Source organism: Oryzias melastigma, linkage group LG10 (assembly GCF_002922805.2).
Source record: "Oryzias melastigma strain HK-1 linkage group LG10, ASM292280v2, whole genome shotgun sequence".
Taxonomy (NCBI): Eukaryota; Metazoa; Chordata; class Actinopteri; order Beloniformes; family Adrianichthyidae; genus Oryzias; species Oryzias melastigma.
Window position 1 is genome coordinate 19,627,918 of NC_050521.1, and position 63,779 is coordinate 19,691,696.

General features: G+C 37.3%; 3 protein-coding genes across 15 annotated transcripts in view; 2 read left to right on the forward strand and 1 right to left on the reverse strand.

Moving 5' to 3' along the window:
• The first annotated feature begins 23,023 nt into the window (after window positions 1–23,023).
• adrb2a (adrenoceptor beta 2, surface a) lies at window positions 23,024–27,872 on the forward strand. The gene is made up of 2 exons (XM_024284093.2): window positions 23,024–23,457; window positions 23,702–27,872. The coding sequence occupies exon 2, from the start codon at window positions 23,702–23,704 to the stop codon at window positions 24,896–24,898; it is 1,197 nt and encodes a 398-aa protein (XP_024139861.1). The 5' UTR covers window positions 23,024–23,457; the 3' UTR covers window positions 24,899–27,872.
• An 11,570-nt stretch (window positions 27,873–39,442) lies between these two features.
• On the reverse strand, window positions 39,443–59,698 carry sh3tc2 (SH3 domain and tetratricopeptide repeats 2). 8 transcript variants are annotated; one of them, XM_024283862.2, is made up of 24 exons: window positions 59,412–59,698; window positions 58,859–58,928; window positions 53,877–53,988; window positions 52,291–52,389; window positions 51,404–51,529; window positions 49,120–49,247; window positions 48,083–48,188; window positions 47,770–47,913; window positions 46,676–46,877; window positions 46,411–46,484; window positions 46,110–46,305; window positions 45,238–45,374; window positions 45,111–45,161; window positions 44,741–45,030; window positions 44,458–44,652; window positions 43,512–44,372; window positions 43,216–43,436; window positions 42,761–42,927; window positions 42,278–42,455; window positions 42,052–42,202; window positions 41,197–41,319; window positions 40,963–41,113; window positions 40,661–40,857; window positions 39,443–40,567 (listed from the first exon to the last, which is right to left on the reverse strand). In XM_024283862.2, the coding sequence occupies exons 3-24, from the start codon at window positions 53,965–53,967 to the stop codon at window positions 39,689–39,691; spliced, it is 4,767 nt and encodes a 1,588-aa protein (XP_024139630.1). In that variant the 5' UTR covers window positions 53,968–53,988; window positions 58,859–58,928; window positions 59,412–59,698; the 3' UTR covers window positions 39,443–39,688. The 8 variants fall into 8 exon arrangements, with proteins under 8 accessions (XP_024139630.1, XP_036069692.1, XP_036069693.1 ...); XM_036213799.1 differs by having other exon boundaries at window positions 58,859–59,698; XM_036213800.1 differs by lacking the exon at window positions 53,877–53,988 and having other exon boundaries at window positions 59,412–59,695.
• Window positions 59,699–61,646: 1,948 nt separating this feature from the next.
• Window positions 61,647–63,779, forward strand: part of ablim3 (actin binding LIM protein family, member 3) — a 51,679-nt gene continuing 49,546 nt past the window's right edge. For all 6 annotated transcript variants that reach the window (XM_036213802.1, XM_024283798.2, XM_024283799.2 and 3 more), the window contains exon 1: window positions 61,647–63,401. In XM_036213802.1, coding sequence (XP_036069695.1) covers window positions 63,389–63,401 — 13 coding nt within the window. In that variant the 5' untranslated portion in view covers window positions 61,647–63,388. The remainder of the gene's footprint in view (window positions 63,402–63,779) is intronic.

Genomic DNA, 63,779 nt, shown 5'->3' on the forward strand with positions numbered 1-63,779 from the left:
ATGATGCCCTTAATTGGTTTAAAGCTAATTATTGTAGTGATAATTGTTCATTGCTATGCATTTAGTGGAGTGCGGTGCCTGCCACCCAGATGGTTGCAGATCTAGCTGATGGACTCGATGATTATTACCACAGCTGCTGCGGAGTGTTTTTAAAATTCCTCACTTGGAGTGCCTCCTTAGGTTTCCGTCAGTCCTTGTCAAACACGGTGTTTTTTTGAATTTCCATTTACCCCTGGACTTTTATTGTGTTATGTTTTTTAGTTATGATTTTCTGAAAGCTAAACTAGGCTTTCAAGCCAAATCCTTACAACAGAAACCTTCCTTTTGTATTGTATTGTCATGGAGGTGCACATTTAGTGAAAAATGGCACAAAACGTGACATTTTCTGTCAATTTGCAACTAATTTCAGTAAGATAATTATCTCTTCAAAATAGCTATGAACATTAAGAAATCCCATTAGTTTTATTTTGCACTTCAAAGTTCTTTTTTGATGAATTGACCTTTGAGTTTTGACTGCAGAGTTTACGCTGGTCTGAGTGCCAATAACTAACCTGAACGTGTCTCAAATTCTTTCAGACACAAAAGCCACGTAATGCCGCCGGTATCACGATGGCGGGATGCACATGCCGTGAAATTTGTCTGTGCAGCAATGAAAAATTAGGAGATATACAGCACTATACAAGATAAGACGAGTCTCTTCCTGATTGTTTTGGTTTTGTTTTGATTTTATATTTCTTTAAATAGTTTTTCCGAACATTCTTTTTCTTGTTTTGCATTTTACTTTTTTTTTTTTGCTGGAAAGGGAAGACATCTTGGATTCCAGATTATATAATGCTAAATTAAAATTATAGGTGCCCCTCTTGTGGCTTGATACTCAGGACCATCAGCAAAACAGATAAAAATCAGATAAAATTGATAGATTTCTTTTAAATCACCAATATTTAGATTTTTTTTGCTGAAGGTGAATATTGTAATGCTGGAAATCTTCAAAAATGAAATGAAATTAACATTTCTAATGCACTGTTACAACTAGTCATTTGTATTGAAGGATTTTGCATGCACTTTCATTAAATCTCTGTGTAAAATATAGATTAATAATTTCGATTTTTTTTTCTGTTTGTGTTTGTTACTTAAAGATGGGGATATCTCTTGTCTTAAACAGTAGCAAATGTGTTCCTGTACTAAACTGATTGTTCGGAGCTAACACAAAGAATCACTTCAGTGAACACAATGCACCTTTGTGTGTACACTTAAACCCTGAGGAGAACAAGAACAGACTGAATCTCCGTTCGTTAACCTCAGTGTTTATAGACTGATGCATCAGGAGGCAGAAAAGCCTTTTTTTATTTTTATTTTTGCTGACTGTCTAAAAACCACATGCTTCCCTTAAATCTTTGCTCTCTGTTCTCCTTTCAAAAAAAAAGAAAAAAAAATCCTATTTGGTTAGTGGACGTTTTTGTCTGCAAACTATTTACTTATCAAGGTGTGCTGCTGGACAGAAATGCAGATAAATAACAAATGAACGCTTTCCACTCCCATATTCTTGCCAAGCCCACCTGCTGCAGATTCACTGCTACAGCTCTTTAATCAGAGACTAAATTCCATAAATGTGTCCACTCATGACCACTGCGCCCACCATCCTGCAGGGTTGTGCTTTAACTTTCTCCTTTGACCAGAGGGCTCCTTTTATTGCGGCAGCAAAGCCAGATGCTGATTTATCCTTAGCTTTAATAAATCACTGAACCTGCTTCTTTATTGCTGCTCCAGTCATGTAACGAAACACAATTTCCATCTGCACTTTGCAGTCTGCTGCTTAATTGGCCTGAACAGCAACAAAAAAGGCTCCTTTGGCTGTAGCTGGGGTCTCTTTAGGTTAAAGCCGGCATTCACGATGTCTTCCGAGTGTTGAATTTGCCTGATAGAAGACCTCGAACACGCTCTTGGAAATGCCAAAGTTCACAAAAGCTGCAGACAATGATGAAAAAATGCAACTGTGCATAAAAGGGTTGTAAAAAATGTCCATCTCTGGTTTATTAAGTGCACGTGTCAAAGTCAAGGCCCGGGGGCCGGATCCGGCCCTCTGGGTAAATATATTCGGCCCTCCAGATCATTTGATTTTATTGTTGTTGATGGCTGATGTTAACTTGCGCTTATTTCTAACTTTACACAATAGATTTTTTCATTTTTGCCTGTGATGGTCGATCCACACATTGTCTTGTTGAGGGTCACAAAATCTTTAACATTCTGTAACGTTTCAAACGTTAACACGATTTAACATAATTCCAGTAGATTCTGGAGGACAGAACACAAACACTGTAAGCTCCAGTGTTAATGGGTTGTGCTTCTGAACCATTAGGTGGTTTAACCCCCTCGATCCAACCCACTAGTGCCGAGTGTCAAGAAGGGAGACACTGGGTTTCATTTTTGGAGTCTTTGGTATGACTCAGCCTGGATTTGAACTCATAACTTTCCAGTCTCAGGTTGAACACTCTCCCACAAGGCCACTGAGATGGTAAATTACGTATTAGTACATTTTTTCTTAGTAAATTCTTGGTTTTAATGAATGAATGAGCATTTTTTTAATTATTATTTTGTTGTACCATGACATTGAACATGTGTTCTATCCACTATATATCCAAACATTTCAAGACTTTAATATGCTTTGACAGCAGTATCCACAGATCAGACGAAGCAAGGAGGGTAGAGATTTTCAGGAAATCTTCTATCATTTTAAAATGATCAAGGTTAATTTATGCCAGCATTCCCTGCCCAATTGTCGAGGATCCCGAGATTATCAGAAAAGTCGGTTAGTGTCTTATTACTTGCTGGAAATCTTGGTGTGGATCAGAGACGGGGGCACTGGTGAGTGGTTTGTTTATGTGAGGGGGTATGAGAGGGACTTAAGTCTCTGGGGCAAACATGTCAAAACAGGATTGTATGTGAGACAGGAAGTGTCTACTAAGAAATCTCTCCATTTTTCTCTTTTTTTTGGAAAAAGATGCTTTTCTTCGTCAAACTGTCATTTCTGTTCCGACTATGACTCAGTCTTCACAGGAGTGTCCACTGTCCTCTCCTAGACTCCATTCCACATAAGTCAACTACTCTGATAAACAATCGATCATTGACATTTGCAGCTGCTCTCATAAAATCTAGTTACTCCACTTTTTGCCACACCTCTAAAAGAGTCGGCACATAAATAACCAGAATTCCCCATCAGCGGTTAGAGCTGAGAAAGCCAGTCAGATAAATAACCAATTGTCTTCCAGGTTGTCCTTTATAGCCCAGATGCTCTAAAGGACAGAATACCAACAAGCTATTGGTCATGTGGGTTCAAGCATTCAAGTCTGTACATACGTTTCTATGACACTTTTCTGGCTTTACATATAAACATGCAGCCACTGAAGGTGCATTAAAGTTAAACCAGGTTGAACTTTAACCAATCAGAGACTTAGATTTCATAGCAACGTATGGCTGACTCCCTTTATAAGACACTGAGGTGCCGATCGATTTAAAATTTTAATGGAAAAGAAATTAATAATTTGTATCTGGTTGGAATTGTATGACACCAAGTCATTCATGTCATTAATTGTGGCTGACATGCACTAGTAAACGGTAGCAAAAGAAGAAGAATATCCTGCCTGCTCGTCCAGTGTGAACTCCATATGCTAAATGCATTATCAAGAACCCACTTTTAGCGCATTCTTGAACGTGTGTCACATGCCTGGTTTTTGGATGGTTCAGAAGACCAACCTATAAAACATTTTATATCACATTAAACTTTGTTCAAATGTCCTGAAACAAATTCCAATGGGCTGGATTTATTTTTGGTTGTGAATGTAAGGAAATAATCTCTTGAAATGCCGGAGAGCCTCATGTTGTCGGAAAACTTGTAGCTTCCATTTGCTTCACTTGTCTGAGGTCACAGAATTTGAATGTCACATGAATTGTTTTGACTATGGTGTTGGCTATATATAAATATAAAAAAAAAGTTGATGTAACAGAGAACTGACCCCCGCCCTCAAGGAAATAGGTTCATGAAAAAAAATATGAGAGAATGGCCAGGTTAACATTGAGGTGAACATAACTTGAGTCTATAAAAACATTGGTGACCTTTTGATGGCTGATAGCTGTTGGCCATATAGATTGGCAATTCATACTTGTGTGACATACAGGTGAACTACGCAGCCCCAAATGTCAGAGTTCAGCAGCAACAATATTTTTTAGATTTGTCTTAAAAATGTGATAGAAACTTTATTTTTCCATGATTTAGTTGAGTTTTTACAGATGTATATAATAAAAAAGAGTTTATTTGTTTTAATCTTTTCAGGAGAAGCATTGTATTATTTTACTGGTGCACATACTTTTTTAAGACTACCGTTTCTGATTTGTTAGCAAATACACACGAATTATATGTGAATTCATAAGGATGGTGTCCTTTTCTCATTTTAAGGTCGGTTGACCTGAAAAAAATGTTCAGAATGGCATCGTTCCAGTTCATAAGTACTGCTGTCATCCGGTTGTACACAACATAATAGAAAATGACTCATGTTTGAAGCTTTTCTTCTGAAAAATATTCAGTCTGTGAATCATTAATCCTCTATAACCTTGGGCTTTTTTTAAGGTTTGCAAACTATTCTGTAAAACGACAGCAGAACTTTTGCGGATTCCTGTTTTAGCAACAACACCAATCTCGATAATTTAAAGTTTAACCATATTTCTGGTGAATTTAAGAAATAAAAATGTTATTGGTAAGTATTTTTGTCACATTTTAAGCACCACTGTATATTGCCTTGTTCTGAGAAAAGCTCCACATCTTAATAAGTTATCTAACATCCAGAGTAAGGACGTTCTGATGGCACATTTAATCACTTCTGCTCATCAACCAAAAGCATCTCATTTGTAAGGTTGTCAATCTGGATTAAGATCAATGCTTCAGCCAGTCCCTGTCAGGTGGGACTCATGAGGGAGAGTCCATAATGAGAAGAGATGAGTTGCGTAACCGATTAAAGGCCAAGGTATGTGATTCATGGTTTGGACTGTATGGAAGTTGTGCCTCCCACAGCTGTATTGACCGCCTAACAAAACCAAAAAGCTTCACTGCTTTTTGTGAGTCTCAACGTGTGCAAGAACAAGGTCAGACATACTGAAAAACAGTGTATATAAGGTTGTGGTGAATCGGTTGGAGCTCGGTTTGTTTGGCCTTGTCCACTGTGCTTGCAGAACGATCTCTCTCTGCACAAATTAGATTTTTGTAATCACAAGGGAGACACGCATCATATCGCAGCCCAGGTCAGCACCTGCAATTTAAAGGGTCGAATGACAACAAGTCGAATGCAGCATTGGAAACGGTTAGACCTGATGGCATGATGTTCAAACCAGATAATTGCTGCATAAATCCAAAAAGAAATGCCACTGGGACATCTTCAGGGCCATGCATATGTGAATGACTTTCATCAAAGGGAAACATAATTATTCCTAAAGGTATTTAAACATGTTTCTGTACACTATCATGTAATCACACTTTTTAAATCCTCTTTTTTTATGTGAGATGCCCTATTTGTTCATTGCTGGGCTATAAGAGTACCAGGTAAGATGGAGAGAGGAATAAATCTAGTGCCCAGCAAGTAACTGATTAAATCAAAGGTGACAATGTGGCTAAGAAAACCAATAGTAGTGTTAAATAACGGCTGCCAGTGCAAATTACCAATCATCGCTTAAGCAACAGCTGTTCATGCTCTACCTCCAGAAAAGAAATGAGCAAATATTGCAGCAGTTTTGGTGTCATGACTAATGCAGCCTTTCTTTTCCTTTGCTCTTTCTGCCTCAATATTTTTTTTCCAAATGCAGTCTGTATGAATATAATAAGAAAATATTATTTTCAACTATCACAATCTATGTGCCTTTCAGGATGTTTCAAATCCTCAAGTTAGGCTCAATGACTATCAGTTCTGATACAGACAACTTCCCAATTCTCAAAAACACAGAACTCTGACCAGTCATGCTTACATCCTTCCTGGTGCTCCAACAAATATCTTTCTTCTTTTGCCTTTACGACATTAATTTACATGGTTCCACCAAACACGGGCTGATTAACATCAGGAAACCTCCAGCAGGACATACTGTAATTCATTTGCTGCTACATGGCAGAGGACATTGCGTGCATTATAAAAAGAGGAACTAAAAGTAGACACAACCTAATGGTTTTGCAACTTTTGCAGGCTAATGTTATATTTACCACTAATAATCAAGTGTAAAACAACCAAACAAGTTGAATGTTTTGATGAAATGCATTTCTAAATCCACAGATGCTTCCAATGACTCATCTGTGTAGCCTTTTGTACAAATAACTGGTAGCATTCTTTCCATAGTAGTATATAATTAGTTAATCTCATCGTCTTGTATTATTTTTCAAAAGGAGTATCTGTTTTGGTTCAGGTTGCCTGTTTCCATGTAAGTCATTAAGCTTAAACCCAGGAAACTATAATACTTCTCTTTCCGTGTATGTGACATACATTTCTTGCTAAATCATTCTTGTATTTACATTATTTTTTCTCTTTGCTATTTAAACTTTCAACGGCCTTCTTGTCAATTCAAAAAAAGGTAAAAAAAATCATGGTTTTGGTCCATTGGTATGAAAGTAAATCTTGAAATAAACTGGTGTTTGAAAAAAACTGAAAAACAAAAAGGAATTTTGAGATGGAATTTCTCTGTAATACACATTCATTTAGTAAATTACAGAAGAACCAGTTAAGTGTAAATGAAATGTATTTAACCATGAGCATGCTTTGCAATAGTCATTAATTGAACATTTCCATGCCAAAAAATAATCCCTAAGCTTTTTTTAAAGAAAAGTGCAGCTGTAAGGGAGACAGAATCTGATTAGTTTTGGCATATTGTCTTTATTTGAAGTTGTGTAGCATCTTAAATTATGTCTGTGAACTCATTTGTTCATTTTGATTTGGAGATGTTTAAAGTGTAATTAAATGCTGTAATAGTGGCTTTTTTTTGTTTTAACTGTGAAAATCTGTTAGTCTCAGCATTAAAAATGATACAAAATGTGCTTGAATACTTCCTACTGTTCCCTCTAACAGCCTTTTGCAGGCACAACATTATTTACATGGTTTAGCTACACACAGCTCCGTGCAGAATATCCCCAAACTCATTTGTGGTCTAAAATAGTACAATGTGTGCCCTGAGAGAAAAGAGGAAGTGAATGCAAAGCATATGAGTACGCCTAGCTAGTGTGGTTCAGCAGCTCAAAGTTAGTGTCACTTTATTTATTTATTTTTTGCCACTTAGATCAGTTGTTCAGGTTATTTTGCTAGAGATTGATCATTATATTTTAGTCTTCCAGTACTCAGGACTTGTTCTGGCAAACACTAAAGAATAAGTTTCAAAAATATCCCACACTGGTCTGTCTGGTTTTCTTTGATATAATCTAACTTATAATTAGCAATCATACAAGTCCTCACACGAACTTAGATCTAATAGAACAGACGATAAATTGTGAACCTTTTCAGTTCACAGTCTGAAGGTTGGGTGTGTTTTTTTCTTTTTTTTCTGTTTTTGGTTTGGCTTTATTAAAGTTTGTGGTTCAGTAGTGTCAGCCCTTCCCTCGCTGCGCTCATACCCCATTTTCACGTGTAGTCCCTGCAGCTATTTCTTGTTTCACACAAGCCCCAACCTTCATTCCTGGAGTCGAAGCATACCAGGAAGTACCAAATGTTAAAGTTTTTTTTTAAATGACCGTTGAAGGTAAATTACAAAAACGTGTAAATATGTTTAAAAATGTTAATTTTTTTTTTTTTTTTAAACGGTGTCAAAAATCTGTTTGACATGTAGTGGTGGAGTAATTTAATTTTCTCCCATTTTTATTTTAAAAAAGGCTGTTTTACCCTTAGAATTTTAATTTTTTGCATAATTTTGGGGTGTATTTTATTGTATTTTTAGGCTTTGGAGGGCTAAAAAGAATGTCAGTTTTTATCATTAAACGGGTATTGAATATTGTTTAGATGGGTGGATAAAAATCTAGGTTAATTCGCCATCATGCTGCATTTTTGCCATTTAGAATCCCATGAAAAACAATGTAGATTTAGTGCAGTATATACCATAATGTTTTAGGCTTTTTATTTTTTTTCTCTCTCTTGCCAAACCTTATGTATTAGTTATTTTGTGACTTCCAAGTTCCAATTTTTGGGACCTCCGTCTCATCTCCTTTTGTTTGTTTAATTAATCAATATCATCACCATGCACTTATACGTAACACATGCAGAAAGTGTAAATAAAGTGGTGCATGTGTCAAATCTGGTTGAGCACATTCTTGTGATCTTTAATCTGTGTTGATTTCTGTAAGAAGCATAAAAAAGATCAGAAAAAATACTACATATTTAAGTTTCAATGCACGATAACATTGTCCATTTTGCAATTTGAATGCAGAAAATGAATACCATCATGCATTTTTCTGATTATGTATTTTTTTACAAGATTTTTTTCTTCTTATTTATTTTAAGTTAGATCATTTTTTCGTTTCTGCGCTATCACAAATCAGTATTCTATTTTTTTATTTTTATTTTTTTTATAAATAAACAATTGATAAAAAGAATCTTAACAGCCAAAGAAATGATCAGTTTACATGATGGTTAACTGTGCTACTAAAATATCATACTTTTCCACAGCTCCATGTAAATGACATAATTACAACATTGATTATTTACCGTTCCAACTTTATTGACCAGAGTCAGATTTACTGCCCCTATTGATCGACATCTTAACAGAAAAATCAAGATTTCATCGTTAACATGAGATAAAAACTAACAGTGTTGACCATCAGCACAACTTGCACAAAATAAATCCAGAAACAAAACAACAGTGTCAAACTTTTTGAAGACACATTACTTGTTTAATTTAGTATTAATAAGAATAAACAGGATTAAAAAATATGTAACATGTTCTTTCATCAAATACAATGATTTTTCTCTGCGGCAGAGAGGTTTAAAAAAATGTTTTAATAGTAATCCAGCACAATAAATGTTAACCATGTTTACATTCAACATGAAAAAAGCTGAAACTTGTATGTTAATGACAAAATGCTGTATGAAAGTGCAAAAAATATGTCTGAAACATGCCATCAAACACTAAAATCAGGCCTGCCCAACTCGCCTCCTTCAGATCTACCACCCTCCCTGTTTTTTCAGCTCTGCTTGCTGCAGATTACCTGCATCAGGTGTGTTCAGATCATCAGAATGTGGAATTACCTGAGTCAGCTAATTAGCAGCAAGAGTAGTGGGACCAAATATGGGGAACTCTACTATTAACTATGTAAAAATAAATGTTTGTCTTAACCCATCTACGAAATTCAGTATTTATTAAACATCGTATAAAATTATATTCTCAAGAACAGCTGTGCTTATGACATAACAGTACATGTGTGGTCCAGTTTAATCTGGGGTTTTTGCACGGCTGTGTCACTGTGCATTAAAGTCATTAGTGTCATAATGACCTTTAATGACCCTCATCCTGCAAGCTAGACCCATCTTTCTCAGGGTCAAGATAACACCGGGTCATCACTGGTGGAGCAGATGAGGTCCATTTTTCCCCATTACAGAGCAAATATAGCCTTTTATTGGCGACTAAATAATATCCACAAAGGTAGTGAGATGCTTTTGACCTGCAGAGTCGGGGTCATGGCTCCTGTCTGTTTCTGTCTGTGGCCTCATAAACTTTAAGGATAAAAGTATGACTGGCAGTTTAGCAGAAAGATGGACAAACACAAAGTAGAAAAAATGTCAAAAACGACCTTTAAGATGAAAACTTGCATCTGACAAGAATAATTATATGTTTTACCTCTCATCTGTCGGTGTTAAACATTATCACATTATCATCTTGTTTTTGTTTTTCTGAAGGTATTTCAGGCTTGGAGCCATTATCTTTCTGCTGGATGTACCCCCTGACTAATGAGGCACAAACCAATGGGTATCGTGTCGCATCATAAAAAAATGTAGTGGTACATTCTTTGTTTTAGGTGTTTTTCACTGACGAACTCCTTCATGTACTCCTATTCTCTGAAAACTTCTCTTTTGCATTCTTTCGCCCGTATTTATGTATGGGTTTTATCACTAGCTGACCATTTTTTTTTAGCACCAAAACAATATTTTTTTTAAGATAAAGTTCAAGAAAAACTGATGCTTTAAAACTTTTGGCAGGTTGAAAATAAGCATCCTAAGACAAATTACATTTTCAGTTATAAAGCAATTAGTTTCAAGAAATCTAAGAATTCAAAAAGTAAATTGTGGACATGGATGTCATGGTGCCATCAAAGAGCTGCGATGACTGTGAGGACCCACTCCAAGGAAAATTGTCTTTTTAACGTGTTGTGACAATTGTCTTAAGGTAGAGGATAAAGAAAATTGTGCCAAAAATTAAATTTCTGAGTATTTCTTTATTCAGATTTTTGTGAATCAGAAGCAGATGCAAAAATGCAATTTAGAAATACACAAAGATCCAATCCGAGTTCTTACCTTCTCCCTTCCCCTCCATTTGAAGGAAGAGTTTAAGTTTAAGTGTGTCCAAGAAATCTTTTCTTTAAATCCGACCCTCCAAACGTAGGGGAATTCTTCCCCCGCTGAGAAGCGCTTTTCTTCACGTGGGTTGGCTCTGAACTACAGACGTTTACATTTAAATGTAAGTAATGACTTTTTGTTGTAGCATGACCTTTTTAAAGTTATAAAATCGCTGTTATGTACATACAAGCGCTGGAACCTCTGCGCTAAAGCTAGCGGACTGGCGATTATTGGTGACATAATTGACGAAAGTGACATCCGAAATATGAGACACAATATTTCATAACTCTCCGTTTGGAGGGATAAATGAAGGGGAAGGGAGAAGGGAAGAATTTTTATTGGGCCAAAGAATACTAAAATACAGGACACAAGCTCCCTGCTCCGCGCCATTCCAACGCATCCACCTGTATACGACTTCAGGGATTCCCATAAGTATTCATACATAGGCAAAATAAAAATTTCTTGACATAAAGCATTTTTATTTATGTAAAATGGTCCAAATATGATCCAAAACACTTTTTGTTCTTTTGAACTGGACAATATGTTTTGTCACAGTGTCGTATGTGACACACGTCCCATGTTTTCTGATAAAACTAAACAATTGTTTGGTAAACCGGCTATCAGGATGATCTTGATTTGTTGTTCTTTATTCAAATGCAATCTTGTGGTATCTGAAATATAAATAAATACGTGTTAGAACCCTATATGTATGGAATGCATTATGTCTACTATGTATGGAGACTAATGGGACACCCTGTAGATCTATAAATGTCTTAATTTTTGTCGGTCGAGCTGGCTCTAAGCTGTACGGCTGGATAGCTCCAATATGCCTCGCCATTTTTGTTGCATTGGTAACGTTACGTTGTTGGTGTGAGGGGTTTTACGCTAATCTAATCTGAGATAAGCCAATACTACATTACTATAAAACCTCAACTCCATAAAACTGAAACTTTTAAAGTGTTCCAACTAAAAACATAAACCAGACAAAACTCATTTAGAATGCAGCACACACGGTATAAAGTGGCTCAAGATTCACTCCTCAAAGGGACAAATCATTTGCAAAATACCTTAACCAAATGAATGTAAATGTGAGCAACCTGAGACACTATTAGAGGCTGCAACTGACTAAGCTAAAAGTAAAAGAGGGCTTGTCGAGGTCTATTTTGTCTTGGAAAAACATCTTATCATTTTAGATAGTTACAGTAAATGTGGCCTTAAGGTAAAATTAAGTTAAAGTTTGTCTAACAGCCACTAAACAAGACAAACATTAATTTTTCTTGATGAATCTTTGTTTTTTTAGGCTACATTGCAAGCTTCGTAAATCAAAGTTTCAGTTAAAATGAATAAATTCAGCTATTTTATAATCGATAAACATCATATGGTCTATCAGTCCTGGGATAACAATGTATTTTTCAGTGTCTAATGATTTTTTATGCATCATTTCATAAATGTAATAACCAAAACTGGAATTTATGTCAGTCTGGACTAGTTTAATGAAGTGTGATTGTTCATAATTGAATGCTTCTGGTTTGTTTATATGCTTGGGATCACTTTCCTGCATGGTGATGTAATTTTAGCCACACTCGTGCTGTTTGACAGATGGTCTCATTTTTTGGCAAGTGTCTTCAAGTGTAAATAACAATCACATGTGAACAATCTGCTTCACTCCACACTTGAAGACTGATAGTTGCTCAAAAATGGCCACTAAATCTTCTTAAGACTGTTAAGGGTGGGATTTTGTCCTCCCTCGCATTAAATTGGCAACACTTAGTTCTCACAAGTACTTCGTTATTTATTTAATGGGATCAACATTTGCTTTTTCTAATCAATAGATTTCAGTGAAACTGGCGGCACAGTGCTTAAGTTCTTACAGGAGGCTGCAAGTTCAATAGTTTTCTCTGGCTGTTCCAGATTCCTCACAGGGTTCAAAGGCACGCGGCTTAGGTTTATTACCTTGCCTGTGGGTCTGAACGTGAACTTTTATGCTTCGGTGTCTCAGGAATCCAGAACCCAGTCGCTCTAAAGGTTCATTGTTTACTAAAGATTGGGGATTCTTCTTTCAGAGTTTCAACATTTTCTTTTTAAAAGTGAAAATCTATTAATAACATTTGAAAATTGAATTAATGAAAAGAAAACATTAATGTTATGTCATAATATAGGAAATAGCTGTCCAATTTCATGCTTTTATCAATAAACATATTAATATTGATGTAAAAAAATGGGAATAAAACGAAGTTTACTTAAAATCTACAAAATTCAAACAACAAATATAGATTTTTTGATAAATATTGAAAGGAAATTGATCTTTTTTGGCATTTGATTGCATTCAGTGAAATGAACAAATGCAATCATGATATAAATGAGAATGTGACATTTTGCTTGTGGTTTCTGGTCGTCTCTGTTTAAGGAAGACTTCGGTATTTTGAGCACCGCAGGTTTTAGCCTGTTTGTAAGGTCATCTCAAATGTTGCGGCGAGATAAGCTTCACACAGCTGCCCTGCTGATATGCTGGCCTCAACTTCCATATATTGTGCTGAAAAAGAAGAAAGGCACATGTGTCTGTGGTCAAGCTACAACTGAAGCTTGTCAACACAAGTAAATATGTTAGTGAAATAATCACATTATTAAATTAACAACATATTTCATTGTGTATATATATATATATATATATATATATATATATATATATATATATATATATATATATACTTTTAAAAAGGATTTACAAAAAAAATATGACATTGCTGGATTATTAAATGTTTTTTTAATGACTGATTTTTAAGAAAACATATATAAACATATAAAAATGTGATAGAAATAACATTGTGGAGGAAATTGGACATCAAAATAAATCTGCATTCTCAAAGATTGACCAATTTTGACTACAAAAACAATAGCATCTTTGAGACGGTTAGCAACAATTCTCATGTTTTTTGGGGCTTTTGTAAAAGACGTTGAGCTTCAGAGTTCTGCAAATTTTTGACATTTTAGAAATGACTACATTCACTTTGTTAGCTGCTTAACTCCTTTCAGCAAAAGTGATTTAAAAAGTTTTGTCCAAAAGTATTTATCTTGTAAAATACTGAAAACCTGTATTAAGAGAAGCAGAGAATAGCACTTAATTGGCAAGCAATCAAACTCTACTCAACTCTAATTAATATTCAATATATTTAATAAATCAACTGTGATCTGAGTGTATCATTTTTAATCATTGCATTTCACTATTTCTGTTATGAGTTTGATAAACCTGTATGATTTTTTTTCCCCTTTTTATTGTCCTGTATTCTCTGCAATTTATGCTGTAATAAACCAGATCAATCAATCAAAAAAGAAAAAAAAAATGATCAATCAATTTTGGACAACAGTCTGGTATTGAACAGTTTCTGGTAAAATGAAAATTGGTTAGGAGAAAAAATACACATAAGATTTTTATCTTTAAAGGCTGCAAAAAATGTTTGCTGATGATGCCATGCAGTTTCGGTTAAATTCAGCAAAATAATAACATTTTTATTTTAAAATAGAATTTGATTTAAATGAGATTTGTTGAAATCCAATTTGTCCGCATTTCCAACTTCATTTAATGTTTTTTTTACATATGGAAAAAATAAAAGACACAAATTTTCTAATATTCAGTAATTAACTTATTTTCTGTATTTTTCTTTTTTTTGCATGCATTAAACATTATTTATCCTACTTCTTATTACTGCTCTTGTCACAAACACTACTTGGTCAGTCTCTGATATTTCAAAATATTGTTGCAGGAGCTCTGATCCTTTCATTCAACGTTTAGTGAAAGTTGAACTTTAATGAAAAGATACATATATTAATACCAATTTTAAAAAGTTACTATTGTATGCAAAGATATTTTGATACGGATGCTCCTCTAGAATAAATGGAAGAAAAGGTAATTTATCAAATGAATTATTTATTGTAGCTGAAGTGAACCAGTTATTAATCATAAATCTATTAAAGTTAAAACAAAATAATGCAGAGTGTTCTTAAAATACTCTTACGAAAGTTCAATTTTTTAAAAAGTAATTCAGATGTTGTTGAGTAAATATAAGTTAGTCCCAACTTTTCATTGTGCCTATAAAGTGGACTGGTTTATTGTGATTTTTATCTCATAATTATTTAAAAATGTGTGTGAGATGATCCAAAAATAATTAATTTAGAATTTAGCAAGCAGAAAATGGGTAATGAAAGAGAATACATAACTTTATATTCATCATATTTCCAACATAAAGTTAAATTAATAGCAATAAAAAATACAGATACAAGAAAGTATATTTAAAAGTTTATACGTAAGCTTCTGTTAAAAAAATGTTTGTTAGTTTGGGATTATTTTCTTATTTTGACATGATAATAAATGAATGTGTTCATGCAGGCATGACTTTGAAGGACAGAAACATATGTTTCTTCCAATGTTTATTCACATATTTCCTGCACAATGTGACTTCAAGAAACAAACCAGTTGTCCCGATCACTCAATGCTGACAGGAAAAGGTCAGAAGGTACTCTTCTTTTTTTTTTTTTTTTGAGAAGTGCATCACTCCTACACTGCTTTGAAGGTGGCTCAGAACACCCAGAGAGCTGCTTAGAGGATGAGGCTGCTTTCTTAAGTGGGAAAAAAGAGAATTCTGCCTGCAGTCTGTTTATTTGAACAATAATCAGAGCAGATATGAAAGGACTGAGGGGCTGGAATTTTCTGGATCCACCCAATTTCGAGTTATTTAGCTATGCACATTTGTGAATTCCTGCAGAAAGGAGTGCTGTGGTCCATATTTGTTAAACAAACGAGCATCTGTTTAAACTGGGAGTTGCAAATTGACACTCTTTAATTGGAAGTAGCTCGGAATCAAATATAAAAAAAAAAAATCTGGAAGAAATAAATGAATTAATTAAGGTAAGGGATATTAAAGTATTTGTTTATATGAAAAATACCAAATTGCAATAAAAACTGCAGTAGTCTTAGCAGCTCAAGAGCTCATCCCCAATCATCCCGTTTATGGGAGGAAATGCTGCCTGTTCAGTTATTCATATCTTTATTTAAAAGCAATTTCAGGACAAGCTAAGAACAGAGGATTGAGGTTTTCAATTTCCTTTTCTTTTCTAAAATGACTGGTTCAGAATTTGTTTCTCTCATGTTTTCTGACTGCAACACACTAATTAAATCCATACAAACACAGCGCAGTAGCTTTTTGCCTCCCCTTTTAAGACGGCCATTCATAAATTGCCGACTCCCCACTGCAATCTATTAACTCTGCTGTTCGCTGGGCAAAAAGAACTGACTTCAAATGGCAAAAGTGGCTTAAATAAATTGGTTACAAGGTCTGCAGCTTCTAACTCTGACAAACAAGCTTCCTATTTTTTTACTGTTACCCCTTTGTACGTTCAAATCAAATCAGAAGATGACTCCCATAAGTGTCTGTTTTTTGCAATTAAATACAAAAAAATCTGTTATTTTTATGTTTTTTTGAACAAGACTTCTTTCACTTTTTTCTCAAATATGTGTAGCATAAACAGAATTGCAGTTGTAGTTAAGAGTATTTCGATAGGCTGACAATTTTTCAGCTTCTTCCTCGACAGCAGCATGATGTTCCTTTCACCTGGCTCAGTGGGTAGGAATAATCACAGCAATTTCACCAGAAAAAGTCTCTGACACTGTTCCTGGCTGCACGTCTCACACTGCCTGAGTTGCCCTGATTTTATCAGTCAATTCCACATCCATGACCGAGTGAGGATTTTCCTGACCTGACATGCGTACATCTCTGAAATGGTCCATGGTATAACAAAGAGAACCTGCCTGCACACGCAGGTTTAGACATAAAGAGTTATCTTCCCTGCGTAGTCTCCTGAGACAAAGCCTTTTGGGAGGGACGATAGTTCTGAATTTCTTCACTCAAAATATGTAAAAGGGAAGCTTTAAGTAACTTTGCACTCACGAAAACCTGCTGCACCTACACTACGAACGACTATCCACTATAGCTTCTGCTTTCAGCAAGGAAAGAGATCCCAATGGAATATTGAGCAATTTCCAGTTAACTGGCTTGTCATCTTTGCTTAGATTCTTTGCTCTGCCAACCAAAACAAAACAAAAACAGGATGAGCAGTGTTTTCTACCCACCCGTTGGGCAAGAACTTTAATGATAATCACAGAAACTCTACTGTCGTTTGGAAAAAAGAGAAACACAGCCCACTCACATTTACAAGCTTTAACACAGAGGCATCTGTTTTAAGTGCAGAACCTTCCAGTATCCTATCATGTGTGTCGCACAGGTCTGACCCCTTTGGGAACGTTGTTATTTATCTTTGGAGCTCTATCTGCTCGCCACAGGCCAGAAGTTGTTGAATGGAGCAGTAAAGTGTTTTTACAACCCTTTCCTCTGTCTGAACTCCTTAGACAAAACTGAGCGCCTCACACTAATTCAGGAGCGTCTTAACCTATATATGGTCTGTTCCATTTAAAATAGGCAAAACAGACTTTGTCCTGCTGCTGCTGTTTTTTGTGAGCTGTGCGCAGCAGCAGCTTGGATACTTTCCACAAGCAACAAGGGTACACTTTCCCACTATTTCTGCACTCAATCGAAAACAGCTTTGATTTTTTTATTTTTTTTATGATGGCTAAAGACTTGTTTGTTGTTGCTGGGAATTCACCCACAGTTCCCCAAGGGTGTCTACCATGGAACCAATTAAATGTCTGCGCTCAAGATCAATTCATTCTCATTGTTCTATTGAAATAGATAAGGGCATGATTTACAAGGTAAATAATTCCTGGCATGGGAGTATGACATTAAAAGGATTGAACACTAATCAATCACACATTAAAAAAAAAAACGTTTTTGTTTCTTAAATTGAAATTTGCCAGTTTTTCCTTATGAAAATACAATTAAAGTGTTTAAAGTTTCACCAAATTTATCTTCTTTAGGTTTGTTTTGGCTGAGAATCTCAATTGCAACAACTTATATATCTAATTTTATCGTAAAATGGAATAAAAAGCCAAAAATAACAACTACTTTAGCCATATTTCTGAGTGTTTATTGGCAAAGATGCAACGAAGGAAATTACATTTTTTTGGCCTGATTTTAGTCCTTAAAGTTCCACTCCGATCATCTTTTGATCTATTTTCAAAGCGTCCCCAGTGGTTTTTAAATGTAATTTTACTATTTTTATCCAAAACTAAAAAAAAAAAAAAAAAGTTTTTCTTGGAAATTGCTCAAGAGCAGCAGGAGTTCATCAGAAATTTGCCTTTTAGTTGTGGGCAGGACTGTTGGCAGAGAGTACGCCTGCACTCATTTCCCATCATCCTTTTGTTTACACTCTCTCCCTTTAGCTTACAGCCCCTCCCCAAGCTAATATTACCGGTACAACAGAAATGGTGAGCAATACTGCAGCTATCCAGCCGTACAGTTTTGAGCCAGATGCTAGCTCAGACGAGGAAAACAAAGATGTTCACGGATCTAGTTGACCACAAGTGGATGCATCAGACGGTAGAACAGGGAGCTCATGGCCCGCCCAGCGAATTTTCAACGTCACAAATAAAGTGTTTTCTAAACTGTCTTTTTGTCTATTCCTGATTCACAAGTATTTGAAAAAGTAAATACTCAGAAGTGCAATTTTGGGCTTAATTTTCTTCATACATGTCCTCTACCAGCAGGAAAATGCCACAAGAACATGTTAAGAACAGCAAAACACCTTTTCATGTGAGTGGGTCTTTAAAACAATATGGTTTGACCTTTTGGGTTTATATTATTTCTTCTTCGTGACTTTCCTTCTCTCAGTCTTATCCCGAAATGTTTCTATGTCCCACAGGAGGCCCCTTCACCCAGTTTTTTTTTTTTTTTTTTTTTTTTCTCCACTTACCCTGAAGACAGAAATGATTGGAGTGCGGAAGGGAGTTACGTCACTCGCAGCATTTCAGGCAGAAGAGGACCCGGGGAAAAGTGGGATGGAGTTATTTCAGCGATACAGAGGTGTGCAGCCTGCATCTGGGGCAGTTAAAAGGTTAACCATATGTGAACTGCCCCTGCTTGGGAGTGACAGGATACAGGAAAACAGATGTCACATTCTGAGGAAGTCAGTTGAGATTTGTAAAACACGCGGATTCACTCTTTCCAAAGCAAAACAATGAACAGATGTTACTTTTCGGTGACAATTTCATCTGCATATTACACTTTTAAACCTAAGGTAATCTTCAGAAATTTTATACTCCTGTACAAATATTATAAATACAGTTTCCTATGTTTAAAAAAGTGCAGTTTTCTACTCTCGTCACAATGCTCCAGCATGGAATACCAAGCTCTGACAGCACAGATAACCCACTAACTTATCTGTAGTGCAGCTCCACATGATGGGTTTGACATGTATGTTGTGGTGTAGATAACAGCTATGTGGGTCACTAAAAATCAAGTGAGCGGAGTCGGTCTGGAAAACCAAAACGCTCAGCATTCTGTCAGGACAGTATCTGAATTTTCATCTCATGTGGGGTTTAAATGGAAAAGATTCATCTAATGCTGCGCCTGCGCTGGTAATGAGGTGTGCAGCAGAACAACATGCACACAAGTGCTGAATTTTCTTGGTCGGGAGTGGATGCCTGCAAAGCTGCAGAATTAGAAAGGACAACACGAAGCAGTGTATGGCAATTTGAGCTATTTTATTTCAAATTAAATCATTAAATAACATTTGTAGCTTTCTTGTAAATGGTCAGCATTGAGATTTGAGTCCTCAAATATAGTGACAGCAATTTCTCATGCGTCATCAGTCATAAGGAGCTCTGTGAGGGCTCATTGTTGAGCACATGGATGAGGCCCACGGCTTCTGGTGTCTCTGCATGCACCCAAAGCACTCTTCAAAAACAATCTATTTACCATTTGAGATCAGCAACGATCTCCCTTCAACAAGATGAGCTGCCAACAAGCCAAAAATATAGCTTGTGTTCTATTATGATGGCATTTCAGAGAACTAAAGCTCTCTCCTTACTGTGGAAATGCCCAGACTAGTCATTACAGTACTTAAAAAAAATGCTGCTCGACTCGTTGCTCAACAGGAGACTCCCAAAAAACGGTATGTTTGTCTGCTAACGTTTAAGTCTTGAATGAAGGTAGATGGTGTCTGGTGATGGTGTCTGAACTTTTAAACTTGTTATTCCTTTTTCATCATGCAACATGTATGATCTTTTCGCTTACCTCCTTCATAATCCTCCTGGTCATGCCACTTGAACTCGTACTTTTACTCTGCAATTTTAGGATATGAAAAATAGATGTCTCTGTCAATAAAAGCTCAAAGGTTGCAGTAATTGATTAACTAAAAATGTTTTAATATGCAGCTGCATAGATAGATTAGTCCATGAAAAATAAAGATGCTAAATATTGCAAAGTTGTCCAATTGGAAGAGAATCGAACCCTGGACTGTGATTAAATTATATCATGAGAGCCACAGTCATAGACATAAGTTACATAAATATTCATATTCAAAGAACGCCGTTGCTCTATACAGAAAAGACGAGCCCAAAGGCTACAGAAACTCTGGAGAGAATGCACATCCAAGAAACATTTTACAATGTACTTAGTTATGTAGTTCATGTCATTACTTAAACATCTGGTTGACATGGACAACAACAGGTCAGCTCTCATCCCTCTGATGTATATTGCCCTTGAATATCTCCACTCAAACTATTGACTGTACGTGAGAACTGGGCAAAGTGACTCCTCCTTCCTTTTTATATACTGACCAATCAGATTCCTCGGTAAAAGTATGTGGTGCCTTCTGGTTCCTACATGAAAAAATTGAAATAATTAACATTTCTCCGTGGTCCACTTTCAAGTGGAAGGGGTTTGGACTTCTCCCAAGCTCAGTCCTGATTGGTGGGAGTGGTTCCCATAGAAACGATAAGAGACCAACTCAGACCAATATCTACTTACTGACATCGTCTGGCTCCAACCTAGTAGCATTCTTTACATGAAGAAAATGGCTATTTAATATTCTTGTAACCAGAGGAATGCTATTTTTTTCTGTCTTTGAGGGAAAAGTATTTTTATTTTTTTGATGGATAAATGAAATTTTGATCTGTTTTGGATCTTGATCATGGCCTGAATGTTTTAGTAGGCATCAATTAGGCTTTATCAGAGTCATTAGACATTTTGACAGCAAAAACCTTGAACTGGACACAAGAATCAAAAGTGCTCCTTCAACAGGCAAGATGAGCGCGTCACAAGAATGGTCACTTTGCCTGTGGTAATTTAGTTCACATGTTTACGTCACCTCATTGTTCACCGTGTGACCATGAAAAGATGAAACACCTTGATAGAGGTGAAAAAGTTTATTCCCGTGAAAGATTTCTTCTAAATGGGGGCTCAGAAATATTGCATCTGTTATCTCTGATCTTTTCTTGTCTCGAATATCCGCTATGACACACAAGGTTTTTGTTACTGAGGTTGGTGTTAATGCAGGTATTTAATCCACTAATCCCCAAAAAAGACAAGCATCTCCTATTTAATCTCAGGTGTGGAACTGTCTTTGGATCTTTTCCAAAACACCTACGCTCTACTCTACTGTACTTAAAATGCATAGAAGGAAATTATGCAATTCAAGATTTTAACTGGTAAGCCCAACTTCAATGCAACTGAGTAAAAATATTTGTTATATATTAATTTCTTTCTTTAGTTTGTAAATCTTTAAATGGGCCCTACCATGAAAATTCTACATTTTGAGGTTTTAAATGCATTTTATTGATCATTCCTCACTATAAAAAAACCCCCAAAGCGGCATTTTGATCCGTACATGCATTTAAGTGTAATCCTCTAAAAACCTGCACTGTCTTCAGCAGCCCCTCCCACACCTACGAAAATGAGCGGTTGGAAACGTGCTGACGTAAGATCGATGTCAACTGCTCCCTCCTGGAAAAATCTGTGCTACAAGCTTCGCCTCCAGTCTACAACGAAAACACACCCACCTTCAGCTCGTTTCCAATTCTGAACTTTGGTTCGTCCTGAGATCCCTCAATCTGAATATGTAATGAACCGAGAGCCGAAAAACTGAACCAAAACGGCCACCGTACCTGACAGTCGCGTTAGAAACGAGTTGGATATGAGGTGATCGGTGACAAATGTAGAGCATTAGAGTGTCATGTTAGTCTAAAGGAAATAATTGACTTGTTAGAACATTTATTTTAACACCACCAAAAAGCATATAACTCGCTCTTCGTCTCTCCACACAACGATGACACACGGAAACTCATTGAAATGTGGTCGGATAAATTCATACTCAATAAAACAACTTTTAATGTGACCCACATTGATTCTACCGACGTGTTTTTAGCATGCGTACATGTAGCCATAGCGTCTCCAGTAACCTTCATGCAGGATTCCTCCTCGGTATTAAAGCTGCAGTGAAAAGTGTTGCTCAAAATCCATCAGCTCGGGGAGGCAGGATCATGGATGGCGTCGTGAAATGGGCGAGAAGGAGAGAAAGGCGGAGCCTCAGAGATCGAGTCGTTTTACCTCAGTGTATTAAAACGGTCCACAAAAATGACTCATATTTCATAAATAATTTGTTTTTTAGTGTTCAGAAGGTAATATATGATCATATATGGATATATTTTACTCTGAAAGGCTGAAGAAAATCATGGTATGGCCCCTTTAAAGAACCTCAAACTTAAAAGGACAAACTACAACATTTAAACAATTGTAAACCATATTATACATGTCAGTCTTCATACATATTGTACACCACTGTGAAGAAATTGTTTAAAATAAGGCTGAATATATATATATATATATATATATATATATATATATATATATATATATATATAAGATATTAGGAGGAATCAGTCAAAATGTGACAGGTGGGATTGGGTTAATGGGATAAATTAAATATGACACCATTTATAGAAAAAAATACATTATCCAAAAACACTGAATTAAAAATGAAAGGGTTTGTGATCCTAGATCATTTAGTTTCGCCAATGCTTAAAAACACCTCACACAGACATGAAATTCAAATAACTGAGAATTTGTTTGCATATATAATTTGTGTACTGGAATAAGTGGTCATAAAAGTGCAAATTTGTTCATGATCCTGAAAGACTTTTTTTTAGCTCTTGCTGTGAAGATCACTGCGCCTTTTACGTTCCAAAACATTGAGGTCATTTTTATAGTTTAACCTTTGGATGTTTTTATTACACAAGCATATGTGCTTGTATTGGCGAAGGGTTCGTGCTGTCTGATTTTTATATAAAAGAACAGCCCACACTCAACAACAAGACTCCAAGGTTTTGTCAGGACAAGAAGTGTGTTAAAGCTCCAACCACCCAATAAATCATGACAAAATTCACTGACGTGAGCTTCACTTGCCAGATGGATAACTTGTGAATCCAGCCTGATGTTACAAATGCTCGAAAAATGCTTTAACTAGTTTTAATTAGATGCAGACTCACAAGCACTGAGCTGTAAGCTCATAAACAGGAAGTAGACTTTATAACTCGACAGGTTCTATGGAGCTGACCTATAATACAGTTCATAGATTCCAGTACAAATTTGCAGGATTTTTAAATATGTAAATCTTTGCCTGCGTTGGCTGCCTTATGTCTCATGCAGCCCTGCAGCAGCAGCTGTTGGGACAGTGTGTTCAAACTCCTGTGAGCGTTCAGCACCCTCCACAGGCTGGTGCGCTGATTGGCTGAGCCCTGACTGTGATGTCATCATTGCATGCTATAAGGGCTCTGAGACACATCGGAGGAAACACTGCTCAACTGAACGACTTAGTAGAGAGACATGGAGCTCAACGCGAACAGAAAGTAGAGTGGGCATGTGAACCTTGCCAGTCTTACAGGAAGTTATTTCAACACTGACAATTTTGACATTTTTATGGGAGGCTGGGAGCAAAACAACGACCTGTCGAGGTTGGTATTCTTGCTTTTTCTTGACTCAACTTGTTTTTAAAGCATGGAGCCAAAAAGGTCATTATGGCTTCTGCTGTCTTTTTTTTTCTTTTCTTGCTTGTTTTTTTTTTTGTTTTAGATGCAGATATTAATGCTTTTACTCGTTAATTGTTGCTGCTTTTATTTAATTCCTACTATTTAAATACATATTCACTTCCTCTCTTTTTGTGTGTTTCTGATTGGTTTCTGCATGTGATCTCTTCAGATGGGAAGTACCGTCACTCCATTTCCCCAGAATACGACCACTTCGTTCAACAAGACCCAAGACAAGAGTCTTAGTGAGACGGCTATGATCGTGATGGGCATCTGGAGTTCTTTCCTGGTGATGGTCATCGTCTTCGGCAACATCCTGGTTATAACATCAATTGCTCGCTTTCAGCGTCTCCAAACGGTCACCAACTGCTTCATCACATCCCTGGCGAGTGCAGACCTGGTCATGGGTCTCATGGTGATTCCCTTCGGTGCTATGAACATCATCTTTGAGAAATGGCACTTTGGTGGATTCTGGTGCGACTTCTGGACTGCCACCGATGTCCTCTGTGTGACTGCAAGCATCGAGACCCTTTGCGTCATCGCTATTGACCGCTACTTGGCCATCACGTCACCATTCCGCTACCAGTCACTACTGACGAAGAGCAGAGCTCGAATGGTGGTCGTCTTGATATGGGTGATTGCTGCTTTGATTTCCTACCTGCCCATTCATATGCAGTGGTGGAAATCCAGAAAAAAAAGCGCAGAAGTTTGTTTAAATAATCCGGAGTGCTGCGAGTTTTATACAAACCCGGAATATAGCGTCACCTCCTCTATCGTCTCTTTCTACATCCCTCTAATCATCATGATTTTTGTCTACAGCCGTGTTTTCCAGGCAGCCAAACAGCAGCTAAAAAAGATTAACCAAAGTGTTGGGCGCTTTCAAGTTGACAATAATGATTCTTCGGAGGACAAGAATGGACGTCGACAAAAGAAGGCAAAGTTTTACTTGCGTGAACACAAAGCCCTGAAAACTCTGGGCATCATAATGGGGACCTTCACTCTTTGCTGGCTGCCATTCTTCATCCTCAATATAATCGATTCCATATCGGCCGTGAACGTTGCCGCATTTAAGATTCTGAACTGGATAGGCTATTCCAACTCTGCCTTCAACCCTGTCATTTACTGCCGGAGTCCTGAATTCAGGCACGCTTTTAAGAAACTCCTTTGCTTCAGGGGGAACCACCAGGGCGACCCAGGACCAACGAATGGATACATCAACAGCAGGAACAGCTGGCAGAGTGACCAGCAAGGGAGGAGCAAGGGCAATTCAGAGGACAGTGATCCCAACGAGACGTGTCTGCTAAAAACCATAGGGGACCCCAATGGAAACTGCAACGAAGGTTTAGCAGCTGTCACAACTCCGTTTTAAGCATGGAGCACTGACCCTTCAGTGAACAGAGAAAGCTAAAGACTGTACGCTTATAAACATTTAGGCTTTTCTCCTGGTGGCTGATTAAGGTAAGGCCAGGCAAAGTGGCTGGCAGTGTTTCAAAAGTGTTTCTGAGAAACTGCTACAATCACTTCAAGCTGAGGAACATTTTTTTTAAGTTAAAGATAGAGACTATATACTTTAGGTAGATTTTTTAAAAGTATTTGTTTGATTATATGATGACTACATCTACCTCCTCACAGCTTTACAGTGTTATTTTCTTTACTGGCTTATATTCTTACCTTTGGAGTTAAACGAGAGCTGCGTTAAGCCTAATGGCATGTGAATGGTACATTTGCAGATTATAAGGTTTCAACCAAAACTTCTGGGCATGCTTTATTTATTTATTTTTTGTTCTTTCTTCAGCATTAAAATGTTATTGGAGATTTTAGTACGATTTACTAAACCAAAGAATGCATTCGCATGCGGGAATTTTAAACCAGTCTTGTTCTTTGCATCTGAAATTACATTCCGAGGAATCCATGAATCTGTATTGGCTACACGTGAGGCAAAACACGTCTAAATCCTGCTCTGAAGTGCAGGCCGTTTTTAAAGGAGTTTATGTTGTCAGCAGAAAGCACATAAGATACGGCTGGCTAATCTAGATCTTAGGAACGCCTGTAGCTGTTCGACTAATGCCATCATAAACATCAAAGCTTGTTTTATCAGACAAATAACTGTAAAAATACCTATAATTTTTGGGTAGATAGCTACCTTCAATAGAGTTAATGTAAAAACTTGGCTTGAAACGTTTTCATAAAGTCTAACATGTTTTCCACTAGATTGGTTGCAAATTTAAAACCACTTTTTTTTGGTCACAAAGCAAATTATTTTTCCCCTGTGCAACAGCAGCAGTTGACCCTTGGCTGCACGAGCCTTGTTTGTTTATCAGATTTTGCAGTTGCCGTGTTTCAGTATGTGCACAGTTTACCGCAACCAGAGAAGCCGTTTCCTCATAGTGCAAGGGTACAGACGACGCATAATCATAAACAGGGTGTGAATGCAGCCGAGTGACGAAGTTCCAGGGCGAGACGCGACAGTGGAGCCAGCAACCAGACAGAAAAAAAACGTCCAAAGCTCGCGTATAGTACACTCCTTGTTTATTTTCTTACTATCTCTTTGTGTGTGTGTGTGTAATCATTGTGCCATTTGGACAAGGCACTCGGGAGTCTGCAGAAACGTGCCTCGGCTTCAGTTGTTTCAGTCAGTTTTGGTCAGTCTTATTTAAATGCCCCTTAATGTGCAGCCTCTAGATGAGGCTTCAGTCCAGCTGAGGCCAATTCTAACAAACATGTTTAGCTAGAGAATCATCACCTCCTAAAAAAACAAAAGAGGGATCCAATATTTTTTTTCTTTTTTTTTTTACCGTCATCCACCTTAAAATTGCATATATTTTCGAGGAAAGCTACCATGGACAATGAGCACTTATAGAAAACAGGGAAAAATGTCAAGGTGTTGATGTAGCTGCAGCACCTTTCCTTGGCAGAAGTATGATCTGGTCAAAGAGACAGCACACTAAATGTAGCTTCTAAGACAGGAGGGGGGGGACCAGGGACTCTGCCAGGCTAAATCTGTGTTAGTGACCTGTATTTTAGTGCATGTAGCATCGCCTCCGACCGGGCTTAGATTTGCTGACACATCCAAAACTGTGAACTTTGTTCCTCCAGAGGGAAACTCTTATGTACTGTATCGCAGGGTTTGGTGAGTGCTGTTATCACAGACCTTAGGAGTCGACGTAAACACGGTGTCATCATACGTCAATGTTTGCCATGTGAAAAACAAGCTTTCCAGTGTGCTGATCTTTCTCTGTTTTCCTTTTTTGTGGATTTACAGCAAAGTAAATGTACGAGGTTGAATGTCATAGGAAATGTTTCTTTTGGACTGTTCTTTTTACATTTCCACTGTACAGCATGCCAAAAGCACAAATCTGATATTAGACCAAGTTTGTACATATCCACTTAAAAAAAGGCACTAATTTACCAACATCCCAGTCTTTTTGTTTGAAATCCAAAAAAAAAGAAATGTAATTCTTGGAAGCACTCTACAAGTGTTTGCACGTCTGTTTAATGGTGTTGTGTTTGTGGACCTGCGTGCTCCTCTCTTTCAAAGTGGTCTGGCTGTGAACTGCACATCCACACTGCTCCCTCCTGGCAGTGGACTCTCTTTGCACCTCAGGCGTATAAAAAAAAAAAAGGTTTCATCAAAAGCCCTGTACATTGCAGAATTCAAGCCTTCACATTCTCGTAGAAAACCTACGTGCAATGAGCCTTGAACGACGAGCTGACGCCATTCCAAGCACAGCTGATGTTTTATGTCAGTGCACATTCAGTTCTCCCTCCAATGTCTTGTTCCAGAGCACATACTGCTCTGTGCACTCTGAAACAATAGGTACTCTCCAAGGAGGATTATAGGTCACAGTAAAAGCGAGTCTTAGGGGTTATTTTACAGTTTTGTGTCTGTATCATATTGGGTGCCGTATGCTATGTTAATATGACAATTGAACCTAAACTGGCACTGTATAGCACTTTCAGGAGATTTAGAAAATCTGAACAAAATATTTTACAAACTTAAAAAAGTAAAAGGTTTGTGTTTATTGTGTTTTTTGTCAAAGAAAAAAATAGACTTGCTGCATTTCGGGGCAGGTGTTGCTCAAAGCTTCAATATATATATTTTTTTCTATAAAGTTCAAGATTTCTTCATTAGAAGAGCAAACTTGTCACCTTTTCATTTTGAGTGGAACACTCGCCTGAATGTTTACTAAGTGTTTGCAAGCTATTTTCGCACAAGTTCCTGTCACTGTTAAAGTCTTGAAGCCTGTTGTGAAAAGTGGTTCCCTGTGGTATTTATTATTAAAACAAGCGTGTGTGATATGTTACATTTTTATTGAAATAAATGATGTACATGTTCTGTGTAATGGTTCCTTTGATGTGTCTTTTATAACTGCCCTTACAGCGTGTGGTACAGTACAGTCGTCTCCCCAGAGCGCTCTTCTTAAAAGGAAGACGGAGAGAAGTCCAAATCCTTTCAATAAGAGAAAACCATCTGTATGTGATCTAAATGATACAAGGGGACGATAAAACTACCACAAATATGTTTCCATTCCACTCTTTTTTTTCTTTTTTTAGCTACACATCTGTACTTATCAATAGAGCAGAAACTTGACCTGTGTCAGATAGTTCTCTATTTCTGCCAAAAAGAGAACTTTGACTGATTAACAAAAAATCAAATACAATAAGGACAAAAGTTCACCTTTACTCTGCTGTGGAATACAATAGAACAGAAAAAAAGTAAAAAATGTTTACTCCGTGGGAAGATTTTCTTTTAAATATGTAAAATATTTTGAAAACGAGGTGAGAAAAAATGTCTTACCAAGAATTTATATTTTAAGAAAAACGTTCAAATCTTCTCTAAGACATGTTTTTTAACATTAAGATCTTTTTGCGGTTGAAAAAAAATATTTTTTGCAAGACAGTTTTTCTCAAAGCAAAGATTTTTGTACTTTAAGATTCGTTTTTTGTAACTCTGATTCACCTGAAAGAACAAAAACTTACAAATAGCTTCCAAATTACTTAATACAGTCAACTAAAAATTAACATCTTTTATTTTTCCACTCCTTGAGTCTTCTTATGTTTGGCACACAATCTTATATATATATATTATTTTTTTTAAAGGAATATTTTCTTCTCAAATTCTCAATTTTTAATTCAATTTCAAGCCTTTTTTTGGATCTTCCTATAGTTTTTTTTTCTATTTTGTTACATAAACCACAGTTGAAAACAATAAATAACTACTCTAATTTATCTTTTCATATTTTGATCTATTATTTCATGAGAAAATACTTCTTTATTGAGTATATTATATCAGGTTAAACTTACAAAAGTGTAGTGAAAGTGTTCTAGGGTTAAAGCTGTGTGCATCTGTGTTGTTAACTGAATTCAGGTCAAAGTGTTGTCCTAAAAGTGCAGAATGAATCCAAGAAAAGTGAGGCAAGTGCTTTTCTGGAAAACACCCCAAAAAGTCTTGAGACTAGAATATTTCAGGTGGTTCAGTTTGACAGACTGAGTCTAGGTGCGAATGTGTCCAAAGGTTTATCTACTACGTCAAAGCACAAGGCCAAATCAAACTTTGAGGTTAAATTTAGAGACTCCGCTGACATCGGAAAATCATATTTCAGCTAGCGTTCTTTTGAGTGGAGAAAAAGAACTAAGAAAACATTTGAGAGATTTCTCCTGTAAAAATGATTCCAACATGACCATCATCGCATAAACAATATAAGCCACGAGAGTCATTCACTTTCCAGATGTAATTAATCTTTTCCTCTGTGGAAGAAAAAATCAGATTAAATTCGTAAAAATCTTTTTTTTTAAGTATTTTGTCAAACTCAACATCTTAATATGTTAGAATCATCATTAAATTGAACATCAGTCAGCATAAGTGTAGTAACTGTAACATGGAACACCCACGTCTCTAATTCAAGCATATTTTTAAGGTTTTAAGAAAGGAGTAATCAGAAATATCTCATCTCTTCAGAATCAAATATAAATTAATGTCTTCTTTTTTACTCTCAATTGTTTTTATTGATATCAATTCTAACCCACTCATGCAGGAAACAGATGATTTGCGTCGATACGTTCAATCTTCAGTACAAATAAGTGTTTGTGAAATGACTGTGAAATAATCTTAAGATCAGTGAAGTCTCAGGAAATGATTTGAAAGCCCAACTTGCTTCACCAAATAGGTGTAAAATTGGTGTCGTGGTAACAGTGAACATGTTTTCAGAGCTCAACAGTGCACCCTCAGTCTTTGGGTGCGATGTGAACGGTGGTTCATTTAAGGCTCTGACGATGCGCGTTTAGATTTGAAACTTTGAAAGATGAATGGTGCCGGGAGGCAAGCTTAGAGGTCACGAGTTTGTGACTTTGCCGTGTTAGTAATAAGCTTAGCTGCGTGCATTTTGACCTCAGATGTTTGGCGGCTGTTGGTGGAAGATAAGGTTCTTTACTGGTTTAATACAACCATTTATTCTGCAGTGTTTTCCTTTCCTCCATAATATCCCAGAGTTGCTTTAGCAAAAAATAGAAAATCAGATACAGATGCCTCGTAACTATCTGCATATGATTTTTCACTATTTTGACATGTAATTGGCGAGAAAAATATACTTTTTCTGTTTGTTTTTGTCTTTCCAAGCTGGGACTGTAGTATAGGATAAAAAAAATGTTAAAAACAAAACCTACGTTGTGCATGTAAGGTTCTGGCATGGCTCTTTTTATCCCTCTCAATGGTCATATATGACCTTTTTACTTCAAAAACATTTATATCTATTATTTCAATTTAAATTATTTTCTTCTGTTTTTACACAAATGTTTATTTTCTTGTTTTTTATTTCCTAGTTGTAAACTAGAAAAATTTCCATTATCTGGACTAACTGATGCAACATCAGTTGGCAGGTTTTAAGACATTTTTAAAGCCAAAATGAAAATAATCAAAATATTTGACATTTCAACAGATCTGCCATTGTTTCACAGCAAAGAATGTTCCATTTTCTGAAAAAAACAAAATGGACAAATATTTGTACAAAAAACAAACCATAGAGATTTGTTGACGAAAGTCGGATCCAACAGATTAAATATGTACCAACTGTCCATAATCAGTTTTTTACGGCATTATTAAGTCTCCCCGCTGCTTTTCATGGATGCTTTACTGTAAAAACCTTTTGTTTGCTATTTTAATCTCAGAAATCTCAGTCCGTCCTCGCGGGGGTGACATATCAATTATGGTTTTGCATTTAATGTTCCATGTCTTGGAGGGACAAGACATCCAAAGAGGCTAATCCAATGATGTGCGTGAATGTAGGAATGTAAGATCAGGCATTGGTTTTTCTTTTTCTTTTTTTTTTTGAAGCTCCACAAAAAGCTTATTTTGACCTAATTTGCCCTCTGAAAAAAGTCTTTGGGATAACATTTATGAGATTTCAAACCATAAGTGTGATTCCTTGTTTGGTGGAAATCCTTTTTGGCCAATTTTGAGGCGGATCGAAAGCTTTAAAAGACCTTTTAATGATCAGTAACGAGAACATAACAGAAAAATGCTAAGAACTTTATGTATCAAACACATCTGTGTGAGGAAAACACAGTTTGCAACAACTCTTTGTTGGCATGGATTATGGGAAATCTGTCAAGTGGTTACACAGCCAAGCCTTCTGAAGAGTTTTGGGTACCAATTTTCTCCTGACTGCCCAAGCCTCGCTTCCTTTGTTGCATTTGTGTCCTGCAAAGCAAAAGGTTGTTACCTCTTTTTAACTTTTGTGCCACAGATTTAGATCATCTTTTGATTGGTTTGTTTGTTCCTTCTCTCAGATTCCTTCATTTTCATAGATCACTAGTTTATTGTGCCTATTTTAATCAGCCTTCAAAGTGTCACTCCGATCATCTTTTGATCGATTGTAAAAAGATTCTTTTAGATATGATCGTCTTTTTTAGGACAATCCAAAAAAAAAAAAACGGTTTCCTTTTTTAGGGACATATTTTCTGCAGAGCGGCACACTTCAGCAGAAACTTGCCTCTGAGTTTGGGCAGGTTTATTGACGGGGAGTGTACGCCTGCACTCATTTCCCATCATCTCTTTGTTCACTATCTCAATATTGGGGCTATTCTTTCGTACAGTCTTGAGCCAGGTGCCAGCTCAGACGAGGAAAACAAAGACGTACATGAATCTATTTGTCTATGGATGCATCAGAATGGTAAAGACGACTTTTTTTAAACTGCATTTTTTCATCTGCTCTTGATTCACAATGATTAAAAAAAGAAATACTCAGAAATCCAATTTTAATCTTAATTTTTTTCTTACATAAATCCTCCCTGGTAAGCAAAATGCTGCAATAACATGCTAAAAACGTTTAATTGGAGTGGATCCTTAATAGATATTTTATCCAAATATGACTACTAGTGTAAAATCCCTAATCAATCTTTAGTTAATATTATAGCAGAGGGGTCGCTCGGCTGCCCAGTGTGATTCCTGTGTTCCATACAAACAGGCCCACAGAACAGACTGAACACATTAGTTGGTAGTTTAAAAGAAAAACGCCTCTTTGCTGCTGTTAACAAAGGTCAAGGAAGTGTTTTTTAAACCCTTGTAGGAGGTCAAACAGAATGAGTTAACTGCCTGCGGTCAGCAGTGAGTGTTCTTGCAGTTTACTTCAATTGTCAGCCTTTTATTTCAACTTCTTTCACTTCTGCTAATGGCTGGCCTATTGACACAGGCCGGAGGGGATGGAGCGTAATGATACATCTTAAACTGAACCGACGATCTGCCTTTTCATTCTCTGTTTAATAGCTCAGTTTTCAGAACCATAAGCACCATAATTTGCCTCTGAGGAGTCAATGGGACTCTCAGCCAGCTCCTGTGTATTGTATTCTTAATGGTTAACAATTATATTTATTGATGGCCCTCTTGTGGTCGCTTTCATTGGCTTCGGGAGCTCAAGACGGAGTATTCTTCAAGGTTCAGGAAGTTCTGGAGAAACGGAGCGTCGCAGTGCTGAGGTCCAAACAGCTGGAATCGACTAAAGAATTCATCCGTCATCGAACAGCCTCGCTGTTGTGTCGGATAGGTCTCTGCAGAAGTGGTAAAATGGAAACCTCACATTAAGGGGCCATGTTTTTGTTATTGCTTCAGAAAAAAAAAAAAAAAAAATGACATTCAGTAGAGATTTGTGGTCTGTCAGAAGCCCCTTCTCCCCTTAAATTGTGTGTAAACAAGGGGGTTCCAGTAGAAAGTGTTTATGTTTTTAAATAAATGGAAATCTCACAGCTTTTAAATCAAGAAAATGTTACACAAACACGAGCTGGGTTTTTGCTCGGTCCTAACAAGAGTGGAATGTATCAGTCTTGTGGCTTCACAGCCAGACTCACGCAGGCGTCGTCAGCCCCGGCCTCTGTGTGATTGCTCCTAATCCTTGTGACACCACAGTTGTCTCCCACAAGAATTCCCTGACACATGGAACAAAGATGTTTGTCAGATGGATGCCTAATACAATGCAGACTGAAGAAGGGCCTGATGAGTGCAACTAAATGAGTGCGTGTGGTCTGAAGTTTTCAGCAAAAAAAGCCAAGATTTGATCAAATATGTGCATAGATATATCTCTGAAGACCTCTCAGGTCAGCAGTGAAGACTTGCTTCAGCGTGGGCATTCCATCAGACTCATGTCAGCAGCTGTAAAAGGGAGAAGGAGCTTATTACTTCATCTAAATTCTCACTTGCTTCTCGACTTTCCCGTGGCGAGCCGAGGCATGATGGTAAAACGACTCATTTACAATCTATTTTGTGGAATGTGTTCGGGGTGAAATGTAAATCACAACAGGAGCTTTGATTTCCATTGTTGTTGCACAGTATTGGTTTCAAGTCTTCTGTCCTTTGCGAACATGTTCTCCAGTATCATGGAGTTTGATATATTTTTACCCTGATGAGTAATTTGCAAGAATAAATACCTTGCACGAATCGTAATCCCCTTTTATGTCTGCTTGTAAAACACTAAAGGTGCTTGTTTGGTCCAAGTCGGAGTTTGTTTCTTTGAACCTTTTCCAAAATGCAAATTTAAAGAGGCATGATTCAAACAATTAAAAGTGTCTCGAAGACAGACGGAGCTGTGAGGAGGTGCAGAGATTTTAATGCTAATCAAACCACTGCTGCCATAAAGGAAAAAGACTTTCTTGTTTGTCTGTAAAGACTCTTGAACATCCAGGTCATGTTACAAGAGGATTCTGTTCCTCGTGGCAACTGCACACTAAAGATGTCAGGACAACATTTGCTGCACATCATGATGGGAAATGGGACATGTGTCAAGCTACAGACACACCGCACATTTGACGCATCTTCTTAAATTAAGTCCATGGTGCTCACACTGAACAAGCAGGGAAGGGCTTCTGCTTCTTCTTTTTCTATTGTTAACTATAGGGGTGTAATAAAATATACATACTTATATAAATACTTTATTTAGTGATAATTAAAATATTGCCAAGGCAATATTTGATTAATTAGTTATAAACACGCATGTAGTTCAGTCTTAATTTTGTTTTTCACTTACATATTTGCTAAATTACCAAAAGAAAAGCACCATGAATTTTCTTAGGTAAAAGTAACTTGTTTATGAGTTGCAATGCTTAATTTTCTGATCATTAATGTATTTTACAACTTTACTTATGTGAAAAATGTATTAATATTCAGATCATTCTTAAGGTATCATTTAAAAAACAGTGAAATATTGTCTGGTACTGTCGTAGTATATATTGCAATACATATCGTATTGGCTAATACACAGCCCTGTTAACTAGTGCATGTGAAAGTGAATTCTCTGTTTCCTCCCAGCTGTTTTGTCTTTGTGTTGGACCATTTTCTTTTTAGTGTACTGCTGAGTTAGAAATTGAAAAGGGGGATTTTCTGTGTGTTCTGAGTCCAAAACTTTCAAAGTTCTGTTGCCCCTAAGAACAGATTGTCACTCTCCTGATCTGACATCGTGTCTGTCACATTTCATCTTTGAATTACGTTCTCTCTTTGTACTTTGACATTAAAAGAACCCTCAAAGCATGCTTTTTTGATGTCCTTATTTTTTTTTTCATAATCAGAGTTCAGACGAGTTGTTAAACCTGACTGTACCAGGCAGATGATACAATAAACGCTGGTGGGACCAATCAGCTCTGGTGTGAATGTAAGTTTACCTTTCATTCTGTAACCATTTGTGAGAATTTCTAATTTGGGGGTCATTTTTCCCTTATTGCTAAATATTATTAAGTCACATCTCTAATCTTTGTTAGCAGATTTATTAACATTACACCAGAGGTGAACCGAATGGTTGAATCCATCCATTTTCCAAACAAGCTTAATCCCTTCCAGGGTCACGGGATAGCTGGAGCAGTACATGACTCAGTCACAGTCGTGTCATTTGAACTTTTTTTTTGACTCTTTAGTAACCCCACCACAGAAAAATAAAAACCAACAAACCTTTTTTTTGTTTGTTTTTTTTCTTCTTTTCCTCTGAGTAAAAAATGCACCATCAATGTTTGAAAAAAAATATGCTTATAGTGTTTAAACATATTTTAAGCAAACAGGAACCAGATAAGATTGGAAGTGGGTTAAGAAGCTGAGTTTTGATGCTGCACTTGAAGTTCCAGGAAAACCACAGCCCCAGTTTGAAACGGCAAACCCTGCTCTGATAAATGAGACGTTCAGAGGCTCGAACACGTTGCGTTTAGACGTCTGCAGAGAAAGGACAGTTCCTGTCATCGGGAACCCTTTCTAATAAAAATCTCCATACGCAAGAAGTGAAAGCAGAGCTGATCCGGCTGGCCAAGCTTTCATCACATACTTCTACAGTTATTCACCTAAAGCTTATTAAGTTTAAACAAAGTGCTGATGGCTCTGAGAATTCATGCAGCAATGGGATCCTCAGTCAGCCTTGGAGAGTAACTTCCAGTATTATCTCAACAGGCACACACTGTGTATGTCGACTTGAGTGTTCTGGGAGGAGAAGATGAACCTATTCATCTGTTACAAGGAGAAGTAAGCCGGGATGAGTGTTATTATTCTAAAGGAGAGGTGAAAGAGGTGTTGGAGGGACAGGGAGGGATAGAAAAATGTTGATAACAATGTTTGTGTGCATGAAATACACATCTGTGCAGAGAAAAGCACAATCCTGAAGCTAGTCTCGCATATGAAAACCTAGTCTGCAAGAGAAAAACACAAACATTTTGCTGAAATTCATCATTATAACATTGAGTTTTTTCATTTTTAGAAACCAAAGATTTGAGTATTTTTTACTTTTTAACCTAAAAATGTAAGCTTTTATTTTGTAATTTGTGAAATATGTGGTTCCACTCCACTTTAGGGATTAAAAAATAGGATTGTAGGTTTAATATACTTTTGAAACCTTAAATACATTAATGTTCACCTTGTTCGGCCCTACCTCGCACGTGTAAAAAGCTCATCTCATCGGTCAAACTTGTGAATCCAGAATTCCTTTTTCCTTCCGTCACTGACCTGGCAAACAAGCTCACGAATGCAAATATTTTGAAAAGAGTTTCAGTTTCTATCATAAACCTGCAAGGCAGAGAAGAGAGAGACAAAGTATTCAGAAGAGTTTCAAACAGACACATTTTCTCTAAAAAACTTGTCTTGAAAGGTGAGTTTTCAGTTAAGCACCGTGGGGGTGCTGCAGGTTTTCGGGTTGTCCCAGTCCAAGCAGGGTTGGAGACTAGATTGGATGGATCATCCGTGTGGTAAGTGTTTCATGAAGTGACCTATGACATAAGAAAAAAAGGAAAAATCCGTGTGACACGCCTGCATCTCACGTATTTCACCCTCACCCTAATGCCTGGTTCACACCGGATACGGACGTGTTGCGAAGCAGTTCAGATTCTCAGAACTATTGCAAACTGTAAGGGAGTTTTATTGAATATTTATATAAGTTTCCCCCTTACAAATGCAGAAATTATGTCCAATCATTTTGTACCACATGTGTACTGTTCCCAACATAAAAATCCTAGAAATAAGTGTTATTTTTATAAACATTTTTTTTTTATTCCATTCCAAAAAATACAGAAATAGGAGGAAAAACACGTGAGTCAACATCATGTAGTACCCAGATGTGGCGGCAGTGAACATCCATCCATCATCTTTACATAAAAAGGGGAGATGTGTAAAAACTCACACTCTAATCTGTTTTTTTTGCTCTGAACTCAGCTGTAATCTCCACCACGGCAACACGGCTCACATTCTGACTCTTCGGCGTTGCCTTCAACACGTATGCTGGACTCCGGATCGATCTCAGGCTGAGTGGAAGCCAAAATTATCTCTGAGTTCAAAGTTTAAAAGTCAACTGCTGCTGTGAAAGGTGCGTGTTTCTAAAATCAGACGGAGATTCCACAACTTTGACCTCCAGAGGAGGAGGAATGAGTTAAACTTAGAAAACTTGTTTTAAAATATCCATACATAAAAGACAAACATACAAGGAAGTGGAAATATTTGTCCTTTTCTTACTAGGAAAGTTTTATTTATGGACAGATGCTTTTTATTTTTATTTTCATAAGTGTAGAATATAGAGCTAATAATGTAATCTATTGTAGTAATGTGGGTTTAACATTTGAATTTTTAAAAGGAAGAATGTGATCATTCTAGGAACTAAACCTGATGGCAAAAATACATTTTAACCCAACCTGAATGTCTAAAGCAGATATTTCAAATAATTTTTGTTCTGTAAATTAAAAAAATTAATATAAAAATAGGAACCATGTATTTTTTTTTGTTTTTACTTTTGCTTTTGTTTTCCATAGAAAAATCTCGTATTGAAATATCTGTGTTCTTTTTGAACATCTGGTTTTCTAAAAAGAAGATGCAAAATTTGTGTAGTACCCTCAAAAATTTAGTGAAAAATCCTCTCATGATAAATATTTCATCAGAAGATGGGAAACTTGATGTTGTTTTGATGATAAATGATCATTTACGATGAAAAAAAAATCTAAATATGAGTTGGCTCAGTAGAGACTTGTAGTAACCTTGTTTTTTTAGCTGTTCTATTAGCTTGAAGGACATTATATTTTTTTTATTTTGCTAAAATATATATTTAAAATGCCCTGTCTTAAAAACAAAGAAGACTCCCCGCTCTGCCCTTGGATGTCAGTGGCTGTTTATTGTTGTAGCTTTAAGGTTCCATGAGATTAAAGGTCCATTAATGCTTCAGCTCTTGACGCTAACGAGTTTCTATTCTTCCTAATAGTATTGGATGGACCGTGAAGCGTAAACTTGCTCACTTTGAGTCTCAAAAGATCGCTTTTAAAGTAATCCTGGGAATATGCTATTAGCAAGAACAATTCTGTGTTTGTTTTGGTTCACTTGGACTTATGTTGAACTCCTGCCTGCTGGGAAAATAAGGAAGTGTTGCAGCATCCTTCTGAAAACAGATTATCCATGAAAACTTTAAATTTCTTGAACTTAAGGAGCTTCATCTTGAGGTAACCTCTTTTTTAAAAATCTCATCTGTTGGTCTGAGCCTTTCTTCTGAATCTTCGCTTTTACATTTTGCTTTTCATTAAGCTAAGTCTGAATGTCACAGATCAAGACATCTTTTATTCTTTATCCTAAAATACATTTCTCTACAGGAAAGTTTTCTATCAAAGCAGAAAATGTGAGAATTTTGAACTAATCAAATGAGATATAGGAAGAAATGTACAGTATTCTGCTTTAAATCGTTATGTCATCCCTTTCATAGGGTTTTCGTAATAACAGAAAAGCTGTTTGTAATAACCCGGAACAGAAAAAAAGTTTATGTCATGATGCCCTCTTGTGGTGAGTTTGTCACATTACCTACTTTTCATGAAGCCAAAAATGCCATTTGAACACAAACGTATTACTCCTTTGCTCATGTTTTAATCAATTGTTACCAATGGCTCACTAAATTAAATATTTTCAATTCACTGAATTAATATTTTAAATATTTTTTTTTTTTACTAAGGAAAATTTGTCTCCAAAACCAACTCTAAGGTAAGCGCTCATAACATAATGAAATAGTGGCTTAACTCATATAAATAACTTGTATCTTAATTTTAATTTTTGTATTCTTCTTCTTGTGGATCTTTAGCTTTTTTCATATCATAAAGTGCTACTTTTACGCTTAAATAAAACTTGAGTCCAAACAGCTTTGAATTTAAAAAATGTTAGAATTAAATTTACTCGTTTTGCTGTATCATTCCGTTATTAAAGTACAAATATCTTGGAGACTAATTTAATTGTGTCAACAATAATGGAAAAAAAAACAACATTTTGATTTCTAAAAAAAAAAATCATGAAATCTTAAAAAATACAAAAAATTTGCCAAATTTTGTTTTTAAAAAGTTTGTTTTAGGAATTTTCCTTGAATGTAATTTTTTCAAACTGGTTATAAAGTTGTGGTTTTATTCAATATGCAAACATTTTAAAAATTAACTTGCCAAGTAAATTTGTTGTAACATTCAATTTTGAAGCTGTGCAACCTTGTTTTAGCCATTTCTTAAAAGGTTTTTAATACAAAAATTACCCTAAAATTTTATAATAATTCATTTCTGTCCATTTTGACACCACTTATACAAAATAGAACACTTCTTAAATAAAGAATCATCTTTTTTTAAAATAAAAAAGTTTGCAGTTTGTTTCACAATGATAAAGAGAATATTTTATAATATTGCAGAAATATTATAAAACTCCCTTCACCTAAACTTCTCATCTGCGTTTAGCTTCACTTGTTTCAAATGAGACATTTAACAGAATTTCTGGGACTTTTGGTTGAGCTAAAGCAATCTGCATTTTCAAAGCTGTTATGTTATGCTAATAGAATTATACCTTTCCTAGTGATTTGTGTTTCTGGGATTTGTGGTCCTTATTCATGAACTTTTTTCATTTACGGTTGAGTTTTTTTTTTTAAACGACAACTCATGAAAATCAACACTCAACACACTGTTGTTTCTCTCAGTTGTTTCATCTCAATGAGAGACATGACATTGTAAAAAACATATATACAAGCTTGGATGTTGTTATATAATCACATATATTAGACGGTAGTACTACACTTTAAAGTGAGTAAGACTCCGACACAATTACTGACATTACATGTCATAGAAAAGTTGCCGTGCGGCTGGAACGTAGCGGTCTGTCTGTTGACCGTGAGATCTAATACAAAAACAAGAAACCATAAAGTGCTATAAGAAACTATTCTGTTGTGTTTGTATAGTCACTGCATGTGTCACAGGTCTCCATTGCATGTTCCTCTGTGCAGCTGCCAACATCATCTAGGCTAATCTCCTGGACTGAATCCGGCTCCTGCTGGATCAGAGCTGCGCTTGCCTCCGTCTCTTCTACGGGTGTGTTTTCTTCATCTGGAACATCAGAATCCGTGTCCCTCCCATCTACACATTCTGTGCGATCGCTTGCGTGGTTGAACGGTATTTGACTTGGCGTGCTGTGTTCAGAGTCGAATTTCGAGTCTGTGCCTTCGGTTGGATTTTGGTAAACGTCGGTGGAGCTGCTCGAGTCGGAGATGTGCTCTTTAGCCGTGTCAAAGGACTCTGTTAAAATACTGTCTCTGAAGGACTGACTGGCAATGGTGTCGGACTCAGAAGCAGGAGGACTCTCCATGTCTGGAAGAAAGTGACTGTGGAGCTTTTGCCCAGAATCCTCTTTCAGATTCATGCCTGCGCTTTTGTTTTTTAAGTCCACGGGGATCGTAAGAGGTCTCAGAGTTGAGTTAAGTTCACAGTGCTTATTATCAGGTATACATTCAAAAGTCAAATTTCTCTCCAAATCTTCTTGAAACTCGTCATCCAAGCTCTCCTTCATCTCTTCCCCCAGCTCTGCATTTGCCTCGTCAACAGTTTCCTCTCCGGCAGCAGAACTTCCCAAACCAGCGAGTACCTTCTTCAAACTCTGGGCTCGGTCTCTGTAAACTTGGCACAGCTGAGCATCAGGCAAGTGGTTGCCGTGGATTTCCGCCAGCTTCATGTAGACCACATACAATGCCTCAGGATTAGCTTGGTCCTCCAAAGCAGCTGCCAGAGCCAACTGGAAGTATCCCAGCGCATCAAAAGCATCCTAAAAAAAGAGTCGAGCAGGTCAGCAAAAAACATTTTTGTGTTTGGATGATGGAATCTGGTGTTGTCTGAAAAGTATTTCTCACAGTAGTACCTTGAGTTTGTGCAAAGTTAGGTTTCCCAGTCTGCTGTAAACTTTAGTGTAGTAGCGTGCCTCTTTGGAGTGCTGCAGGACAGGCGAACACACAGACAGGGATTTCAGGTAGTAGTTTTCTGCCATCTCAAAATGCTCCAGGTTGTAATAAATAGTAGCCAGTCGATGGTATGCAGTCCTCTCATTCACACGCACTCCTGGTGGGAAAAAGGAAATTGTCTGACTCGATTGGAACAGCATTCAGCAGTGGCTGAATTATGTTTTCTGTAAGGAAAGATATGAATTGTAGAAAGGCTTTGTACCAGTTTTATTGGCAATCTGAGCAGCCAGTGTTGCATACTGCAGCGCCTCCTCCTGGTCACCTTGGGACATCAGCAGCTCTGTCAGTTTGCTCAGCAAACGAAACTCAGAGTGGATGTCATTGATGCTTCGTGCAAATGGCAGACTTCCATCCTTAAAAAAAAGTAAGAATATTTAGTACATATATTATTAAAAGCAACAAGCAAAGGGATGAAATGTGAGGGAAATCCACTAACCCTATAGAAAGGTACTGAAGCCATTCGGTTCTTGTGTCCTTTAAAGTAGACGTCTCCTGCTTCCTCATAGATGCTCATAGTGAAGGGAGCGTCATTCATCCTCAAGGCTGTCTTCACTGCTGCCTGTCAACACATTTGAAATTTAACTTTCTGAGCATTAACTATTTTTGTAGTTGATTTTATATCATTTTTGATCACACTCTGATCATCTTTTGAGCTTTTTTAAAAACGTACCCAGTGGTCTTTTAATTATGGTTATGCAAATGTTTGCCAAAAAAGTATTTTTCTTGGACATAGATATGGCAGAGCGGCAATTGTTTGATGGAAATTTGCCTCTTAGTTATGGGTGGGAGCGACCCCCCCCTTTTCCCCTCTCAGTTACTGAGAGCTTTCTGTTTACATGCACTCTCCTGGTTCCTCGCATCCACAGATCTACAGTTTTTGAGACAGATGCCAGCTCAAACAAGGAAAACAAAGACATACATGGATCTATTTGTCTGTAAGAGGATGCATTGGAATGGTTTTGACCAGGGCATATTATCTACGACATAAGCTCTTTTTCAAAGCACATTTTTCAGATGATTTACACTATTTGAATAAAAAAATACTCAAAAATACAATTTTGATCTTAATTTTCTTTAATTATATGTCCTCCATTATCTAAAAAATGCAACAAGAACAAATATAGAACCCAAAAAATAAAATTTTCATCAGAGTGAGTCTTTAAAAGTGGAATTAACAACTGGTTGTTGTTGAATTTCTTATTGGCAGGGCTCAAACTATTCTTTATAGAGCACAGAACAAAAAAATAAGCATGCAACCACTTTAAACAGTGCTCCACACTTTACTCCTCACCTGCAGGTACATGTCAGCCAACTCGTCTTCGTGAATGAGATAATATATGCGTCCCACCTGCAGCCAGGTCTCTGACTCTTCCTCCCGCTTTCCCAGATCAATAGAGATCCGCAGGCTTTGCTTGGTGTAGTCAAGAGACTTACGAGAAGACCTGCAACCGTGAGGCACATTCATATTTTATTTATTCCAATCTGACTAAATTCAGAGGGATGTGCGCTGGACTCACTTCTCGGTGTTGAGCGAGAGGTAGAGGCTGCTCAGGATCTCCAGATACTCTCCTTCCAACCTCTTGTCCTTCAGCTCTCGGGAAACTAGCACACAGTGTTCATAGTAAACGATGCTCTGACCGTAGAGGAGCATGTCTGCATACAGCCGACTCAGTGCCTTTGCCACCACCATTTGACCTGGGGGAGAAGCAGAGCAAAAGAAACAAGTTAGTCCATATAGGAAACTAGGATGTTAATTCATGGTGTTGTCTAATTACTGGGACTTGTGTTGCATCATATATCCTTATTATCATTAACAGATTAACACACAAAATTAAATATTTTCAAGAAATTCTCAATTTAACCAAAATCTTAATATAATAAAAATAAATGAATGCAGTTTGATGAAAAATATGTCAACAAAATATTGAGCAAACTAGATTAGATTAAAATGTGTGATTTCTGTCACTTGCTGTGATGTTTACAGATGATCTTCAACTCACTATGCAGGTTTCTGGCATGCAGAGCAATCAGTAGGCCCATTTCATAGCATGCCCGGATATCCTGACTCCTCCCCCTGTCTTTGAAGCTCCGCCCAAGCCAGAGGTAGGCCTGAACGTGCTCCTCATCTGTCGGGCTCTCCCAAAGCTCCAGAAAAAGGCATAGAGATCTAAGAGGAAAGATAATATATGAAGGTGTAGGTAAAATTATTGGTTTTCAAAAACTTTCTCTGGAATCCAGTTTTATTTTGGGTGCATTTCAAAAATGGAACCTTGAGAGTAAAAAGATAATTGTTTTAGGAATTATTTGTTTGCAAGACATCAATCTATTCTTAGTTAGGATTTTTTTCTTTACTACATTGGCAGACTTTCTTTTTTTAAGAAAATGTATTAAAATTGTATGAATTTTTAACTTATTTTAAGGGCCCAACATTAGGAGAAAAAGGCTCATTTCTGACCTGACTAGAAAGCGTTCTGCAATCAAAGATGCTCCTGCAACCAGTGCCAGACAGCCCAGGTTAGCCAAAGCCAGGGCCTGATTCCTCTGGTTTCCACTTTCCCTCGAGATGACCAGGGCAGCGTGGAAATTTCGTCCCGCCTCTTTGATTCGACTTTGATGCCTCAGACTTAAAGCCAAAAGGTTATGGATCACTCCTCGCTGAGTGGGACTGTCTGTACTCTGACAAGGAGATGAGAGAAAAAAAATGCATTTTCAAAGAACCTTTCATTTAGCAGAATTTGCTGTCTTTTGTACCTGTAGTGACGCTAGCAGTGGTTGTAGGACACTCTGGGCTTTCTCGGGTTGACCGGTCAACACCAACAACCATCCAAGCAGCACAGAAGCCTCAAAGCCATCCTCCTCATTCATGTGACTCCCGATCTCCACGGCTTGCTGTGCACAGCGAACTGCTTTATCAAAAGTACCATACTGCTGGTAGATGGATGCCAAGCCCATACACAGATCCCTCTGGGTCTTTGTGTTGTCGCTCAGTTCAGCTATAGTCAGGGTCTGCTGCAGGTAAACCACAATCTGTGCAGGGAGAAGGGAGCTCCCCTCCCTCCAAGATGGATTCAGGCGAACGGAATTCTTAATAAATAACTCGATCTTTTGGAAGGCGTCATCAAGCGAGTGGTCCTGCCGAGAGTCCAGACTCACAGAGGCCAGAGCTAAGTAAGGCATGTATTTTCGGTGATAAAGGCAGCTCAAGAGCCAGTTGAGGTCCAAAGGTGCTACAGGACCCTCTTCAGCAGCAGAGAGCGTCAGTGTCAGGAACTGAAGGCGCTCGACAAACGGTAAGGCATCGTCGTTCTTGTTGAGGAGCAGGAAGAGGGTGGACATGAGGTAGCAGACACGAGCTTCCAAGTGCTTGTCCCCCAAAACCACCGATCTTCTCAGGAGCAGCTTCAGCAGTTCAGCTTCATCTTTGGAGGCGAAAGTGTGGCTAGGGAGACAGAGAAGCAGCGCACTGGCTTTTTCCAGAGTCTGAGGCAGTTTGTCCTTCATGCGCTGCTTCAGGTAGACGGCTGTGAGGTTGGTCAAGAGAGCTACCAGGAGTGGTGTGTCGGAGAAGCTGTCAACACAAACACTCAGAGCCTCTTCGAAGTACACACGAGCCTGAGGAGGGAGGAAAACGTTCATTATACCAAGGATTTGTGTTTATTTTAAGAATCTTTACCATTTTGTTTACAATTTATTGTACCTGTGAGAACTTTAGCTTCCTGGCACACAGTCTTCCTAGAACAAAACATGCTCGCCGGTGTGCCCAGTGCATGCCCAGTCTTTTAGAACACTCCCTAACACTTTCAAGATGAGCCGACAGTTCGTCCTCCGGCTTACCGCCGAATGTCAGCCACAGAAAAGAATAGTGCAGGTCATATAAAGGCAGGAAGTCCTCCTGGAAGAAGGATACAGATCCAATGATGCTCTGACAGCAACATCCAGGTTATATTTTCAACATGATTTTTAACTGGAACTCCACCAACCTGGTAGTGATCCTGGTTGAGCAGAGTCAGTGTGGGGTCGCTGAGTTCTGACTCCTCACCTTCCCAGCTGTTCTCTTCCAGGAACAGAGGTGGATCCTCCTGAAACTCATCCAGTTCTCTGAATGTGTCATCCAGTGTGAAGGATAATCGCAAAGGATTGTGGGAGTGACGGTGGGACACACTGGGGGAGGAGTGAGAGACGGAGGGGCGAGGGGAGAACTGGAATGGCGATGTCCCTTCGCTTCGTTCTGACATCATGCTTTGACGGGCGCTCGTAAGGACTTTATAATCTGACAAGAGGACACATTGAAAGCTAAACTAAACAAGCTGATTCAAAGTGAACATTATAACCATTTGAATGCATGCGTACCATGTTTTGGGCGATTCTGGATGTACGTAAAGTCTGTCTCGTCCAGTCGATCTAGAGAAAAGAAACAGGATTTAAGCTAATAGAAACGTCACAAGAGATGTCATTATCTGCCCTGACGCGTCTTTACCCAGCCTGTAGACGGAGCTGATGTCAGATGAGAACAGTCTTTCCAGTAAGCTGCTGTCACTTGGCTCAGAGCTACACGGGTTAACGTGAGCCAGGCTGGCCCTCTCCTCATCAGCAAGAAAGAATAATCGTTTGTCTCTGCAAAAGAAAAAAATGGTTCCATTACCATTTTCCTAATCAACACAGCCGTGCTCGCTAACCCCATTTAACACAGCTTTAAACACTTCAAAGTAACAATTCCTTTTAACAATGATTCGATTGGTATATGTATGTTTGATACGATTTATCGACGAGGTTGGTTCATTTTGGACGATTCTTTGACCTGAATTTATTTTTTAATGGCCCATTAAGCAATTTAACCTGGCCCACCAAACGGAAATAAATAATTTGGATTACCAGTGTTGTTTTATTTTCCTGCAATTCAGGTGTCTCCCCACAGATGGCGCACTACAAGTAAATTCACCTTTGGTCAGGCGCAGAAAGTTATTCTGCATTAATGTCGTGTTTAAAGATTTGTTTTTCTTCCAATATTCATGTGTGATTTCCAAGTCGGACAGTCGTTTTTCCAATTAACACCACATGACTGTAGCATTTTCCTGAGTTTTCCAAAGTTCTGATATAAAATTTAAATTGTTCTGTTTTAAAGTCCTTTTCAATCAAGATTAAGGCATGTTTTCATCCAGATCTCATGTTTTTTATTTTATTTTCTTTTTTTTTCTTTTTTACAAGGTGAATTACCAAAACATGTCACAAATCTGCTCCTGGTCTGGCCCTTCTGTCAAACTTTAGAACCTTTTGTAGCCCTCGAGTAAGAAGGTTTGACTTCACAGATTGATATTATGTTCTTGCAACTGAAATAATACAGTTTCTTACAACGGTGTGGTGTTCAGAGGCTTGACATGAGCCCTGTGTACAAAGCCGGTGCGTCCTGTGGAGGCGTGTGTCCCTATGAAGACCCCGAGGCCTCGGAGCAGCAGGCCTTGGATCTCCACTGTGTCCCCTTGGCTCAGCTGGAGCTCGTCCGGCCCTACGGGACTGTAGTCCACTACAGCCACACAGGAACCCGTCACTACAAGATTTAAGACAGAAGAGGACCTGATCATCACAGAAACACTTCCTGTGAAATATGAAGTTTTAATTCATGTTTAATCAGACTGCTATGTATCATATTTACCGATGGGATGTTCAAACTGCTCCTTTTCTAAAGGCGACCATTCAGCATGACCCGGATACTTCCTCAGGAACCACCTAACCAAACAGGAAGTACAGTTTAATACGGCTTCACTGACTACTGAAGTCACTGTTCTGCACATTTTTTTGGCTGTGAAACAAAAATATTTATACCATAATAAATAAAAAGTATGATATCATTGACAGTCTGACAAAAAAGAAGCTGAGGAAGGAGTTTTCAGCTTTGCTTGGCTCTCTCGGTGACTCACTGATAGAAGGGGTAAGGCATCGGCTGCATGGCGTTGACTGGCACCAGGCCATGGTTCCCTGTGGAAAGCAGGGTGCCCTCCCACATGTTTCCCTGTCCGGTGTCCCTCACCAGCAGCAGGTCATTCTTGTTAAACAACAGCTGTTCGTCCTCTTCTCCATCCTCATCACGTCTACTGAACAGCGCCTTTGCAAAAAAGAATCCTGCAATAAGACAAAGACTATGTTGTCTAAATAGGCATTTAAAATCCCTCAACACATTTGTAACCTTTTTTTATTATTATTCTCAAATTTTCAAGATCAGCATTACTGTGACTACCAAACCCACATCCAGTCCAGTGCAGAATGTTAGATGCTTTATATCCTCCACCAATTAAAGTTAATGCATTTTTCAGCATTTTTGCCAACACTGCAGTCTTTATTTTCCTTTAAGCTTTTCGCCTGGTGCTCTACACCGGCATATAATCTCACCAGACAGGATGAGATCAATGTGCATTTATGGGGGAATGAGTGCAGAACTTAAAACATTGACTTACTTTATAGTAAATTGATTTTTGTGTGTGTTTGTGTGGGAGTGTGTGTGTGACTGTCCAGCATAGACAGACAATCTCAACATGCATGTGTTTGGACAATGAGAGAAACCTTGCAGGCTAAAAGTCACATAAATCACATAAAAAAGATCTTGATGAAGTTTCAGTCTGGAACTTTATCTTTACCTGCAGACTAAAAACACTGTTTAGAAATGAATGTGTCAGTGTATAAAAGTATGTCATTTTAAATGATGAAAAGTAGAACTGTGTGTGTTTCTAATGGTATAATTAATTCAATGATTGAAAGGTTTTTACCAGCTGAGATTGATACAAAGGTACCTAGTTATAGTACTTTTTGAAGGTTATTCCAGTTTTTTTTATGCCGCATATTGGAAAGATAATTCTCCATATTTGGATTTTATTTTAGGAACATTTAGCATTATAAGCTGGACCGAGCATGTGCTATAGGGAGTCAAAGAGGGTTGTAGCAAATGGCAAAGATATGGTGGTTGTCAGGGTGGAGTCTTTCAGTGAAACTTTTCAGTATTTGCAGCAAAAATACTGACCTTCCTGTTTGAGAAGTCTCAAATACAGGGTGGCCAGATGTTCCTCATCCACCTTGACATTGATCTCCAGGTCACTAAGCAGCTCTGAGTCCAGCCAGAAGGACTGATCACACAGGAAGTTTTCCAAACAGCGAGCAACATAACCTGCAGCACATTGAACATCACCTGAAATATGACTCATACTGCATGAACGCATATCACTGTTACCTGCTGTATTGGATTTTCTTGCTGTTATGAAAATCCAATAAGTGAGTTAAAAAACTAAAAATAAAGAAGTGCACAAGAAAACCAGAACGACATTCATTTCACTTACCTAATGAAAGGTAAGTTGAGAACTTCCACATCTCCTCCACGGTTTTGAAAGTGAGCACAAAGCTGTCTTTCTCAGCGTGGACTGAGACCAGACGTGCAGACAAGTCCTGCAGCAGGGAAGGTCAAAAGCAGCAGAATTATATATTTATATTCAAGAGGAAACAATGTAGAAACTGCTCCTGATTTTGCCTTTTTTTAATTAAAAAAATGACCCCAAAAAAGCCATTCAGAAGAAATGACTGCGCTTTATACTCTTTAACCTTTTCATACCTAACTTTATTTCCAATACATATAAAAAAAAAAAAATGTTCTTTGTCATTTTTCCATTCAAGGTAATGCTAAATCAAGTCAAGCCCTGGATACTATGGTAGGTTACAAGAGTTCAGAGCAGACATCAGCATTCTTGTGGATGATTTACCCTTTAAATACCCACATATATACATAATATATATATATATTTCATACTCTTTATTATCTTAGAGTAACACACACAATCAATATTTTTAAAAACATGTTTTATAAATGTGCTCCATCATTTGTTTGAGTAGGTAGTTTTGACAAATAAGCTGTAAAACTGATTTCCAATAGTTAAAGTTGGCCTATACATGGGATACACTTTGAGCTAGAATTTTGTGCCCCTCATCAAAATAAAGGGAAAAATGTAGCAGCAAATACAACCAGTTAACACTTAAGTAAAAGTAAGATTTTGTCCCCCTCAAGACAACATTTCAATGATGGAGACAAAAATGGTAAATGTTTAATGTTGACAAAATTAAATTCATGCAATTGAGAAACACTAGTCATAAAAAGTAATTAGTGTTCATTTAGTTGAAATTAAATGCATTTTAACTTTTTTTCTTGTTTACAAAAAATGTAATGTTTCTTCTGGTGGCGAAAATTAGTTAAGTTTTATTTTAACCAGAATCAAAAGTTATTTATAATTTCAGGAATTGCAAGACATACAAAGCTACAAGTTCGATCCATTAAAAATGCAGTAATAGATTATAGATGGATTTATTATTTATTTTTTGTACTTACTTTGAAAAGCTGCACAACATCTTTGCTGTTGCTCTCCACCACTCTGAGCCGAGTACGTAGCGCTTCCTGCAGGTTCCGGTCAGGATCCTCACTGGAACGTCTCCGCCCGGTGAACAAAAGCACAATTTCTGCATAGGACAGAAGCACATTTAGATCATTTTAGAATATTATTTACTTTAGTTTAGAGTAAGCTAAAATAATTTGTCGTATGAGAAAAAAAAAAGTTTTATTTTGTGTGTGTTCATGCAAGAAATTCAAAACTTTCACTAAATTATTGAAAATTCTCAATGCAGGCTCTTACATCTGATTGATGCTTCGTAAGTACAACACAAGCCCCGAGAGGGTAAGAAGGCTATTAGGCCTTTTACTGAATACTCAGTGTGTTCATTTAAATGCATTTTAGAGGAAGAACCTGTGGAAACCTGATGGATGAAGCTACGTTGCTGATTGAGGAGAACATTAGCAGATGCCGGAATGTGCTACATCATCATACGTGAAAGTATTTGAAACGCAGTTGTGTAAAACATAGGGGCAATTAGATGACATAACAGAAGCTAGCTTCCTCTATGGTGGAGTCAATGGTAAAGCACAAAAAACAGCAACTATAACAATTGAATAATAAATGTGTCTGGTGGGCATTTGAATATGTGGCTGGCCTCAGCTACCAAAAGGAGGCAGCGGTTAACCTTCTTGCCCAAAATAACCCAAACAAAACACCAGCAAATACCTAGTATTACAAGGTTTTTTCGGCTTTAACATATTGAGTTTCATTCATCAAACTTGTAATTCAAAAGCAAATATGTCTGCAATTATTGCATACCGTATTTGGTGAAAAAAAAACTAACCAACTAGAAAAGTTACATTACCTGCAATAATGCTAGTGTGAATGTTTTTTGCTGAATGTGGTCACTTAAGATGCTGAAGAAATTTACTATTATTGCTAAATAATGTCCTGAACGTGCTAAATGTTTTGATACCCATATTGCATAGGTTTTAAAAGTTAATGAAAAATTTTAAGACTTTCTTGGAAACAAATATCGCAAAAATTGCGTAAAATTTTAAAAGGTGTAAAAGGCATGAAAACCAAAAGTACAAGCATTAATTTCCTGAACGTGCTGAACGTTTTGATACCAATATTGAATGGGTTTCAATATCCACAACAAATTTGAAAAAATTCTCGCAAAAAAAAAAATTGCGTAAATTGCGTAAAATTACAAAAACTGTCAAATTTACCAAAAGTACCAAAAGTTCAAGCATGGACGTCCTGAACTTGCTGAACATTTCGATAACAATATTGTTTAAGTTTCAAGATTGCACAAAGTTTTTAAAGGATTTGAGGAATTTGCTATTGGCTGGAAAATCGCATAAATTGAGTAAAATCTTAAAAATTGTAAAACATATCAATACTAAAAGTACAAGGAATAATGTCCTGAACAAAGTCAGTGTTTTGACACCAACATTGCTGAAATTATTCAAAGTGTGATTGAGTTTTTTTGTGCTGAAACAATTGTGTGAATGCTGTAAAGCATTCAATTGGAGCTAGTGTAGAATTTTATTTGTAAACAATAATAGGCTAAATCGGAAGCAGCTAAGTAAAAAAAATCAGTTTTATTTACCATGCTTTTATAAAAAGTGTGTTTAATGCCTTCATTCTACGTTAGTACAGATTTTACTATCAAATTTTATAAAGTAAAATTTGGTTTCTGAGCATGGCCTTAAATGGAGATTGTTAATCACCACGGATCCTAGCTGTGGATTTTAACTCATAACCTTCTAGTCTCAGGGCGAACACTCTACCACAGCTGGTAATAAGGATTTATTTAAAAAACATCTTACTTATTCTCACTTAACAAACTAGTCCTTTCTTTCATATTTTAACCAGAAAATGGCTATAACAAATTTGGATTATGCAAAATAAGACCTTCAGGTAATTACAAGCACATTTTTGCTGATTGTGTAATATTATAAAATCTGCATGAAAAATTATGTTTTTGCAGCTAACCATTGAAATATCTGTTAGTCTCTCAATGGATACTATGAGCCTGCAAACACTCGTGCTCAGCTGGTTATCTACTTTAAAGATTCAAATAAAGTTATTTTATTTATTTCCACTTTGGTTGACGAAATAGCCCGAATTTTATCTAAGAACTGTTTATAAAGTTAATACCTTTAACCCAGGTAATCCTGTTTACAGCCACCAACTCATTAGTTTTTTTTTTTTTTTTGACTAGAGTCATCTTAATTTGAAAAGTGAACTAGTACATATAAGCCTTAAACGTTTTACCTGAAGAAAATTTGTCCCCTATAGAGACAGTACTTCCTCTGAGGAAAGCTTCTTTCTTCTTCCAGTAGTTGTCTCGTTCTGCACTCCTTTCCCCTGGTTCCCCCACAGGTCCATCCTTCTCTTCACCTGTGCACAAAAGATCACATTCAGGAAACCACAACAACAGGTTCATATTATCAAATTGTTTTCATGACCTAAAGCTAAATCCTTTGTTGTTTAGACTGCAAAGGTGGTGGCGCATGATTTTTTTTTTCTTTTATCACAGCGGTCATCAACAGCTTTGTAGGCTCGGTTTGATTTGCAATGCATACCTCATAGGCTTTAGGGATTAAACTGAACATGTTTTCACATCATACACTATAGTTATCACTGTTAGATGTTTCACATTTAGTCCTTTGGTTCCTTTTGGGGTCACGAGGTCACCTGAACCTGTCCCAGCTACTGTAGGGCAAAGGTGGGGTACACCCTGGACAGGCCGTCAGTCTATCCCAGGACTGGCATTTCATAATATTAAATGAAAAACATTTTATTTTAACCAGAATTTTACTTGAAGTGGTGTAAGCTACTCCTTAAACAATTGTTATTTATTTTCTATTTTCTAGACTAGAAAATTGACTATTTTTAGACTTTTTAAAGCCTATATACATTAATAAGGGTATAAATTGAGCTATTTCATATCTTTTATTATAACACAGTTCTGGACTTCCCCTGGTTTGTTCCATAAAGCAGGAAGGATATCACGACCACTTCCTTCGTTAGTGACCAGAGGGAAAGCAGTAATGCTCTGTCTCACATGGAACTCATAAGACGCTATTTAGGCTTCATCTATAGCAGAACCTTATTATAATGGACAGAAGGATTTATAGGTTCTGCTGTTTTTTCTGTACCTTCAGTCATGATGTCATTTCCTGAAAAGTGTTCATTTGTTCCCCCAAGAGTGTATGGCGGCTCCCTCCAAAGAGCATCCAGCTCAGCGGGAGATATGTCTGCAAAAAGGGATCAAAACCAGAGAAATTAGACAAAAAGAAAGCTTTAGTTGAGATTTTAGTTTGGAAAAAACATGATATCCGACAGAAAAATTCAGAAGTATGAATTTTCCTTTCCCAATATCGTGATTTTAATGAAACTGCCGCTATTTAACTTATCTAAACATTGGAAAGCCATCATCCAAACAGACCTGTTACAACATCCAAAGTTTATGCTTAAAACTAAACAGAAGGTAATTTTCAAGTAAAAAAAAAGTTTTGTTTTTTTTTTATCATCAAGCAAGTGGCTAAAAAAAGAAAAAAATAATTATTATTACAGTTAAAGTCCCACTCCAATCATCTTTTGATCTGTTTTAAGTGTTCCCAATGGTCTCTTATTTATATTAATACAGTTTTTAGCCAAAATAAAGAACTCTATCCTCTTCTAGAACATATTTTTTGCTAAGCGACAATAATTCATTAAATAATTTGCCTCTGAGTTGTGGGTGGGACTGTTTCCACGGAGTAAGCCCTCACTCACTTCCCGTGATACCTTTGCTTACACCCTCTCCTGCTAGCTTACAGCGCGATATAACCCAAGTATAATATCACAGGTGCAACAAAAATTGTGTTGTTTTTTTTGTTTTTTTTTTAGCCAAATGCCAAATTGGACAAGAAAAATCAAGTTGTTGATGGGTCTATTTGTCTGCAAATGGATGCCTTGAAATGCTCAAGAATGCATGTGGCTCGTTTTCTGTAGCACCTACATCACTGCTACAAGGTTTTGCGACTGCGTTTTTTCTGATTCACATCAATCTGAATTAAGAAATACTCCTTAATGTGATTTTAAGCTTAATGTTCTTTATATATGTCTCATTGTGAAAGAAATGCCACAAGAACAAGTTAATATCATAATTTTCAGTAGAGGGGGACTTTAAGAGATTTCTACTTTGTTTACACATTTGTTTTGTAGGCATACGATATAAAAAAATATTCCTTTAAAATAAAAGCCCAATGGGTTTTTCTGAAACTAGTAAATATATAGATTTTTTTTTAAGTAGTGAGAAAGAGAATTCAATGGGACTCAATGGCCACTCTGAAAACAGCACCTTTGAGCTTTTTGTTAGTTGTAGGAGTCATGATGAGGGGATTATGGGGATGAAGCCAGGCAAACACACAGCTGTTCTGACAGAGTAACTTTCTCACATTCATGTCAGTTTGATCATTCACACATTTCTTTTGGCTAAGTAAAAAACAACATAAACACATTAATTTTGATTAGATTGCCTTTTCATTTGCCTTCATGCTTTGTAAGTGCAAAAAACACAATAGAACATTATTATCGAACGAGACAGTAGGGAGCCACACAGCATTCAACATGACATTGTGCCAAGGAGGACAACAGCCTATTCTTTAAACCAAAGCAGAGTTAGCACCACCAGGACTGCTTGAGTCACTACAAGCAGAGTCATGCTGCTGCGGGGCAGGATCACACCATGCTCTTTTACCTTCATGACTAAGAGTGTTACCCATGGTGGTGCAATGAACTATGTTCCTGCCTATCTGAGAGTAGCAGTCCGTCTCATGACAGCAGAGCATAGAGAGCGGGCTGGGACCGACCTGTGAAGGAGGAGAGGCAGACCTTGATGAGCGGCTGGCAGCAGGAGGAGTTGAGGAGAGGTCTGCAGCAACAAGACGCCATCTGGCCCAAGAGTCGGCAGCTCCCAGGGATCAATGCCATCCCATCAGATTCCCCCAGCCTCTTAAACAACAACTCTTCCTTTCTGTTCCACAAGCCCTGATCCCCTTCCTTTTTTTTCTACACTCCCCTTCCTGCCTTGCTAACTCTGGCTTCCAACTAGTTTGTGTTAGCAGGATCTGCTCCCCGGCGCTACTGCAGCCCTTATCTCCTCCTCTCTATCTGTCTAGGTCTGCTGCTCTTTGTAATATTTCTCTTTCTTTCTGTCTCCATCTTCCCCCTCCCACCAGTCCCTCTCTCTGTGTTCAATAGCTGCCCAGCCAGTGAATGCACAAAGCGCTCTCTGCAATTGAGTGTGTGGGGGGCAGGCATCAGCCTGAGTTTCCCTGCGCCGTCTTGCTTGTGTGTGTCGGTGACAAATATGCACAGAATGTGTGTCACAAAGTCAATGTGTGTGTCTTTTGTGCTAGTGGCTGACATAATCTAATGCTGACCCGTTGTAAGGCAATGCTACACAGAGGCGAGCTGCAAGGTCGCAGCAAAGTCGGGGAGAGAGTCGCCCCAGCTTCGCAGGATCTGGATCAGAAACTGCGTTCTAAGGAAACTTGTGGGGTCACAAATCTTTCCACCCGTGATGAAGACAATATGAGCGTTTGCTGCAACTTAAGCTGCAAAACCCAGCGACACGCATTGACCTTGTGTGGCGGATTTCCTTCTGAGAGGGAAATACTCCTTTAAACAACAATGACTGCAGGGGTGGGTGTTTTTTTAAGATTCTTTGAAATAATATCTCACAAAAATCATCTCACATTAGAGTTAATTAAAAAAATATATTAAAAATCATTAAATTCAGATTGCATTGCAAGCAAAAGAGGAAAGGAAAAGAAAAACACTACATGTTCTTAAATATTACCAGCAATTTTCAGATATCTAGAAAAAGAAATACATTTTTTTAAAAGGGTTTATTTTATTTATTTTTTGGCCACTTGAGGGCAGTGTATGGCAATTTATTAATGCAAAGGAGACTAAAATTCATTATGACATTTTCTTAAGTAAAAACAAATCCTTTAAATTCCTTTAACATGTTAATAATCTTTAACGAAAAGATAAATATTTAACATAGTTTAATGCCCAACCAAACATATATATATATAAAATCAAATTTATTCTATGAAAAACCTATTTTTCCACTAATTAAAATGTATTTGTTTGTATCATATGTGCAACATTCAATATGGAAAGAAAGGCAAACTAAAAGAAAAACAGCAAGATCCAGAAGACTAGTTCAGGATTCTATAAAATGTGTTTTAATAATAGTTTTTAAGGAAATAATTCTCAGAAATCATTTACGTTGTGTTTCCTTTAGTGGTTCACATTTGTTTTGTTTCTGTGCAGGTTGGCTGTGACTATTTTAAATGTTCTTACATCCTTCTCACTGAAACAGTCATAGCTACCTAATCACAATAAAGGATTTAACAATTGTTTTTTTCTGCATCGATTGGTTTTATGTTTGAGTTTAGTTGCTGGTTCTTAGTTTGCATTAAATCTGTGGAAATCCTCCTTCCTGTGGCTGGTTTTCCTTCACCAATCAGCCATAATGGAAACGTGCATCAAATGTATAAAGGGAATTATCAATTTAAAAAGAAACCAGCGTTAGGAATCCAATCTTGGTGGGTGTGGTGAGAAGAACTTTGGATACTGATAAAAGCCCACTATCTATAGATTTGATTACAGATTAGAGAACTTTTCATAAAATGAACCTACGAAAGATGATTGTAAACCCTACAGTACATGGAAAATACAACATACACAAGAAATAAACATAAAACATAAAAAAGTCAGAGAAATGAGTGCTGACACGCTTCAGAGAAAGAAAACGTTGAGTCCTTATCCCATGATTCAACTTCAAGACATGATATTGGATCATTTAAAACTTACAACTTCTGCCAGGGTTCTGTTTCTCCAGGTAGCTGGACTTTGATGGCTAATCGATCCTAGAAGAGTTTTGACTGCTAATCTGAGTGTCTTCTTCAGCTCCAACTGCTGGTGGGAATTCAGGTTATGTATGTGCTTACTCCTTTAAGGGTGTGGCAAAAAGTGAAATAACTAGATGCTATGTAAGCAGCTGCAGACAATGTGTGTTGATGTGAATAGGACCCTAGCTTCCTGGACTAATATCAAGATTGTATATTTTTGTTGTATCTTCTCTGTCCACATGGTCTTCAAAGAAGAGTCCACTGTCCTTCCTACAGATGAAAGATCTCCTAGATCCTTAGCTGCTCTTGTCCAGTTACCCTGAAAGGCAGAACCTGTGACGACATTATCTGGATGCCTGAGAATCTTTTCACACACCTTGCTTTCACTTGCTAAATGATTCAGGTCAAACTGAAAACAGCTGCTTTGGAAGATAACGGGAGCTAAAATCACGCCTGTGGCTTTCAAAAAGATGAGAAACTTTGCCGCCTCACTGCTAAACAATGAAGCATGCTGGGATCATCTGTTGAGTTAGCCCTACATATTAGTAATTGAATAATGATCAAAATGAGAAACAACCAAAGTTCTTAAAGTCCAGGACGGGATGTTGTAAAAACACATTTATTTAATTGTTTGGCATACTAAACCTCACACTCCCAGTGGACTGTTCAATTGAATCATGCCGTTATCAGGGCAGAATCAATCACAGAGTGACCAATTTTAGAGAAGTGAAAACCAAATCATTGAATAGATTGCTTAAACAGCTAATTGTTTCTCTTTGTGTGATCAAAACTGCTTCAGTTTTATACTGTGGATAAGAAGCTGCTGTTCTGAGTTGAGATCTGCTGACTGAGAATCACAGTAATGCGTCTGTTATACTTAATAAGCAAGTTAAGGAAGATTTTTGTTCTTTTGGTGACATTTGGAGAAGATGGGGACACTTCGCTAAAAAAATAAATTAAAAATGTCAGGCAAAAGTTTCATCTTGCTACTAAAAGATCTTAAGAAACTCTCTCCCAAACCACTATACCACCACCACATCCTTATTGGGCACAAGCACTTTCATGCTGTTGGTTCCTAATTTTGACTCATTCCATATTTTATCAGCAATCCAACGTTTTCTAGGTTCTGTGCAAACTCTACCCTACATTTCCAATTCTCAAACGACACGAGGGGATTTGTGTTTTTCTGTTGCAGTATTACTTCAAGGTCTGATGTGGAATCGAAAAGGATCGCCTGCATAATTTTGTGGTAAAAAGGGTTTAAAGTACCACTTTGATCATCTTTTGAACTATTTAAAAAGCGATCCCATTGATCATCCATTTTCTTGTCGTGCTATATCCCTTTTTGGCCCACCCAGTATCTTTCCTATGTCACAAATAGTCTCTTCTCAAATGGCATTTTTTTTGTCTGCTCCTGATTTTCATTGATTTGAACAAATAAATACTCAGATATGCAATTTTGAGCCTAACTTTGCCCCTAGAAGATTTTAACAACACAAAAACAAAATGTTCTCTTCAAGCATGTTGCTATAAATCAACCAGATAATTATTTTCTAGATCTGTAAACCCAAATAATGGTTGTGTGTGAATTCCCCATTGAGATCAATAGATTTTAAACCTGTTTATGTCTTTCTGGAACTAGAGTAACTCATCTATTCTATGTTTATCTGGGTGGATTATTTAAGTAGGGTGTAATAATGCATTTATGGTCAGAGTAGACAACAGGTCTTTCGAAGTGGAAATCCCTGATGGCTTTTTCCAGTTGACTTCTGTCACCTGTGGTTGGATATATAGTTTCTAACCCAAAGTGAAACTTCCAGTTTCTTCCTCCTGCGTGCTCTACTTTGTTGTTCACTGGGTCAAGAGGATTACACCTTTATCTCAGTTTCTGGAGTTATATGGCAGCTTATGGTCATTGCTGAATCAGTGCATGTGTACCTTAATGAGGCAGAAAGCCGTAAACAGGCCTGAAGGCGTGTCGGAACATATCCCAACACTCTTCAGGCTCCACTGTTTGTTGCTTACAGTCGAACAGATGTCTAATCTAATAAACACAGACTTCCCAAGGCTAATGTGTGCAGTCACATGTGCGTGGCCTTTGTTTTCACTAAAGGGTGCACCAGGGTCAGGAGTTCTTTTTTTTCACTGACAAAAACTCTAAAATATGCAGTGTGTCAAAGGGGAAAAATGCCTACACAACACCTGTAGTTTGCAGCTGCAGCGTAAAAACAACTTTTGCTAAAGTCAAACCCTGTGTTACGCAAAGCCACAGACCCACTGTGATCAGCCTATAATGACAAGGGTTGTCCGGCTAATGACCACATGCCATACGGGACCCTGAAGCCGGAGATCCCAGAGAATCACAGTGGTGTCACTCAGCGGTGCACGACAATAACATTCAAGCTAATGGGAATCATATGGTGTTTGCACCAGCCGGGTTTAGATGGGCTTGTTTGGGGTATTTGTGCCTGGATGCGTGGTGTGTAATCGAATCGTAAGCAGATAGAAATATGAGACAGAGGTTCTAAGTTTAGACTTAGCCTGGCTCTGTGCATCTGTGTGTGAGACAGAGCTCCCTGCAGGGAGATTCCCACATTGCTGCACGGCTCTTTACCCTGGAACAAACACTGTGAGCACAAAACGGAGCATTTTATTCTGCATCTGGGATCTGAAGCATGTCAGCTGAGACTCCGTTCAATGAAAATAGGAAACCACAGTTACAGTGGTGCTTATTATAAGTTCCTGGAATGACAACAACTTTGACAAATATGTTTTAGACATCACCAGGTCTTTAAGTCAGACAGAGATCTCTTACCTCTGTGCTGCTGTCAGCTCCTCCCTCTCAATCCATTCTCCTTGTGCTGGCTTTAATATCTGCAAGTCTCCTTATGGAAAAAGTGAAAGTTGTGTCATGACAGCAGCAGGAACTTTTTCCGTTTTCCCCTCTTGAATAAAGAAAAAAGAGGAGAACATGCTAAAGAGAAAGCTTGTGTAAGCCAGTGAGAGTCTGTGCTATGGAAGGCAGCATGTCACTGACGAGGAAGCTCTCTGCTGAAGCTCCACCCTCCATTTTTTTTTTTTTTTTTGAGTCGAGGGTACTACACCCGCCTCTTTTACCCCAAACAGCCCCCCCTCCACACACACACTTCCTCTGTCCGTCAAAGTCTAAAATCATGTGAGTCCAAAGGACTGAAATGCTGACGGGACAGAAATGAATATTTTCATTTTTTTTGCTTTAAGACTGAACCTGTTGCTTTTAGAGAAACATTCTGAAACACCAGTCACACCAGTCTTACTTGAAACACTGCAATGCAATCACAACAGTCAGCTGGCATTTACGGTTCTCAAGTTTTCATTAAAGAACTCACCTGACTTCATTCCAGAGGTAGACCTCAAACATACCCGCCCACACTTTTTCCATAAAGTTTCAGCTAAAAATAACTTAATCATTCCTGGTCAAGGAACTAGATCTGTTAAGGTTAACTTGTGTGAAACTATATCGCCCTTATTTCTCTGGCTGCCCTTAAAAAGGCAAACTCTGGAAGTTACTGTGTCTCCAATCAGACCATGACAAAGTCACCCTGAATATCAGCCCTGCGCCGGACATGTGATCATGTGATGGCGCAATTGACTGTGCAAAGCTCCAGGACACGGATCATTAATTCTGCTCTGTTAGCGGCTTTGTGTGCGAGTGGGCACAGAAAGAGTGGCAATTTGGTGCACACACTAATCGACAACAAAATGAGAATCGATGAAGATTGCAACATAGTAGTAGCACTAAGAATTTCGGAGGTTGTGTGTGTGGGAGTGTTTGTACTTTAACCCAGACCATGTGGATGAACAAAGAGCAAGGATTTAAGTGAAGAATGCAGCCTATTAGTGATCACTTTCACTGACTGAGAACCCATGACCTCGGAGGGGCAAACAAAGGACTCATTACCTCTAGCGAAATGATCATCGGTAAATGATTAAGTCAAACAATGCTGCAATATACTTGAATTTGCAGTGAAAAACAACAAACGAGCATCATGTGCTAGCATCTCCACCATACAAAGATCTATTTTTGCTGATTTGTTTATGCTCTTCTGTTGGGGAGGCAGTTCCTTTAGCAGGAAGAGTGACCAAACTTGCTCCAGTGACTTTATTGTTGACCGTGGGTCACTGTTGTCTTTTTAGACTGTGGTAGCACTTTCTTGACCTGATAGTCTTTAACCCGCTGCCTTCTGCGCACAGGAAAGCCACCTTCCTGTTTTTCTGCCCCAACGGTTTAGAGTACAAAAACACAATGTGGGATTGACACAAAAAATTCATGAACACAGCCAATAAAAATGATTCATTTTGGTAAATCATTATCAATAACAACTATAGTTAGCATTGGTTTAAGCCAAGCCTTTTAGCACATCGTCTTTACAGCCTTAGACATAGTTTACTTGCATGTTCTGAGAAAAGTCTGTCTTTTACAGATAGAGCTGGATCAGACTGGAACAGCTTTCAAAATGAAAAGAGGCACCGCGCACATCCCCCCATTGTCCAGCTTCCTACAAGTTTCAGAACCAGAGTTTCCTCAGGACTCAGAGACAGGCCCAAGAAGACAGATGCATGTGATTTTTAAGTAAAAAAACTATGTTTTTTTTTCCAGAAATAAAAGTAGCTTTAGCATTCAGATAAATGTAAAATGACATATGACCCTCATTTGTAGTTGTAAAGGTTCGGTTGTTTTTTGTTTTCTAAATCTGCATCTTTTTACATTTGTGCTCATATTTATGTAAATATGTTTAATTATTCTGAACAACTTTCGGTGTTTTAAAAAATATAATTCAAATTTCTTTTAAGGTAATTAATACATTTAAACAAGAATCTACATATTTTGACCTATTATTGTGCTCAATTCTGACTGCATTTGCTGATTTTACTGCTGGATTCTACAGCAAAAGAAATTCTTCAACTACAAAAAAAAAAAAAAAAAAACATTTTTTCACTTGAAGACTAATAATGGGTTATTTGTATTGGTTAATATTGATTTTAATAGACTTAAAGTGAGTTAATTTGGTTAATAAGGGAATTCACAATTGGTTGGCTGTTTAACTGTTTAATAAAGGATATTTCTTGCCTTTAAAACTCAAAATTTAAAGTCTGAGTCTCGTCTCCAGTTCATCTATTAATGATAAAAGCTATGGGGCATTATTTTAATTACTATTATTTTTTTACTCAAGTCAAAGCAGAATGAAGCTGGTATCTTAATAGGATTTCTTCTCTAAATAGAAAATCCAATTAGTTAAATCACTTACGTTAATTCTCCAGAGGAGGGCAGCATCGCAATAGTTTTAGCAGCAAGCCCAATTTACCAAAATCAAAATATTATTAAGCTATTTAAAGGCACCTAATATTGTTTTTTAATTAGTTTCTCAGAGATGAGTTGATAGCACTTAAATGACTTTCTTTATATATATAAAAAAGAGCCAATCAACCATATAAAATATAAGTGAAATAATTCCAAATTGCTATTAATCTCAAACAAGTTGGATAACTAATAATCTATTATCATATAAATAACATAAGTATTTTTTCCCATAATTATTTTTTTATTTTTTGTAATCTCTTGGTTAATGACACTAACAAATGGATGGAACAGAAAAAGTCTCACATAAAGGACAACAATGAAACAGGAAATAGATTTATTTCATAATAAAACTAAGAAAGCATTCTTTGAAGAAGGAAATGCACTGTTCTAAATAAAACAGAAAGAATCAAACATCCAATGATGGCACCTTTTGTGAAGCACCACTATTTTTTAACTAAGCCATGGTTGATGTTTGTGTGATTCTTGCATAAAGGTATAGACTCCTAAAAAATGCAATTTGTAAATTAAGATAAAATAAATAAATACATAAAATAAAAGCACAAAAACGACCATGGCTACATACAAAGAAGAAGAGGAAGAAAACCAAATGAAAGTGTTGTTATGTAGTTTTTAAACATCCTAGTGCATTACCAATAACATTTCAAGTCTCATAATTGTCAACCTTTAAAGTAAAGTCTATAAAAAAGGGTTTGGCCCTTTTTTTTTTTATAGAAAATGGAAAAGATGACTCTGTGCCCTGTGATGGACTGGCAAAGCATTCAGGGTGTAACCAAATTTCCCCAAAATGGGTTGTGATTGGCTCCAGCAACCCAAAAGCTGGTTTAGAAAACAGATGGATGCTACAGTGTCATACCTGTTTTCAACAAAGTTTTTTTTTCCTGGTATTATGTTTTTATTTTATTTTCTTTTTTATTTTTTGGTTTATTATTGTTTGTATTGTTCTGTTTTGATTGTTCTATTGCTGCCAATCATTTAAAAAAACTTTTATACGGATGTTTTCTTGATGTTTTAATATCCATACTTGTAGTATTTCTGCCAAGTGCAATTGCTTCACATGTATTTAATCCTATATAATCATTGATATCCAATTTCATCATATCATTTTCCTGAGACTATCTAATTCAAACTTCAGAAAGTTTTTCTAATTTTTCAAAAGCTAATGGTCAGTATAACTCATTCAGTATTTGCTGCATTAAAATAAAAAATCATTTGTTGATAGTAAATTATTCATAACATACAGTTAATATTGTCTTTTGAATTTAAGACAATTTGTAAATAAGGTGTTTTTAAATTTCTGAACACGTATTTTTGCTTTCTTGTGGACAAAAACTTACCAAACATCCCATAATTTATACTTTTTTATTATTTAAAAAAATGCATTTTTCTGTGGATTTTATCAAATAATATCGAAAAACAATTCATCCCCTACCATTATTTATTTGGTTAATCCTTTGATGTAGTGGGCTTTACAGGGTTAAAGAAGTTTCAAACAGACAAAGCGGTGTTGCCGCCGCTCAAAATCTTTGATGTGTTTTATTTTGAAAGGAGGGAGCACGCGAGCATCCGGCGGTCGCAGTGACAGCGCGAGGCTGTGGAGGATCAGCCAGGAGGAGCGGCAATGAAAAGGTGGATTTCGAGTGAGCGGCGTCGTTTTTCTGTTCCACCCCCGGGTTCACTTCAAACACAGACAGCGGACGAGCAAGAAATTTGAGTTTTATTCTGGATTCTACAGCTGATAACAGCATTCCCTTTTCTTCTATTCACTTATTTTTTATTTTATTTTTATATATTTCTTCTATTTGCCCAGACCTTCCCATGAATTGGACTGGAAGCAGCCAGAAAAAGAGGAGCATCCTTTGGTTTGCTCGGACATCATTTGTCATTATTTCGATTTAGGAAACTGCCCGACGAAGCTGACCGTGTCCTCTATGGGATTCTTATCGAGCAGGTAGCTTTGTTTTGGAGAAGAAGACAGTGGGCATCATGAGTTCCAGTGGTGAGTCGATTGTTGCGCGCGCGCGCCTCATCTTTTAGAAGTGCGTTTAAAATATATTAGAATTGGAGAATGTGCATAGTAAACACATCAAATTTAATAGTTTTTTTCTTCCACTAAATCAAAGTATTTATATAACATGACAGCCTTTACTTGAATATATTTATGGGGTTAAAGCTAAATAAGGTGAAAAAATAGCTTTTAAGCATCTTAATTCTTGGAGGATTTTAAGATTCTTTACTAACATGACTGCTGTTACTTCTGCTTCTATTGACTTTATTTTGACACTTCATGGTCTTCATCACCCACCTGTCCCCCAAACCTGCACATCTCTGTTGTATGGCAAGCCAATCCAGTATAAAATAGATATCCTTGATATCA

Excerpts from the sequence above, each read along its gene's own strand:
- adrb2a (XM_024284093.2), top strand. The coding sequence starts at position 23,702 with ATGGGAAGTACCGTCACTCCATTTCCCCAGAATACGACCACTTCGTTC.
- sh3tc2 (XM_024283861.2), bottom strand. The coding sequence starts at position 54,109 with ATGGCATTGATCCCTGGGAGCTGCCGACTCTTGGGCCAGATGGCGTCT. Across the intron at positions 52,390-53,988 it reads CTGCCTCTCCTCCTTCACAG|ACATATCTCCCGCTGAGCTG; the intron begins GTCGGTCCCAGC and ends CCCTTTTTGCAG. Across the intron at positions 44,373-44,457 it reads GGAAGCTAAAGTTCTCACAG|GCTCGTGTGTACTTCGAAGA; the intron begins GTACAATAAATT and ends CTCCCTCCTCAG.